This window comes from Osmerus mordax, chromosome 24, assembly GCF_038355195.1.
Source record: "Osmerus mordax isolate fOsmMor3 chromosome 24, fOsmMor3.pri, whole genome shotgun sequence".
In the NCBI taxonomy this organism is placed as follows: domain Eukaryota; kingdom Metazoa; phylum Chordata; class Actinopteri; order Osmeriformes; family Osmeridae; genus Osmerus; species Osmerus mordax.
Window position 1 is genome coordinate 7,606,094 of NC_090073.1, and position 60,948 is coordinate 7,667,041.

At 45.0% G+C, this 60,948-nt stretch overlaps 4 protein-coding genes across 4 annotated transcripts in view; 1 reads left to right on the top strand and 3 right to left on the bottom strand.

The window, feature by feature from the left end:
• Positions 1 to 1,864, bottom strand: part of egr3 (early growth response 3) — a 7,495-nt gene extending 5,631 nt beyond the window's left edge. The window contains exon 1 of the mRNA XM_067228312.1: positions 1,413 to 1,864. Within this exon, the coding sequence (XP_067084413.1) occupies positions 1,413 to 1,566 (154 nt within the window). The 5' untranslated portion in view covers positions 1,567 to 1,864. The remainder of the gene's footprint in view (positions 1 to 1,412) is intronic.
• A 1,585-nt stretch (positions 1,865 to 3,449) lies between these two features.
• Positions 3,450 to 47,039, bottom strand: LOC136932887 (protein D2). Its single transcript, XM_067228189.1, has 8 exons — positions 46,946 to 47,039; positions 46,347 to 46,483; positions 46,123 to 46,255; positions 30,116 to 30,214; positions 12,786 to 12,831; positions 12,537 to 12,653; positions 6,763 to 6,899; positions 3,450 to 3,656 (listed from the first exon to the last, which is right to left on the bottom strand). The coding sequence occupies exons 2-7, from the start codon at positions 46,478 to 46,480 to the stop codon at positions 6,808 to 6,810; spliced, it is 621 nt and encodes a 206-aa protein (XP_067084290.1). The 5' UTR covers positions 46,481 to 46,483; positions 46,946 to 47,039; the 3' UTR covers positions 3,450 to 3,656; positions 6,763 to 6,807.
• A 3,275-nt stretch (positions 47,040 to 50,314) lies between these two features.
• On the bottom strand, positions 50,315 to 54,257 carry LOC136932767 (rho-related BTB domain-containing protein 2-like). The gene is made up of 9 exons (XM_067228014.1): positions 54,051 to 54,257; positions 53,851 to 53,954; positions 53,559 to 53,744; positions 52,509 to 53,446; positions 52,281 to 52,399; positions 51,873 to 52,023; positions 51,409 to 51,497; positions 51,117 to 51,222; positions 50,315 to 50,936 (listed from the first exon to the last, which is right to left on the bottom strand). Exons 1-9 carry the CDS (start codon positions 54,240 to 54,242, stop codon positions 50,734 to 50,736), a joined length of 2,088 nt encoding a protein of 695 aa, XP_067084115.1. The 5' UTR covers positions 54,243 to 54,257; the 3' UTR covers positions 50,315 to 50,733.
• A 3,136-nt stretch (positions 54,258 to 57,393) lies between these two features.
• On the top strand, positions 57,394 to 60,472 carry ido1 (indoleamine 2,3-dioxygenase 1). The gene is made up of 10 exons (XM_067228496.1): positions 57,394 to 57,483; positions 58,019 to 58,114; positions 58,334 to 58,453; positions 58,578 to 58,696; positions 59,009 to 59,023; positions 59,194 to 59,293; positions 59,392 to 59,509; positions 59,688 to 59,739; positions 59,822 to 59,970; positions 60,063 to 60,472. Exons 1-10 carry the CDS (start codon positions 57,394 to 57,396, stop codon positions 60,470 to 60,472), a joined length of 1,269 nt encoding a protein of 422 aa, XP_067084597.1.
• The last annotated feature ends 476 nt before the right edge of the window (positions 60,473 to 60,948 follow it).

A 60,948-nucleotide genomic window follows, 5' to 3' on the forward strand; every position in this document is an offset into this window, starting at 1 on the left:
GACATCATTTTCTTCCAGCAGCCTAATAGGTATGTCATCAGCTATTTTGATATTAATTAGAATGTTTTTTTTTTTAAACGTTTCATCAATCCAATTGTTTGTTCATTCTTTAAATACTATTAAAATATAACTGAGTGAACATTTTATTTACTTATTAATAGATCCAACAGGTGATTAGTTCGATGTGGTCATGGATTGAATGGGGCCTTGTGTGACATGTCTTCTGCATTCGGCCTATACATGTAAGATTTATACGCCCACCATGGCCTTGGCACTTTGGCCTAAGTATTGTCATGTGTCAAGTTCAAGGACTCAGTTTACATAGAAGCGTAAACGTATGCCATCAAAGCAAAATGTTCAATGGATAGTTTTATATAAAAAGCTTTGCATTAATCCTGTTCTGTAAATTGTTGCACGATCAACTAAACAGGATAAAGCTTCGAAATAAATAAAATATGTTGTTATCAGGGCTGTTGCAGGCGGCCTGACTAGTCCAGAAAATTGCACAGCCTATAGCCTACTGGATACGCGTGGTGAGAGCCAAGCAAGACTCCGAAGTTTGAAATGCACCGCCGAACGCCGCCGAACGCCCACTGTAGGAGAGCGGTCTGGCAAACCCTCCATCATCCCCTCATCCCAAAAGACAATCTTTGAACTATCATTAAATACAAAAAAATGTCAGATCTTTTCACTGAGTTATTAAACCCCATTTGGTCACGGTAAAGACGGTTCGTGTATCTTAATGAAGAAGATATTGACGCAGTGATTCTTTCAGTTTAGTTTTCAACAAACCAAGCGTAAAAAATCTGATTTTATAGATTAACAGTAGTCTATGACATACACTTGGGACATTTTTCTGAATGATCGCTGATTATCATATTGTCTACATCATTATGAACAGATTATTTGGAGGGTTTAATGGCAACCGTCTCCTTTAACTAGGCTTGCCTAGCAATATTTTAACCCGACTTTATTAACTTAACTTAATTATGACTACTGCACAACAATTTAAGTAAGTCTTTTACAGCGGTTTATGAAGTTGTATCTAACTGAACGCATATCTTATCTTGACACATTTGCTCAGCTAGGACAGACATAAAAACGGGGCATTGGCTTTGTGGAGAAACACTCGGTATAGTCCATTGACAACTAATCGATATGCTTTCGATAATGCTGTTTTTCTCCAAACAGTTGGCCTATGGGCTATTTACAGTCTATGGATCTTTTGTGTGCCACTGCATATACAGTGCAAACAGGTGCCCGTGAAGCGACGCGACGCGCTCTCCAAGCCTGACAACTGTTGCCTTGCCTGCGCGTTTTCTAACTGAGACGCGCTCAGTTTTAACTGAGCATAGATGGGAGTAGGTCAGCACAACATACAGCACAACACATAAAAAGTAGTGTGTTCTTACCTGTATTCATTTGTGAGTAATGATTAATAGAATCCGTATTGGTGAAAATGTTCATAGACGTCGGAATGTCCTCTTCAGAGTACAGACTGTCAGGAATCGTGTTTATTAAACTGCTCATGGTAAGAGGGAGCTTGTCCGCTAGTTTCCCTGTCATAGCAGTTACTCAGTCTGACATAAATGGCAACGTGCACGTATCCAAATAGATACGCCAGTACTCTCAAACTGAAAACACGGCACGACGATCTAAGGTTAGCGGAGAAAAATATCCTATGATGTTGTATCCAAGTTCCAGTAAGAGAGAGCGCTGGTATCTCTCCGTTGAGACAAGCCTGTGATCACAGGCTTTGTTATAAATCTAATCACAGTGATAACTGTTGTTTGCTTGTGGGGAATTTGAAGTCTGTGAATCAATGGAACGATGGTGTTGGTTGCACAAGAGTAGCGCTTCTCACTGTATTGCTCGGATAGGGAACTCCAAGCGCTTTCTGGTATTAAATAGGGGGATGGAACATTGATGTGACGTAGATGACCATTTATGGATACACAAAGCCAGACCGTCCACAACACGTCAGCAATGGAACTTCATAGTGGAACATTAGAGGCTGTAGCGACCGATGCAATCGAACGAAGCCTGCTATAGGGCGAAAGGAGCTGTATACTATATTGTACCGGTGTCGTAAGCTGGCTGAATCAATTAAAGAAGAAAGATTGTATGTGCCTTCTTACAGATCATTGTAATGCCGTCGACACGAAAACTTTTATTTTACTCGTTTCAACTTCTTATCTTGGGTTAGTGACTGTGGAAGATGTGCGTAATAATTCTTTGAATTTAGAGCATTATAACCTCCACACCATGACAAGTCTTCATTGACAGAAGTGGAAACATGAGTACTCTATCCGGAGCAAGCGTCCGTTTACGGGCGCACATACCAAGTCCATTGTGTGCGTAAATTTACAAAATGCGATTAAAATGTTGGCTAACTAAAAACTCTGTAATTCAACCTACTACAGAATTGTATAGACTCAAGAATGCTTTGATATTAAATATGCTCAATGTGCCTATACAAAGACCACAATTTGTTTATTTTCACAAATGGTTTTGCCCGACAATGTTAACAGTTGATTGTTGGTTAATATCCCTGACCACGTTGGTTATTCGTCACATATATTAATTGTGACCTTGGTTAGGTTGTGGCTTACATTGGTGATATAGAAGTCGGCAGTCTTATCGTAAAACCGTAGGCCCTCTACCTCTTACTTTTCAACTCAGGCAAGAGCCATTGAATAAGCTTATAAAGACAGTAATTGTCAGAGTTAATCGCTTGAAATATTGCAAGCGCTCAGTAAACCCAGAGGCTTGGCTTGCAGGGCGACAAGCAGCCGCAGTAGTGGAAGATCCAAATAAGGCATTGATCCGGCACCGCCCCTCGTGCTCTGTATTTGGTTTGCAAAGTTCCGGTTAAGCAAACTGGTAAGTGGAAAAGTGATCGGAACCCGCAGCCATTAAAGGAACCGCAAAGACGAAACGTCATGGGACCTGTCACTAATGTAGTAACGGTTACCTAATTTAAAAGTGGTATCATATCACATTTGAGGAGTGATACAAAGGTGAGAAAAGCGTATGTGCTTAAGGGTAGCTTAGTAGCACACACTGTAGCCTGTAGACATGCACTGGCTAGCTGGTGTACCATAGGACAGCTTTACAAGTTTATGCATCAAAAGTTGAACATTCTTCTTTTGGTCCTACCGTTGCTGTGACTTGCTGGAGTCCAATGGAGGAGATCCAACAGGTGAAGTGTAGCCAACCAGTCACATGCCTACAAATGCTACCTTACCTAAGACATGAACACATGCCCTTGTGAATGTCTTTTTGTTTTGATTCATACTTAAATTGAGCCCTTGAAGTAATTATTACGACTGAAAAGACTTCCTAACCGACTTTAGGAACACTACAGAACTCCAGAGTAATAATATGAAAGTGGTATTTATTAATAGCACCATTAACTCTGAATATTATGAATGAAATATCTGGGGTAATAACACAATTTATATAGCATATTACCTCAATGAAATGACACTGAAAATAGAGTGTGTGGGAGAGTCTGAATCACGCTTGATGTTCGGGGCGCTTTCTATCAGTCAGGGAACCCTGTGTCTCCTCTCCGCGGTGTGTAGGTGATCCCACTGGGTGACGAGGGCAAGCCAGCTGTCATCTGTGGAGTTCGGCGGAACCTCCACCCAACACTGTAAATACAATCAGGTCATCGACGGTGTTCGTTTTGTGACTACTTTCGATGAAAGTGCCAGGATGAATGTGTCCGTGGATGAATGTCACACACGTGTAATCAGTCAGCTAGATTCCTGCCTGATAGGACAAGTGGGAGAGCCCAGTGAAGCTCACCTCCGTTCCGCTTCACTGACACAGGTCGGGAGTTGAACCTGCCAGGGAATTCCCTTTTACCCAAAACACTGCGAGGACACTGCCACTATCGTGACTTTCCTCCAGGGAAGCCTTTGTATGGGGTGGAGGATGGAAACTCAGTCAGCTGGAACAGAATACCTTTTGTATTTCCTCGACTGTCAGCAACATGAGTGGTCACAGAGGAGGAGGCGTCCAATTGGAGGCCCACGCTGGCCAGAACTATGGCGCTACTTTGCATATGGGGATTCCATAGAAGCACATGTTTGTCCTAGATGGGTATCTGTCTCATTTGAATACTGCGGAAAATATAAAGACACTATGGCTATATAATCAAATTAGTTGTGCTTTTCCAGCTTTGTGAGGGCCCATTCAAATGTCTGTTCCTCTTTGTTAGTGCATCGCAATGTGTGGAGAAATATAATCAACAGATCCTCATGGAACAACAGTTATGAAAGACTGGCCTGTATATCTTACCCTTCTCTAAGAGTGTTTCTGATGACGTTTGTGTTATGTTAAGTTATGTGTTATGAGGAGTCAGGTGGCTGAGCGGTTAGGGAATCGGGCTAGTAATCAGAAGGTTGCTGGTTCGATTCCTGGCAAACATACATTTAAATGTATGTTTGGTATGACAGATAATGTATTGTAGAAACAAATATACCTGCACACATACATTTACATTTAGTCATTTAGCAGACGCTCTTATCCAGAGCGACTTACAGTAAGTACAGGGACATTCCCCCGAGGCAAGTAGGGTGAAGTACCTTGCCCAAGGACACAACATCAGTTGGCATGACCGGGAATCGAACTGGCAACCTGTACATACATGCAAGATTAAAAAAAAATATGTTCCAAATAAAAATCATAGGGAAAATAGCACAGATTTGAAAGACAAAACACTGTTCCCCGAGAGTTGAGTGCAAATATAAATCATTTTACAATTAATGACAATGTATAAGCACTGTACAAGGTATAACCACTGCCAAATAAGACATTAGTCTGCAACTGGTCATCCAAAATGGATCCTATCAGAGGACTTAGTAGTTGGGAAGAGAGCACCTAATACTGGCATGCACTAAGAATGTCACACTCAATCCACCGCATCCCACTCCTCAGTAATGAAATGATTTAACGAGGCTAAAATCCGAGTTTGCTGAAAGACAGAAAACAGAAACTGAGACTTACTCAAGTCATTATGCATATTAGAACACTACGTACGGTTAGGCAATTGAATTGATTACACAAATTCCTTTTAATTAATGTTAGTTTGAATAAATTAAGCCGTTATTAAATGCTTTTCCCGTATTATCAGGGGATGTGAGAGCTGGGATATTTTAAACGCAATATATTGCACATATTCACTGATTTTAAACTACAGCTGTCACCGTTCCTAATCACAATATCTCAACCCTCTTGATAATTAGATCCAAATAACGTATTTGTTGGCACACAATAATGCTGAATACCAAACCCCAGCTGTTTTGGTGAGTTGAAGATTTGATATACAGAGAAAGTTAACATCTCGTGAAAATAGATCTGAATGATCTGAGTTAGAAACGTGAAATAGATGTCATGCAATGGCTTTGTGTCCCCCCCCCCCCTGTATGAACTGTCATGGTTAAGATCTTACACGCAGACCGATGGACGCATCGTTGACCGATGCAAAGACTTTGTATGGGTTGAATACTTAGTTTGTTTGTTCGTTTTACCCTGTTTTGTTTGTCTCGTTTGTTAAATGCAGCGCTCTTGATTCTGGGAGACAAACAAAGTGAACGCAAGACAATCGATCAATGTTCTCCCAGAGTTCATCAAGAGGCCACAGAGAGGTTTACCAAGGCTGGCTTAACCACCAAAGGAACAAAAACCTCCATTACCTACTACTGCCTGGTTCACTGATGAGACACCAAGCAGGGTCAATGAAACCACCAACAAATCATTGATCATCAAAACATCAAAGGCCTTCATGTAAATCCAGCCTTTTTCAGACATCTGGGGTATTGATACAAACTCTTCCCATAGGGCAGGCACTGGTAAGAAACCAATATTCCTTATGGGGGGTACTCTGACCCTGTCCTCTACAAAGGCCTGTGGAAGTCTGAAAAGTGGACGTCACAGTCAAAAGGTTGAGAAGTTTATCCGTAGCATCCTCTACAGAGCTGCCAGGTGAGCCCTTACGCAACCGCCTAAAGTTCAGCGCGGGTTCACCATTCTGAAGTTGGTGTTTAGGGACGTCTGAAAACACACCCTTGTCCTCCAAACGGAGACATCTCTCTCATCTCTCTGACACAGCCGCACTGGCTCAGAGAGGGAGAGGAGTGGTCAGTGGAAAAATGATAAACACACGTCACCGAGAAACAACACGAGCCACGAGACCCTCGCCATCCCCCGTCACGGTCTGTCACTGTCGGCTGGGCTCAGTAGCGCCAACAAGTATTTTAGTTCAAGTTCCACTGTGGCTTCCGGTTGTGTTGTGGTCTCGGTTTCACCTCCCACTTCCTTATTCGGCCCTGACGTATTTCCTCCCCTGATTTAGAGGCAACTCTTTCCACTCACAGACCCACGATATCAGACCAACTTCCCTTCCTTTCCAAAAGGGTTTGGAAAGTCAAGTAAACCCCCCTGACGAGGACAATATGGAGACCTACATCAACACTCACAATCAGCGTCTCTTCATGGTGCCACACACACTGGGAGAACCTGTCATTACGGTACATCTACAAGCACGCAGAGAACAATAGGAAGCGAGGGAAACCCTTCTTCAACTCCCTCTTCTGATAACATCTAGATATAAGTGTTCCCAGGTTCAAATCCCCCTGTGCATCACTCTGGATACAAGCATCTGCGAAATGAATACATTCTTATGATTACTACACTATTAGATATGTGGATGTATGGTGTGTGTATAGTATGTTAGAAGACTCCTCCTAAGACCTCCTGGTGTGGCTCCACGCCTGCCCAGGTGAGCCTGGACGTCTCCTAGTCTCTGTGGTTCTGGGTGAGGAACTGAACGGCGGCCACAGGTTGTCCCAGGTGAAACTTCCTGGCGAAGTCCTGAGGATCCCAGTTCCCTGCATCAACAGAGAGCAAGAAACAGTCACGGCACCTGTGGTCCTGGTCGTCACTGAACGTCACGCGGTGAGTGACAGATCTCGGGAGGAAAGTTTTCTCAATCACGGAAGAAACCCCCCCCCCAACTACTTTGACTTTGAGGGTGTGAAGAGCAGCGACAGAGTTCACCGTGCGCACGCACACGTCACGCACGCGTCACGCCCGGCAACTCGACACGGCGACATCCGAGCAGGAGAAACGAGCGTCTCGTTTGCGAACGCACGAGGACTGTGGCTCCCCGCTCCTCTCGGCGCTTCGGGGAGGCAGAGCACCGGGAGAGGAGCACGTGGCCCCCGGGATGTGAGTCACCGAGAACAGCACTGCTGAAAATAAAACATGTTTCTGTAATGATGGAGGTGGGAACGCGAAGACTCGTTGGCAAGAAGATATGATTCAATCTCATGGACTGTTTTTCCTCCCTCCCCTTTTAAACAAACACCAGACGGCCGTCCGGCTGGTATGACAATATCACTTCATGGGTTTGACGAGCCTCCCGTCCCTCCCAGCTCAACCTCCCGCTACCAAGACGACAGTAGAACCAGCTCTTAACATGGCAACATAATTGGTACCATTTCATTGTTCACTCACTGTCTTGTGTGAACTTATCCCTGTAAACAACACATAATGGTCAAGGGAAAGGATTTGGGCTCATGCAGCAACCCTGTGGGCAGGGAGCATTTAATGGATCTAATTATAACGTTGTTGTCATGTATGTTTGTTTCACAACAACTGTGTTGATACACTAAAGTGACGTTGCAACTGAGGAGGTATATTAAGATGTCAAACCTTGCGTTGTTGTTTAGGGGAAAGCCCCACATGAGTCAAGTTCACCACAGTATCTGAAGCGGGAACTTTGTGTATATGTCTGTGTGTCTCTCTGTGTGTGTGTGTGTGTGTGTGCGCGTGGGTGTGTGACCTCACATATTTGTAAGCTTGAGAATAACCACAACGTATTTCTTGTCTTTAAAAGGAAAGGTCCAGCAGCCGTGTTCAGCTGAAGCTCAAATCGCACATGCGCCCGAATCTCCCTGTGAAGAATAACAGCATAAGCAGCTGACATCAGATAGCTCTCGGGACTCCAAGAATCGAATCTGTTCCACATTTGCAGAGCGAAGGTTTGTTTTCCACGATGATGGGGGGTGTTGATAGACACATCACTCATGGCCCCTCACTGGGCTCAGGTCTTAACCTATCTGTGGTTGTATGTCGTATGTTACTGTATGGAACAACCAAGTATCACAACCAAGGAGACCTGTACATCTTATTGGGTCGTGACCAAAGTCTTGTCTTTGGTTCCTAACACACAGATTGCCACACAAACAAAGTGTCCCACCTCCGAAATACCGATAAATGTGAGAATCCATGTAACAGTGACTCGCCATTAATCAAAACACATTTACAAGAAACTTTACGCTGATGTACATGTCTTAAAACAACCTAACAGGCTGATAAATTGCTAATAAACTGCCTCCGAGGCTGCAAGTACTGACATCGGTGACACCCTATCCTCTCTGCTAGCTGCTGTTCCGCTGTTTCCCCCTCCCTCCCTCCCTCGGTCGGTAGCGAGAGGAAGCTACGCTCTGTGGAAGCCACCACGGGGTCAAGTCGGGGGCCCGGAAGGTTCTGAGCTCAGCTGGCGGAGATGCTGAATAATAACCCGGAGACGATTGGTGCTTGGGTATGTGCCGGCCCGCGCAGCGCATCAGAATGGCACCCAGACAGGTCTTCTGTAATTGAGGGAGGGCAATAGAGTTAAGTGACCTGCACTTATGAAGTCACACAGGCCCCAGTGGCCCCCGTAGCCCTGAGCGACCCAGGGGAGATAATGCAACGCCTCTGCAGATCCCAACCCCAGTTTGGCTCACCTGAGCGGGGGCCATCAGCCCAGTGACCTGCCCCCCTCCGCACTGGGGACTGGAGGATAACCAGCTTCAGGGCAGATGGAGTTGGAGCGGATTTAAATTGGATTTTTGAACGAAGGAACTTTGTATTTGTACATTGTTTGTATCCAATTTTGGTTGAAAATCCAAATCACACATGGTTCTGTTTAATGATGAGAGGAGTGTCACCGATTTTTGGAATACATTTCAGGATTATACAGGTCACAGTAAAGGTCAGCATGAAGGGCCTGGAAAGCCTCATGAGGTCAGGTCTAGACTCTGGTTCTGCCGTGTTCGGGCACAGACACACAAAAACACCTATAAATGACAAGAGCGGGTGCTGTCACCCAGGCAGGGCCGACATCCTGCAAACGCCCATATTTACACATGACCTTAAAATAGTCCGCAGTCTGTTTCTGCTCATTTGCGGGCCAGCAACGTGTTTCCACCTCTCTAATCTGCCTGCCAGTGGAAAGGGCTGATAGGACTGTCTTCCTCACCCCTCCCTCCCTCCATCCCCCGTTTATGAAGAGCAGGGAGGGGGTGTGGCTGGTTGAGGTGGCGGCACTTCACTGCCACAAGGAGGAAGCCCCTGTTTAACTCCCCAGAGCAGAGCCTCAACCCCACATCCAAGATGCAAGCCCTCTACATCAGAAGGCGGAACGGATTAGCGTCTGAGCTAATGACATGTGACCCACGAGATCCAAACAACGGAATAGGCTCGACACACAGTAGTTACACGACACCTGCTGTTGAACTAGCCAGTTGCCACACGGCCTCCTCAAAGGGAGCCTTTGCAGACGGTGTTTGTGTAGGGATTCCTGGCTTCAGCTCAGGGGCCTAGTGTGGCTTCAACCCTGGCACCTCCTCCTGACTCCAGAGCTCTGATTAATGGCAGGGGCTGTGGGTGGGTGGGAGACACAGATCTGACCATTACAACACTGCAACATTGCAAATGGCTTCAATTACTGAAGAGTGTGCTGAGCTGGCAGTAAGGACGCTGGGAGCTGGGGTGAGTAGCGTTCCCCTCCCAGCAGATAGCCTGGCTCCGAGGAGAACAGAGACCCCCTAATCCCCCTAGTCCTGATCGCTGCAACACCCCACGGCAAGACGCTCTGAAAGACGGTCCGATTCAAGGAAGAACAGGACGACAACCTCCTAACGTGGGTACGTGTGTGTTGTCGCAAACGTTTCCCGGTTCTCCTCGAGAAATATCTGGGTTGGAGGGTGAAAGGAGGAAGCGAAAACTTCCCCTCTCACCATCTGTTCATGCCAGCTAAAACAGACAGGTCCACCCCTCCCTACTTCATTGTTACGGCAACACCTCTAAGCCAACACACTGGCACTGGAGCATTGAACAGTGGCGTGCCAAGTGGAGGGTTTGCCAACTGGCGGAAAAATGTCACCAGGGCCTGTGTGCCCACGCCTGCCCTCACCCCGGACGGTGGGAGCCCTGGCATTGGGGCACATTCCGAGAAGGGCATTCCCCACCAACATGCCCCTGTGCCCGGTGCCAGAAGCAAGGCCCGCCCCCTCTTTCCTCGGCCACTTGTGTAACAACCAGCTGTCTCCATCCGGCCCGCTGACCCACATCTCATCACCTAAACACAGGAGGCACAGCAGATCCCCCCGTGGCGGGGCCTCACCAACGCTCCGCTCCACCTCGCGCCATACGCACCACCTCGTTAGCCGAGGGGGACGGGACCCAGCGAGATGAAAAAGACAAAACAACGACGTATTCGAGGTGAAATTGAGTCAAGGATCGAGCCACTGGAAGTGGAAAATGATCATTAGGAGTCTCTTCCCACCCACGGCTGAATGCCTTCCCTTCGCAAATCACATCAATTAATGTCAGAGGCTATGAGAAATGCTCTCTGTGTCATACCACATGGAGGGAGGACAGCCGCTAATCAGTGAACATACTTATCGGGGGAGGTGGGGAGATATGGGAATCCCCCTGCTCCACTCGTCTAGGAGGAATATCAGTTTGTGGCCGTGCTAAAGCTTGGCTGATACATTGATTGGACGCGCTATCGAGAACACACCGACGCGTTGGTGTCTATCAGGTTCGACGCACAGAGGAACAGCGCCGGTACCGAGAAATCGTGAGAACAGCTTTCACGCGACACGCACGGCCATGCTCTTCTCCATCCCATCCAGCGTTTTGCCATGCACAGTCGCTCATATTTGATTATCGGAGTGGAGCTTTGATATCTTAATTTCATTTCCTTTGGAGGGAGAGCAGAATGTTACAGAGAGGAAGTGTTTGAGAGGGAGGTATGATGGAGAGTTAATGAGGGGTGGATTCAGTCTCATCTCTGGCCTCAATTGGATCACTGAGTGTTGTAAGGCCAACTGCACCTCTAAAAAACATGGTTCTAAGCTGAAAGCAGGGGGAATCTGACAGCAACGTCAGCAAAATATCGAAAATATATCAAATGTTAGCGCTAATGTCAAGGACGGTTTATGAACTTGAACTTACCAGCATGTTTATGCTTCTGTGTAACCTAGAAATGCAGTTAAACTCTGGCGTATAATAAATAATAAACTGTAAATATTGGGATATTATTCATACCGTCAGTTTTTCTTTGCCTAAACTGCTTTTGACAAGGTGAATACCTTGATTAAAAAGACACATTTTCAAGTCATTAACCCAAAAGGCAAGTTAGATAAATAAACCACTCAAAGGGTGCATCAGATTTGACACTCTCTCTCTTAGCATCTCAACATCAAACAATCATCAAGCCTAATGTAGTGGGATTGTTTGCTGACAAAGCTGTCAAAAACTTCAAACAGCCGAGACTGGCAGCCCTGCTCATTCAGACCCTCGCTCCTTGAAGTCTCAAACACCCTGATCTCTCCTCAAATCACCAGCAAGGCCTGCAAGCGGAGCCGACAAGTCGACACGCCCCTTGTGAGGTGCCTCCGAGTGCCATCACTCACTCCGGAAGGTTTTTGGGGTAAAAAAAAAAGCAAGAAGAAGAAAGAAAAAATAAATAAAGAAACTTACAAAAAGCAACTCCCTAACAGAATTTTCAAGGGCCTTTCATGAAAGACACTCATCAGTAGAAGAATCACCAAACTCTAAAGAGTGATAAAGCTGAGATAGATAAAACCCAGGAACTATTTAGACGATAAATCTGTTTCATTTCATAACTGTGTCTCTCTTGGCGATTCAAAATGGATGACATTTGGACAGGAAGGTGGCACCCAGAGCATCTCTACGTCAGAGGCTCCTGCAGGTGTGTGCAGGATGCACAAGCACCTGGCCCAGAGTCTGCCAGAACATGTGGCGCAAAAACGGTCTCGCTAACCTCGTTACAATGTTCCTTATTACGTTGAAGTGCTTTGAGAAAATGGTCTTCGGAAACTGGCTCAAAACGCTTTAATTAGGCGCTCGCAATTATTGTCGTGCCTGCTATTTTACCTTTGCACAGCAGACAGCATATGTGGAGTGTAAGAATAGAGAAACTTAATGACAAATAGGCAGCATCAGAGCACAGGCTTTAGGGTTCCGTATGCTCGTGATATAAAGATATTCACTTTGGTAGAGGTATATATAGTTTACATATGGTTTGAAAGGTAACAGGTTTAGAGTATATAAGTTGTGAATGTAAGTGAGTGAGCAGCTGTGGTACAGTGAGGGTAGTTAAAGTTATTAATAACTGGAACAGACCTGAGCCTGTGTTTCGAGGCAGGCACGAGTGGAGGTCTTACCCAGGGATGACGTCTCCATCTTGGTGAGGATCAGTCGTTGGTTGGCGGGCTGCTCATATACCAGGAACTGGTAGCGATGCAGACCAGACTTCTGCGGAGGGGTCGGGGGGGAATAGTCTACAGGAGGGAAGAGAAAACCGTCACTTCTGCGGAAAACCAGAACATGTATTTCATATTAAAACTGAAGAGAGTAAGGTGAAGGTATTATCCGTTTGGTTGTGCAGTAAGCGGGCCTGAGATGATACGCACCAGACAGAGTGGTTCCCCTCACCTCCCCTCTCCTCAGTGAAGCACCCTGTTGGGTCAGGAACAGCAGCGGTCAGACCCTCAGGGGCTGAAGAGCCCAATGTGTGTGCAAGTTTAATATGGAAGCTTCGAGACAGTAAGGTTCCATTAAAAAACTACAGCCAGGGGAGTGATTGTGAGAAGCCAGTCATTCGTCACCTGAGGGTTGAAAACCCTGGCTTAGACGAAGCCGGGCTTAAGCTCCTGCTGTTCAGGAGACTCCAATCTTAGGCTCTATCTTGGCTTAAACGTGTCAGCGCTTACTACGTTAAGGATCCGCAATATTTAATATCTGGAGACAAAGACAACTCCCTGGCAAATTAAGTCTGTGATTGGATTCCAGGATCGCACATTCCCATATTATTAATTGTATATTAACTTCCTGTTGCCTAGAAACAAGGAACTGTGTGGACTGAAAAGAGCTGAGGATATTTTTTCATGATCATGTCCTATAATTGTCAGGTTAAACTGATTCACTGGGAGCGCATGGTCAGGATCTTCCCTGCAAATAACACTGTGGAATGTTAGTTTATTAAACTTGATTGCTTACTGTCGTAAGACTGCATGCTTGTGTGGGAGGAAAAGACCTAAATATGATGTTCGTGAAAGCTTCCAAACCCTTTTGCGGTTACAATGAAAGTCCCCACGTCATCAATTACAGTGCTGTTGTTATCACGCCAAAATATATTGACATATATTGAAAAATAAATGCCAATTGAAAAGGAAAACCGAAAAAAGCTTTTTTTCTTTTTTTTGTCTTTTTTTTTTTGTCATGGTAGTTTGGAGAACACTGTCCTGTACTTTCCCCAGCGAGCAACAAGACAACCCCATCTTCCTATTGCTGTCAGACCAGGTCTCAGCACTCTGTCCTCCCCTGTGGTCCGTTCAACACACACAGGCGCCCCCCACAGGACAGCAGAGGCATAGCAATGGACTGAACACCACACACGGTAGCTGCCTTTCCCATGAACACCTATCCAATCTTAAACGCATCAAACAACAGACAGAATACCACAAGAAACCTGAGAAAGAAACAAAAAACAATAACAAAAAAACGCAAAATTATCCAAAACCCAAATAGTCCCGAGGGCTCATTAATCACAAGCAGTTACAGAGAGCTACACACACTGAGGAGGTCTGTAAAGCTGTTACCCAATCTGCTCCCTGTGACGTGTGCGTGATCGTGAGGGAAGCTGGATGGCTGGTGGCTGACACAGGGACACGACAGCCACAGGGAACGTAGGCACCCTGCCTCACCGGAAGGCGGGCCGCCACGGTCCAGCGAGCCGCCACGGTCCAGCGAGCTCGGACAGGGGCCCGACACGGCCTGCCTCCACCACCACACGCTGGCGGAGGGGGTGGAGAGGGCTACGGCGCTAATTGCAGACCCCGAGGCTGTGAGACACTGGATGGGACAAACCCCCCGGATTTGACCTTTCACCTGGCGTCCATGGAAGCGGATCGGTTACTAGTGTTTATGCTCCTGATGATGCGCTCGCAGACCATCGGGAATGCAGACAGCGAAATGACGATTTGTTATTGATGATTACATTTACATTTAGCCATTTAGCAGACGCTCTTATCCAGAGCGACTTACAGTAGGTACAGGGACATTCCCCCGAGGCAAGTAGGGTGAAGTGCCTTGCCCAAGGACACAACGTCATTTGAACTGGCAACCTTCAGATTACTAGCCCGATTCCCTAACCGCTCAGCCACCTGACTCCATCCATGATACTTATGAATGCTTCGTCTCTGCGGGTCCTTGTGGGTGCAGATCGTGCAGCTGTGTAATCCACGGCACCATTTGTTGTGAGTAAGTAAGTAAGTAAGTAAGACTTTATTTATATAGCACTTTTCATACAAGAATTGCAGCTCAAAGTGCTTTAGTGAGGTCATTTCCTGCTGAAGTGAGTGTGTTCACTTTGATCCTTCCATCAGAGCCCAATTGTCTCCGCTGCTTTTCTTGATGCATGTGGTGTGTAATACAAAACCATACTCCCATCTTTCTTGACATAAAATCAATCCATGACATGATTCATCAATTAATTTGTCTACACACAATAGTATTGGGAGATTCTGTCATTCGTTCACTATACAAAAGCTGCACGTATCACTACATAAAATCAGTATAAACGCACAGTGTGGCACAAGAGCAATGCTGGCGCTCAAAGCGAGACAAAGTGCTGCTTCTGTGGAATAGTTTCAAACAGAACTTGTAGCCTGCGCTGATCAGCGCGAGATGAAGCTTTATTTAGAACAGGCGAAGAGACCCAAAGCCTGCTGGATTCAAACCGATCGCCATAGCAACAGGTAGTCAACATTTGAGCAATGCAACTCATATTTTCCTCACTTCTTCGTGTTCTGTTCTCGCTCGCTCTCCATGGAACCCAATGCCCTTTCGATTCACGGCAACACTTAATAACAGCTAAGGAGACATTTGAAAAAGACAGCTTGTGAAATCAGATACAAAAGACATCAACGTGCACAAACTCTGTCTTTGACATACATGTTTGGTCATCTAATCTGACTTTTCAACATTCAGTAGAAAGGCATACCATGTCACGGAAGTGACTTCCAGTGGGAATTTGAACCTGCAATCTCTTTATCTGCAGTCCAATACTCTCCCACTGAGCTATACCTATCCTCCCTAAATATAATAAACAAAAGCTGGTCCCAGTGGCGGCTAACTTTTCCAGTTCCAGAGTCGAGGAAGTTGATCTGAGGTAGTGGAGGTGAGGTCTCGCAGGTCTGAGCAGGTCTGGAGGGAGACCAGCTCACACCTATCTCCATGACATTCTCACATGTTGGACGCCCCCCCCCCGCCCCCACCCCCTGGGGGGCTGTCACGGGGGCGTGGTCTCCGGGTGTGAAAAGGCCTGATCACAGGTTGACGGACAGCAACTGGCTGTGTTAATTATTTGCAAGTCAAAAGAGGGCGTGGACAGCACGACTGTGATCCAGGAGTGATAATTTGATTCTTTTTATAATAGAGGTAATAACAGGGTATATGTCTCTGGGCTTTCCACAACAGTGTCCGTGTACCTCGGAGGTACTTAACATCATTCAACGGCAAAGTTAAATATTGGAAGTTTTCGGCTGTGTCCAGTGAGAAATGAAGCTGTACTGAACATTGTGCACACAGTACAGTCAGATCTTACAGTAGATGTTGCAGATGCGGTTCTCATGCAGTAAATCAATGAGTGTTTTGTAAAGGGGATTCAGGCACTGCATAGAGTATTGATGGAGCTTAATCTTTGATCGATGCCATCATAGGATGGACATCTACTTTGAGCTCAAGGTAAGAAAAGAGCCAATCATTTGAATGCACTGTCCTTCACATGCTGTTGTATAGTTTGGTATGCATTATGTGTGCTAGGTCAAGGCCCATAATTTCATATTATTATCAGATTTACAGACAAATAAATAAAACATGTTTTATAATGGTAGATCAACATGATCAACAAGAACATCATATGTCACCATTAGAAAAAGAAAAAAAAAGTGTACAGTATCAATCAACTATCAGGTTGTTCACAATGAATGACAGCATAAGCGGTATTGGAACAGTACAACTGACAGCATCTCACATGAATCCAAATGTCCCGCAGCGGAATTTCACACGCGTTATAAGGAACACAGATATCTGCTCCAACATATTAGAACAGAACGTTTTAGGCCCGCGTGGATGCAGAGGAGTTGATATGACAAGACGCATTCACAGCGGATCCCTGTGAGTGGCGCTCTGCGTTCCTTGCCCGCGTGTTGATATAAAAGAAAGAGGCTGCATGGGCAGGAATCCTCAGTCAGAACTCCTTAGGTGGGTGTCTGGGTGGGTGGACCGTGGAGGGGTATCAGGAATGCCCACTTGCCCAACCACCCTTCTCTCCTCGTCTGAGTGGGTGAGTGCTTCCCTTTGTCAGCAAGAGTTACTCATCCACCGGTCCCCCCCCCCCCTCCTCTCTCTCTCTCTCTCTCTCTCTCTCTCTCTCTCTCCTGCTTCCTCCACCCCCCCCCCCCCCCTTTCCTGCACACCCCTGAAAACCCACACCTACGACACTCAGCACCCACGTCCTCCTTCTTATGCAGTTATGAGAGCATCGCTCTCCTTTTTCACTCGCAGGCAGGCTAACAGACGGGGAAGAGAGAGCAGGACAGATGGTGTTCACAGCTCTATTTCTGAGGCTGGACTGTACCACCACCGCCACCCCTCCCCCTATCCCGCTCACGCCAAGCTCATGAGTGCCTCCTCATCTTCGCCTCCCTGAAGTCTCCATTCATCGCAGGGGTATATTGTGAATTAGTATTCAGTCTCGCTAAAGAAGCACGCAGTTTAGCGGATTCGATACTTGTTCGAAACTTGCTGACAACAAAAGAATGCAAGAGAGAAAGGGAGAGACAATCACGTAATCCCTGTTGAATATAACTTGTTCATTAGGAACAAAGAGCGTACGGTAGATATTGCATTGAGGCGTGTTTTGTTAAACGCGGTAAATCAATAATCTCTGTAACAAGTGAAATCCACATTTGTCTGCTGGCCTTGATACAATGAAACATTGATGGAATTTTAGTAATTGCGCAGACGATCCACGTTCAAGCGGTGCATTTCTTGCGATAAGATGCCCTGAACCTTGGCTAAAAATTCTATTAGAGGCCAAATGAAGTTAAGTAAGAGACGGTCGTTTGGTAAAGCAGTGAAGTAGCCAAGTAGACCGCGGTGACGCTCAGTCGAGCGTGCGGAGAGGAATGTCTGGCTCCAGAGGTGAGAGACAGTGGGTGTGACACTAGATCTGCTCCAATGCATCAGCAGTTCAACAAATTAACTCACTTAACAAGTCTTCCAACGAACTAATGGCTTTTCGGTAAAGAAGCTCATTTGGGGCCGTGGTAATGAACATAAACAGTCCAGTTATTAAGTGAACTCCACGGCTACGTAGCGCTGGCTGACACGCTATTACTGGCCAGACCACACAACCTCGGGATCGTCTCATTAAGCAGTACCACTCTATTACTCAAACCACTAACTTAAGAAACGACTACCCAAACTCATTACTACACGTTATCTATTCAGTCTAAACTGCATACATTAGCTGCACAGCCAGGCCTTGCGGCTATTGCGGACTGAGCCGGACGTTCAGTTCTGTTTCACCACCGCAGCAGATTGGGCCCAGCAGGGTACATGCCAGCGCTCGGCGAAGCTAATCCGTTCTCACCTGTACGTCTGGCTCGGAGGCTCTCACAGTCGCAAAGAGTGCCACAGTCGCAGCAGTGGCGATGTCTCTAAGCGCAAACCTGACGAGGGAAACCCCTAGCCTGAGTTCCCAAGGTAACAGTCTGTTAGACTGGGGGCTGGATGACTCATTTGGAGGGAATCCTGGAACGTGGCTGCCCACTCGCCCCACCCCCGGCTTCATCAGCACAACAAGCAAACAAGGAGCTGACATGTCCCAACATAGGGCTTCCTACGGACGGGGGTGGCTGTGGAAAAGCCTAGCCTGTGCACAGGGAGCGACACATCCATAGAGCGCACGTGGCTCCTTGGTTACCGCCATAGCCTACTACAAATGTGTCTTGTCCAGCAGGTTACATTTATCGGCTCCATATAATATAATATGATAAGTTTATAAAAGGCAACGGGCGTACTTAAAACCTGTGGGCTTGGCTGTTTTTCTGTGAAGGTACTGTAGAGAAAAATGGAGGGGGGGGGGGGGGGGGGTAGTACATACGAGGGTGGAGTAGGCGAGAAATATAATTTAAGAGCTTTTGCGCAATTAAATTAACGATTCGAATTTTAAATGAAGACCAAAATAGATAAGGTAAAGTGACCTGTTGGGCTTGAGGGAGGGGGAGGAGGGGGAGGAGGAAGAGGAGGACATTGGAGGTGGACAAGGAAGAGAATGGACTTCACTTAAGGCCAGTCCATCCAATTAATTAATTAACTAGTCCATTAGGGGAGATCAGCAGCCGTGTAATTGAACACTTAATTAGTTCAAGGTCAATCTCATTCTGTAACAGTTTGGAGGGGAGAGGGGCACGATTTGGGGACAGGTCAATCCAAATTTAAGATCTAATCAATTTCGAGTTCAAAGGGCTAAAAGCAGAAACATATTAAAAGCCAAACCTGTATGTTGATTGATGTTCTCCTCCTTCCTTTTTTTTTTGCTAAGCTGCCCAAGTAATATAGTCAACCTGATATGACAAACCAACAACGATCTGTTGTGTAAATCGTTTTGTGCCTATAAACCGCCACATTCATCTACAGTGTTTAAATCCATCAGTACAATGGGCAGCATCTGCAGACAACTGTGTGCTGCATCCGCTGTCTTTAGTCATTAACAGCTGAGAGCAGGTACAAAAGAGATTTAAGAGGCAGCATTACTGTTTTGAATCACTGTCTGTTTAATTCTTCTATTATAATTGAAGCAGGAACAGGACAGAGGTTGGCGTAACTGCAGGTAACCTGGCCCACTTCACACAGGGGTTAATGAACCTCACTGTTCCTATGGGAGATGGAGTATGCCGTTAATTTGACAAACGTGGGAAATAAATGCTTTTATGCTTTTATTGACGGTGACCAATAACGGCCTTTGCTGGAATGAAAGGTTTTAGTCTTTCGGGGTGCTTTGCTAACAGAGGCAAAACAATATGTGGAATGCATTTGTTGGAAGAAACTAAGTACATAATTGTTTGAATAGTAATTACGGTCCGAAACGCATCTTTATTAATTCCTACTCTTGTGGAAAACATACAGCGTGGTGTACAGTGGGTTCTGCAGTCACTATCTGTAGAGATTTTCCACATGTTCCGGGGCGCGTATTTGCATATTCCATCTCATATGGGTCTGGCTCAGATATGTTGCAGATCAGAGGGTATGAACAGGAAGATGATCAGGGTGTCTGCAATACCTCAAACCGGGACTGAGGGTTAGGCGCAGGTCCAGCTAACCCAGTATGCATCTGCATAGTATGCATAATTAACAGATTAAATGGATTATCTACTCACTATTCCAAAAGCCCCATGAAAGCAGAGATCTCTCTCTTTTAGTACCTCTGTACACTACAGACCGCGCCAACATTCTCTACAAAGCTACGCTAGCTGCATTGTTTTCGGTGCTTCTACACAAAACACTACACAACCCTGCCAGGAGAACACCCAAGATTTCCAGCTCCGCAATACCTCTTAACCTTTGACCTCTGGTTTATTGTTACCTGTGAGCAACGCAGTGGCAAACACACTGTATTCTGCTGCTGTACAGGCCTGCGAGCTGTTTGTGTTCTGCAAGAATGGAGAGCAGGGGGGTGGGGGGGGGAACACGAAGAGAGGGAGCGATTTAATCCCCCCAAAGGAACTCCCCTCTCAACCCGTATCGTGAACTCGCAGGCAAATTGTGTTGCTGCGAGGCACAGCACACACACACTCTGCTGTCTTTTTAATTTCATCAGCTGGAAGAAATCTATACAGTGCTTTGGAATCTGAGTGAGCTGCAGAAGGAAGTGAACTGTGGCACCTTGGAATGTAAACAGGTTCTCATCCTCCGGAGCGTATAAATGCTACACTGTAACAAAGACAGCTTGTGGCTATGATAATGGTCAATAGTACAGATCAGAGGTCTTTCAGCAAGTTTACCGTTGTCAGGCCTATAGAATAATGATAGGAAAAACACGCACAAAGCCAAGAATAACTCTTACTCTGTTTCAAATGGGGGGATATATATATCTTATCTCGCTTCTTCCCGGAACACATAGGTGCACATCTTCATTTAACACCCTGGGAATGCATCTTTACTCAACTTCTGTGTCGTTATAAAGTACCATACACCCAAAAACAAACAAAATAAAAAAACAAACATTACTTTACTTCATTTAACAGCTAAAAGTGCCCTGTGACTAAAGCTTGAGAGCTCAGGGGACAGTTGGTTGGCTAGGGATATGCTGGGGTTCCAATATCGCCAAGGCAATCTGCTGATCTGTTGACTCATTGTTCAGTATCTGTGGCCAAGTCTCCCCATCACTAATTAAAACACAACAGTCTCAATTACAACTGCTTGTCCAACAAAGTTTGGTTCAAATCTTCTCTTAGATGTACTGTAAGTGCAGTCGACAAAATTCTTCAAATATGGATATTCATATTCATGTGTCAACATAAAATTGACATGTATGGGAGTCAGGTGGCAGAGCGGTTAGGGAATCGGGCTAGTAATCAGAAGGTTGCTGGTTCGATTTTCCGCCCGTGCAAATGATGGTGTGTCCTTGGGCAAGGCAGTTCACCCTACTTTCCTCGGGGGTAATGTCCCTGTACTTACTGTAAGTCGCTCTGGATAAGAGCGTCTGCTAAATGACTAAATGTAAATGTAAAATAGTCCCTACACAACTACAGAGGAAAATACAGGTATAATATTATTAGTCCTTTGTCCCAAATAACAGCGTGATTACAACAATGTTGAGCAACATTTTAAAATCTCTACCTTTCAGCATGCAATGCATGCAGATTCATTAAACATCATCCTGATCTCATGCAATCATCAGTCGTGATAATCAGGCAAAAGGAAAAACGCCACAAATTCTTTCCGATGAAGGTCGTACAGGCCACTGGAGGCCTCCAGGGTCTGTGTTGTGTGTGTGTGAGAGAGCTGGTGAGCATGTACTTTGGGTGAGGGCTATTTTAGGGGAGGATAATTGTTGGGGAGTTGTTTGTAGCAGCGTGCCTCCCTCCTTTCTGCCTCACCCCCAGAAGAGACACAGTGGCCCCCCCTCTGAGAGTCAGCTTTCCTCGCCTGCCCCGTCTCCCTCCCTCCCTCCCTCCCTCCCTCCCTCCCTACCTCCCTCCCTCCCTCCCTCCCTCCCTCCCTCCCTCCCCTCCAATCATCCACTCTCCCTCTCTCTCTATCCCTCCTCCGTTTTCCTTTCACCCTGCTCTCCATATCCAAGATTGACCAGCTTAGACAGGAGCAGGTAGGCCGACTTCATTGAGCTCTCCCACCTGTCCTCTGGAAGACAGAGCAGCCACACAGACGAGAGCCAAAGATCCTGCTTTACTGACTAAGGGAGGACGACAAAGACGACAGCTTGTGTGGGGGAACATTGTCTGTAGCTGCGAGTAGAAATCTTTTCAGGAAAAACAGGATTTAAACACAATGGTTGTGGGTGTGAAGAAAAAGGGCACATATTAAAAGAATCTTTATGTGTGGAGCTACTGGTTTTTAAACAGTATTTGCATGGAGAGGGTCCAATCTGTGTTGTTTTTTTTTTTTTACTAGTCTTTACTATGACAGACTGGATTAGAAAGGGCTTTCAGGGCTGCCCCTGTTTTCTAGGGGAGTTGCTGTAATACATTCAGGACAATGTGCTGGGTGAAAATTGAGATAACACACTGACATACAAAGCAGATGACACCATTCCCTCTATAAACACTTATGAGCCTAATCTAAATAGGAGACAGAAGCTAAGGCAAAGCCAAAGGACCAGAGGTGCCACAAGAATCAGAACATGAACTAAATAAGTGATGCTAAGGTGCTAATAAATGCCTCTACGTTGAATCTATCCTATCTAACAATGCAGATTAGTATTCCTATCTCCTTGTCAATAATATGCCTACAACAACCTTCTTCAGAGATAACTGAAACTGATTCTACGGCGAAACATCCTCGGTCACCTTGCCACGGCAACCAGAAAAAGGCACTTTAGGGGGGTCAGTTGTTATAGCAATGAAGAGAGACTGCAAAGGTTACCAACATGAGTGTGTGTGTGTGTGTGTTTATGTGCGAGTGTGTTGGTGTGTGTGAGTGTGTGTTTATGTGAGAGTGTGTGTGTGTGTGTGTGTGGACGGGGGATGGAGCTGACAACTGAGCGGAGGACTCTTATGTAACTCTCCCTTTAGGTGGCAGAGAGCAGCAACAGAAGCAGCCCACACTGAAGCACACAGCTCAGCCCTGTTTGTTAGTACACTACTGAAGCAGGCAGCACAGCCCTGTTTGTCAGTACACAACTGAAGCAGGCAGCACAGCCCTGTTTGTTAGTACACTACTGAAGCAGGCAGCACAGCCCTGTTTGTTAGTACACAACTGAAGCAGGCAGCACAGCCCTGTTTGTTAGTACACTACTGAAGCAGGCAGCACAGCTCTGTTTGTTAGTACACAACTGAAGCAGGCAGCACAGCACTGTTTGTTAGTACACTACTGAAGCAGGCAGCACAGCACTGTTTGTTAGTACGCTACTGAAGCAGGCAGCACAGCCCTGTTTGTTAGTACGCTACTGAAGCAGGCAGCACAGCCCTGTTTGTCAGTACACAACTGAAGCAGGCAGCACAGCCCTGTTTGTTAGTACACTACTGAAGCAGGCAGCACAGCACTGTTTGTTAGTACGCTACTGAAGCAGGCAGCACAGCCCTGTTTGTTAGTACGCTACTGAAGCAGGCAGCACAGCCCTGTTTGTTAGTACACTACTGAAGCAGGCAGCACAGCCATGTTTGTTAGTACGCTACTGAAGCAGGCAGCACAGCCATGTTTGTTAGTACACTACTGAAGCACACAGCTCAGCCCTGTTTGTTAGTACACTACTGAAGCAGGCAGCACAGCCCTGTTTGTTAGTACACTACTGAAGCAGGCAGCACAGCCATGTTTGTTAGTACGCTACTGAAGCAGGCAGCACAGCCATGTTTGTTAGTACACTACTGAAGCACACAGCTCAGTCCTGTTTGTTAGTACGCTACTGAAGCAGGCAGCACAGCCCTGTTTGTTAGTACACAACTGAAGCAGGCAGCACAGCACTGTTTGTTAGTACACTACTGAAGCAGGCAGCACAGCACTGTTTGTTAGTACGCTACTGAAGCAGGCAGCACAGCCCTGTTTGTTAGTACGCTACTGAAGCAGGCAGCACAGCCCTGTTTGTCAGTACACAACTGAAGCAGGCAGCACAGCCCTGTTTGTTAGTACACTACTGAAGCAGGCAGCACAGCACTGTTTGTTAGTACGCTACTGAAGCAGGCAGCACAGCCCTGTTTGTTAGTACGCTACTGAAGCAGGCAGCACAGCCCTGTTTGTTAGTACACTACTGAAGCAGGCAGCACAGCCATGTTTGTTAGTACGCTACTGAAGCAGGCAGCACAGCCATGTTTGTTAGTACACTACTGAAGCACACAGCTCAGCCCTGTTTGTTAGTACACTACTGAAGCAGGCAGCACAGCCCTGTTTGTTAGTACACTACTGAAGCAGGCAGCACAGCCATGTTTGTTAGTACGCTACTGAAGCAGGCAGCACAGCCATGTTTGTTAGTACACTACTGAAGCACACAGCTCAGTCCTGTTTGTTAGTACGCTACTGAAGCAGGCAGCACAGCCCTGTTTGTTAGTACACTACTGAAGCAGGCAGCACAGCCCTGTTTGTTAGTACACCAATGAAGCAGGCAGCTCACAGGGGCCTGTGACAGCGATTCCTGCATCCGTGTGAGAGCGAAAGCAGGCCGTAAACAGTCCGTAAGTGGAAGCGAAACCACATACACCGATGAATTTCCACCCAACAGACAAAATCAACAGGCAATACATCTGGCGGATTTGTGGCGTACAAACAGACGCTTGCTCACACACACGCACACACACACACAACCTCCCTGAACCCACACAAAAAGGCTGCGTGTGAAGGCTATGGACGGGTGGGTGGAGGGAGAGGCTTGTTCGTTCCAGTGGGGCGATGACTTCCTGAAGCTGAACTCCATTTAGCAGCACCTCTGACACTGGTCCGGCCTGCACCAGGACCAGGACTGGAGCCTCCTTATCGCTAACCACCTCCAGATGGTCTCCATGTTAGAGGCTATTGTTGACCTACACCAAGGGACATGTCAAATCATTCTAAATATTTGTTCTTTTATTGCACAACAGGGGGGGACGTTTTTAGTCTTGATTTGTGTCCTCATTTACAGGAAGAACACAAGATTGAGAATGAACTTCTGTACAATAAATAATTTATCATGCTTACAAAGTAATATAATAGAAAGGTATAGGTCAATAGAAAAAGATGAAGGAATTTTATAATTGACTATAAAAACAACAAATATTTGAATTGTTTATGTAGTAAATAATTGTTTTTTATTATTGAGGTGACAGCATGTACGTACACTTTGTATTCTCATTACCTGGAACTGTTAAGCCCTTCTACAAAAGTTTTCAAAACCCGTACACATACAAAACTGTTAACCTGGGTATGTGTGTGTTTAGCAACTTTGGAGGCAGGAAAAAAATTGCAATTAAAGGGAAGAAAAAAAAAACGTTCAATTACTTTGCGCCCACCCCCTTGTCGTAAGATATGGATGTCCCGTAAGGTTACCCGTGTTTGTTGGGAACTGAAGTCTTCGGCTGGATTAAAAAACACACTGCATATGTTTGGAAATCTGTTTCCCTGGGCGTGCGGATGGAGTGAGCGAGTGTTGAGCAGCAGCTTGTGTCGTCTACGAGAGAGAGGGCAGACACACTCATCATTAGCTGGGCTGCAACGTGCTCCGCTACCTGCTCCAATCTGCACAGCCTGGCTGCACACAGGCGCCAGACAGATGTTCCCGGCACCAAGTGCAAAAGTACTGAACGGCAGAACAGTCGCGAGCAAGCGATAGAGGAGGAGAGAATGGAAATATTTAGGAGAGCACACAATAAGAGTTTAATTATGAATAATACCGCTGGTTTTCTTTGTTCTCGCGTTGCTGCACACTGTGGTCTGCTTGGCCTTTTGGGAAACTGTTTTTGGCAGCAGTACGGGGGAAGTTGTCTGTCAATATTTCTTAAATAATAGCATGCATGAGAATACATCTAATTATGTGACCCCCCGACAACATAATTATTTTCCGTTCCAAGTGGTGACTGAATGTTGGGATGTATTTCGGTAAAACACATGCTGCTTTCGTTCCCTAGAAAGAGCAGGAAATGCAAGCACCTCGAGCAAAACGCTGTGTTCGTACCGGGGCCACAGAGCAGCAGTCAAACGACAAAGAGACCGAACTGTTTCGCTCACAGCAACAGCCGCTAGCTGGAGGTTCTGGTGCTTGCTTGACACGCTGACTTCTCGAAAAGCGCAGCCCTTTGGGGGGGGGGGGGGGGGGGGGGAGAGAGATATAATCCCGTCTGCAGTCAAAGGACATCTCGCTACGCAGAGGCTGGAAACCCAGGAGGCCGCAGGCAGCTCACACAAACACTGGAGCAGCTGGTGGAATTCAGGCACAATACCTCCCTGTTTGTTCAACAGCTGATCACGGGGTTCAACTTCCCTCCGGGACCTGTTGGGAGAACGGGACGGATTCCGAGGCATGGACTCGTCCCTGGTGCGCTGGAAGAGTCGGAATATCTAGCCGAGGTCAGACGTGTCCACCTGGCCACCTATGAGCCGTGGAAAGGAAGCAATCGTGTGATTGGTCCCCGAGCACAGGTCATCTAGACTCAATCAACGAGAAGCAGCTGATTCGGAATGCAGCTGACGGAAAACAGTCGGGCCTACAACAGTCAGATCTAGGAAAAAACAGTCAGACAAGCTCTCTGTGTGTGTCGGTGTTTTAGCGGTGTGAACAATACACTGCTAAAACACCAAAGGGCTCTCACGTTGGGACCCAATACCTGCTACGAATGCTAACGAACCACTCTTGAAAACAGTTCCAATCACCCCTTATCCAACAGCACTTTTCTTAGAGAAGCATAAGGTGAAACAACGATAAATGGTCCTTCCCTGTATTCCTACAGATTGGTCATGTTCAGATTATCTGACAATCTATGAGCACTGTATCAGGGAAAAACAATTGTCGCCACACATTTTCAAGTTGCCGCATATTAAAACTCAAAGTTCATGCAACTTACATTTACATTTAGTCATTTAGCAGACGCTCTTATCCAGAGCGATTTACAGTAAATACAGGGACATTCCCCCCGAGGCAAGTAGGGTGAAGTGCCTTTCCCAAGGACACAACGTCATTTTGCACGGCCGGGATCGAACCAGCAACCTTCGGATTTCTAGCCCGCTTCCCTAACCGCTCAGCCACCTGATTCCCTACTTGGCTGATCCGTGCACAGTTCCCACTGTAGCCAGAGAAGGAGGGCTAACATAAAATGCCCAACAGTCCATTTACTTAAGGAGACTCTTTAGATGCTAATGACTTGCTTGTTAATTATCGCGGCTAGAGCAGAGCCGAACATCTGCATTGATTCAGACGCTAGGAGAGGAGAGAGGGGGAGGGAGGGATTGGGGCACAATCTGGAGGCTCGCTAGTTACTGAGAGAACAAGCTGTTTAAGAGTATTTTGGTAATTGCCCATGATTGATGCAAAACACTGCAAGTGTTGCAGATAAATTGTAAATTGTAGTTAGCTCCAGGGCATCATTAGGAAAGGATAACTGCCATTTAGGAATTATATAAACCAACCATCACTTAACGGCAAAAGGTCAGAAGCCATTTTGACTATCTCAATGAGCCATCACATGCTTAGAAACTTAAGGACAAAAACAAATAACATACAAGAAAAAGACAAAAAGATACAGGTATCTAATAATGATACACACTTCCATAGGAGTGTTGAAAAGATGGGATGTCTTAATATTTGTGATTGTGGGATGTCCAGCATTGTTCTTGTGTGGTGGACTGAGAGAGAGAGAGAGAAAGAGAGAAAGAGAGAAAGAGAGAGAGAAAGAAAGAAAGAAAGAAAGAAAGAAAGAAAGAGAGGAAGTGAACAATGAAAGATTCCATCAACGGAAAAGCAGAGAGCGAAAGAAAACAGGACTTGGAGAGAGAGAGGGGAGAGAGCAGAGAAACAGACACCTGCATCTCCGCCGCCTTCTGAGAATCACTGAGAACTGCTTCACTGTTCCAATCCCAGGAATGTACGTCTCCGTCGCTTCCAAAAACTCTTTTTGGAAATTGTAACATGATCACACCTGGTAGCTCCAAATTCATCAAAAGGCCTCGGACTGGTTTCTCACCATGGTCTAGGTTACAGTAAACAATACAATATGTAAACAAATCAAGAGAAAGGAGAGCTGAGCCTAGTTCATGGAGCACGTCAATATTTCAAGTACAGAAACTTGAATTGACTTCTGTTTTGTTTGTGATTCACTGTCTCATTAGTGAAACGACCATCAGCTCACATGAAGGCAAAAATCAGGTTAGTGACGGGATAAGACGGCTCCTGTTATCAAAGCTCTGTGTTTGTCTTTGCTCTGCTACAATGCTTTCTGTAATGAGCACTGACTTAAGAATTCAATTTAAATGTGCTTTTCAGCCTGGAAACTGACCTGACCCCCTTATGTTTAGCAATGGAAGGAGCTATTTTATACCTTCAAACCTACAGCCAAGGATAAAGAATACAAGCTAATTACGTCAACATCCTCAATCCGGAACACCCATGGATGACCCTGGATTAACGAATGAGCATGGCTTTTTCATATTTACTGGTGAGAATCTCCAGGTTCATCAATTTGACCTTTGATAGTTTGACTTCCAACCCCCAGTTTTTAATATATAAATGTCTCTGTTTATAAATGTCTATGTCCAAATACAAACTGACTACAAATTGAAATAGGTAAGGGCAAAGAAAAAGCATTCTTTCATTCTTTCAATCTCATTAAATTCTTTGTCACCAACTGTGTTGGCAGTGGGTCAAACCATGGCTTTATAAAAAATAAGAAATCTGAGAGGCACCATTGCCAGGATATTAATTTGAACATTAATGCGTCCAAATTAGGTTACCCCCCTAGGGTATTTAGACATAATCCAACACATTCAAACACCCTAATATAATAACTAAACCGAGGTTATATGGTGTCACCTCTCTATTCCCAGCAATTAAACACCTCCCACTGAGGCTAAGAATCACTCAGAATCCTCATTAACCCCCCAGACCAACCAGCAACCAGCATCAGCCAAACAGCCTTCTCCATTGGCTAGTCACTCCACAGGTAATCCATGTCAACGCCCACACAAGTGACAGGATAATGAATTGCTGGCCGGTACATTGTCTGCTGGAGCAGCTGAAAGATATGTGTTTATTCACAGCAGGTCGAATGTCCAGTCAGTTGGGCTCCAGTGAAAAATGCACAGGCAGGTATAAAGGGATTTGACAGTGGTGTACAATAGTATGAGCAAATTAAGAGAAATTGTCAAAGATGTGGTCATAGCTATTTTTGTTAGTTATTAAAAAGAACTAAAGAAAAACCCCAAGACAACTTGTGAAATTTTATAAAATCTATATACCATAGTTATTTATTTGGTGCCGAAACACAGTATCAGAGTTGTTCCCAAAAAATTCTCCATTTGTAGTTTGCAATAAATCTTGACATACAGCGCAGGATATAATTGGCCAGACATATAATTTTTTGTCTGTACAGAGTATCTATGTTCCATTTAGACAGTGTAAGCTCCTGTTTCCAAGCATGATGAAAGGAGAGTGGATGTACAGTACATTTTCAAAGCTCCTTCTTTGTATGGTTGGTTCTGAGAACACTCGCTCTAATCTACTGGGTTGATCACTGGGTTGCAGGGGGGATTAAAACATGTCTGCAAACCTCCAAATATTTGAGGCAATCAACAACTTAACACGCATTTGGCGTGAGAACGCAAGAATGTGGAGAGACACACAAAACGGATGGATGAAGAAGAGCGAAATATGAAGAGAAATAAGGGGGGAATCGGAGCGGTGCCCATTTTCGGGGGTGTAAAATATGGAGAAGTGTGGATCATCGGAGGAGAGGCTCTGCCTGGGGGAACAGATGAAGGCAAGACTCTGTGCCAAGAGCTCTCCACTGCAGGGAGAGAGCTGGGGGGGGGGGGGGGTGAGAGCTGGATGAGAGAGAGGCTGCACCTCGCATGCTGCTCTCCTCTATAACAGTCTCACACGCCTGCATCGACACGTCGCAGCGCTGGGAAATTGCCGCTGACAGGGCCCTCGAAAACTTTCACAGCCATTTAGGGCGACTTCCTCCCACTGTTCTGTCATGGGCATTTACCGCACAAGATGCATGATATGAAAAGCAAACATTTTTCAGATCCTGCCCCCCCTCCCCTTGTCCTAATGACATTAGTGTTCAGAGCCATTCATAATTTTGCTCCCTCGCAACAAACAAAATCAGAAAAGGTAGTACGGTGAACATAAGAAACAGAACAACGGTTGTTGCTTTACACTAAAAGCTACATAACATGTAGACAATAAATATATCTATGTAAATAAAATAAAAGACCATATATTAATATGCACGTACATATCTACATCCTGTATGCAAACTTTGGCAAGTTGCCTCTCTCTGGTCAGTAAGTGGGCCATGGGTCACAGTCTGCTCACCTCGATGTCCACTACCAGCCAATGTCTCCAGTGAGCTCGTGTCGGCTTGCTACGGTTTGGAGCATCTGGGTCCACCATCATCAAAGCATATTTTTTCCCCTGAAAAAAAAGAAAGGGAAGTCAAGACAAAACAACAACTATTATTCTATAAAATAAAAAAAAGTCTCCTCATTGTGGAGTGGACAGTGTGGATCTGCAGCTACTTGTGAACACATTCACGCCATCATTCAGCCCGTGCCAGGATATCTTTATGCCCTTCAATCTGTCAGATGAAAATTCTTGGACACAACTTACTGTAAGTAATCGCTTGATGATCACAGTTATTGGACACTGACTTGGAAGCTTTAATTGCACTAAATATTCCATTATGTCCGTAAAAGTTTGGGAATTATAGAAGCAGATTGAATTATTGAACGAGCACATTTGTCAACCCTGGTCATGTGCCCAAAATCTGCCAGACCATATGATGGTCTTTTTTTTACTCTGTTCACTTCCTCTTCAAACATAGATGCCAATCAAGGCTGTTCCAGTCCAACAAAGTCCTCTAGCAGTAATTATAACTGGCCTGGACGGGGATAAATATGTGTTGCCGTGTTACGAGCAGGTATGAAAAACATGTTATTGTAGAGGTAACAGCATGTCGTAGCTCCTGCAACTGGGGGGGGGGGGGGGGGGGGGGCTTTGGTACCAAAACATTCAGAGAAGATAAAAATGCTTTTACTCCAGATGCCAATAAAGACCTCCAAAAAAACGATCATATTCCGATGCACTTGAATGAGATAAGACAGGAGTCCTGGATTTATACTGGAGATGCTCCCCCCCCCCTCCCTTCCCAGTAAGATGCTCAGGGTACCTGACAAGCAGCAATAAGCATAAACAACTAAGCCTAATAACAGGATAATACTGGCGCCTCAAAGATAGGGCCTGCAGGTAATACCCAGACACACCAACAACAATGGATCCTCCTCCACAGCCTGTCAGACTGACTCGCTATCGCTGACCCCTCTGGGGAAGCTCACATAGCATGACCTGTTGCCTTCTCAACGCTTGTAATCCTCGTTTATACATGTGTGCTATGAGGCAAAGACAGCATGATAATGTAGTTACACTAATATCTAAGTCATACATTGAAGTATTCAAAAATAGCACAGCTTAGAGAAAACAGGCCTAGGGGCTACATGGAACATTCACATCAATCTATATATTTGAATAAGAGAATCTTGGATATTATTTGAACTCCACAACACAGGCATACCTCAAAGAGAAGAATTCCAATAGGAGACACAGACTGAACACAAAAGCATATTCTTCAGCACATACTTGCTCACACAAAGACAGAAAAAGTGGTCAGTTAAATTCAATTGTTTGTTTCAGTGCCTAAGTGCCTGTCTCTACCTGTAAGAATCTGGTTAGTCCAGCTGGCACTGTGGGGGGGGGAAAAAAATCGCAAGAGCCGCTCCCTCCATGCTTGCAGTTCACACATTGTGGCATGTACCCTTCTCTCTCTTACAGGGATTTTTTTCTCTCCATCTGTCAAAATCCACATTAATTACACACAGATAAGTCTCCAGGGAAAAAAACCCGATACATACATATTTATCCTCCCGTCTGAATTAAAATAACCATGTATGAAGATAATGAATATACTACAGTACAACCAGTACTTACAGAACACCATTCATCTCACACCAGTTCTCCCATACTCCACCCTGTCCAAGTTTCCTCCGAATTACTAATGAATGCCATCCCTGACAGAACATGCTAGATGCATGTGGCTATTTAAACTCTAAGTACCATATACCCTCCCTTTCCTTCAGATAACCATTGGCTCCCCTCCACTAGATACATTATCCCCATGTTCTTCTCATCAGTACTAAGTGGTTCCCCTCCATTAACTTCTGCGTTGATATGCTTTCTGCTCTCTAATATCATCGGTCCTGGTGGGTTATAGCTGGTCTGTTCAGATGAGGGTAGGAGGTGACGGAGGTCAGGGTTCGGGGGGGGGGGGGTTCTGCTTCCTGGTGGCGGGATCAGGACCCTACCACGCCCCAGCAAGAGCACCCCGCGGGCCCCAAGGGTGGGTGGGTGTCAGCACCGAAACGCGACGCTCCGCTGGGCCTTCACACAGAACTGGAGCCCAGGCCTGGGCCTCGGGGGCGGGGGAGATTGAGCTTGCGGTCTCCTGGGATTAACCTCCCACTAGCCTGCTGTGATCACAGCAAAACGGCCCTCTGGGAGCGCGTCTGAGATACCAGGCGGCTGTAATTAGCCCTGTGGCTCTGTCATGGCTGCTGGTTGGTGTTGGAGAGAGCCTGGCTGGGTGGGGTGGTGGTGGTGGGTGGGGTGGTGGGCTCTCTCTCTGCTGGAGGAACTCGATTCTCTTGTGGCAGGAGGCAGGGAACGGGGGATTTAATCCTCTCCCAGTTGTCAAACTCCACAAATGGCCGTAAATGTAAATGATAAGAAAGGGCCTGATGTCTTTTACCAACTGTTGCTTTTGTCAACCAAAGAAAACCCACAACGACAACAACAAGATGACCTTAGTTTTAATATCGTCGAAGGGACATCTACACACCCATGTTGCGGCAGTGTGAATGCAAGCAAATGGCCGACTACAGCATCGAACGTGTGCACATCTGCAACGGTGAGGACTGCGCAGAACAAAGGCTGTGGAAGGCCGTCGTCTCTGAGGGTTGTAAACTCCTGGCTTACCTTTGTGTGAACTCTGCTGGGGCTGAGAATCAGAGAGACGTCTAATCGGCCCTCTCGCAGAGCTGCCTGGGCTCTTGAGCCCATATCTCTGCCTAGTGATGACACACTGTACCGGGCAGGGGGGGGGGGAGGCAAGGCAGGAGGGATGGAGGAGAGAGAGAGGCCCCACTGTGAGTTTACAAGTTCACGGTTTATCCCTGACCCAATACCAAACCTTGTCGTCCATGCAGCTGCCTATTAATATCCCCTCTGCTTATCCAGCTGATCCTCGCTGTTCTCCTTCTCCATCAGCCGAGGCTCGCAGAACTCACAGCGTTTCATTAAACGGTCAACTGCGCTCTCCGCTCGACCCGGAGCAAAGCAGCGCATCGATCTCAAATCCCTCTTTAAGTAGCAAAAACACTTGAACTCGTTGGGTAATTAACAGGTATCTGTGTTGTGATTAAGAGACGGCAAAGGCTTAACAACCATCGACTGCAGCTTCAAGCAAGGTTGGAGGATTGATCTGTAAACACGGGGAAAAAAAATCAGCCCGTACACGCAACTCTGAAATTTCAACGGTAAAAAAAAAGGAAGGGAGGAAATGTTGAACTGTTGTCAGAGTGGAGCCGAATGCTTCACATCAACGTACACAGTGAACAAGCACACGTCATATTTGCCGGGTGAAATACACCAAACCAGATGGCTGACATTTGTTTCTGCCTGCATGGAGGGCGAGCTGTTCGTTCTACATCTTCCATTCAACAGGAAGTGAATCCCATGGCTCCCGTTACCAAACCGGCGCAGCCAGGGTCAGATCTCCCAACACGTTGGACTGTTTTTGTTCGTCATATGCTGGATATTACACTGTATTTTATTTGAACTATAGTGCATAGCATGTCTGAGGAGACAAAGGGACAAAGACTCCTGCAGTGACTAGAGTCGTAGGCATGGAAGCCCCATACCTATGATGTGTTGAGAGAGAGATGGAGGGACCAGGGAGGGAAGGCAGATGGGGCAGCAGCCCCGGACCGATCCTTGGGAGAGGTTAACCGTGGTCTGTACGACTTGTTCTATCGGGGTCAGGAGAGGAGGTTCGCCCAGGTCAAAGGTCACGGCAGCAGTAATTGAATCCTGTCCAGGGAGTGGACGAATGCGGCCGAGCCACAGACGAGATGGAGATGGAAGGAGTCCAGCGCCAGGCGGCCCTGTGTGGGGCTCACGGCTGGTTCTCGCCTGGAGGTCACCCACCTGAGAGGTGAGGAGGTCCTTATTGTCATTAATAACAGCTCCCCCTCACATGCACAGAGGGTTCGTCACCTCACCTCCTTCCTCTCACACCCCTCCCCCACCCCTCAGCCAGGCGCAAAGGGCAGTACAGTAATCTGCCCGAGAGGAATTGGGTGAAGGAAACCGTTCTGACAATATTCCGACAGGTCCTCCAAAATAGCCCATCTTTGACTCCAAAATGATTTCTTGGCCCATTTATTTTTCTGCATGGCCCCCTGATGCCATGGGAAATTGGATTTTCGTCAATAGAGTGGTGCTGTCTGTTGATTTCTGCTTGTCTGTTGACCTGCTTACATTTATGCTTCGGAATAACCAAGGAACATTCTAGAGTCTAGACCATACCTGCTCCAACAAGCCAACCAGATTGGACACGGAGGCAACACTTAAGAAAAAAATATGAAAGCCATGTTGTTTTTCAAGGCACAGTTGTTGTTAAGTGAGGACGTGTCAATTAACAGAAACACACAGACTGCATGTGACATGCTGTAGATGTCATTAGACCTGCTGTGTAAAGGCAGAAGATGAAGTTGCTGCCTTTGTCTGTGAAGTGTGCTTAACTTACTGCTGGTTCAATTAGAAGATCCAGACGCCCTGCCAATCAATTTTAAGCTTGAGAAGACATCTTAACCTTTATCACCATAATGAAATTGAGGAGCTTTCATTCAACTATTCCTCCAGCTATAATCTACATATCAAGACGTATTAATCCTCAAATGATCCCCCCCCCCCTCTCATGTTTTCAGATTTTACAGAAAACTGCTTATATATGTATATATTAACATGTATGATGCAAGACTACCCACTACCTTCAAACCTGCTTATTTTTAACTCTCCCGCCCACACAAAGAGGGCTGTAAAGTGGCAACTGAAACACCTCCAAAAGCCAGCGCCACATGGACAAAGTAGTGTGACACCTGGAACAATGAATCCAACAGCAGTCTTTACTGGGACACCAACCACATACTCCCAGTCTGTCACTGGGAGTATGTGGGCACAAGAGGCAGAGCCAGTTCAAGAGGAGGCGAGCACATCGCAGGAAAACGTGAAACACCAGTATAATTGCATAATCCCATTAACACCTTTTCTTTTTATAAAATGCCATGCCAAACGAAGACTTACCCCAAACATGGCATCTAATATATCTAGTTATGTGCTAGACAACCCTGTGGTGCTGGTTGTGTCCTAATCCATTGGGCTGTGCGTCACGGATTGCAAAGTACAGATTTTTTTCGGTTCACTTTCCCTCTGAACTTCACAACGTTGACACCCAAACCAACACAAACATTTACTGTTATTCAAACCTTTACTGATACTACCCAAGATACTCAATATTTTCCAAAAATGATTTTCTTTCTTTCTTCCTCAGCTGCAAAAAAAAAGAAGGGCAGGCTATGCTTGTTCACAGTCTGATTGAGACTCGGGGTGTGATGGAATTAGCAGAAGCCTAGGGAACTACCCATGCATTTCTCTCAACGCTGAAGCCTCTTTTAACCACTACATGCTTGCAAGCACGGCAGCGCTGATGCTAAGCTTGTTAGTCACCCTGGATGCGATCTTGCTAGCTGGAGCTTTCAACACTTTCTAGTGGTGGCTTTACACATACACCTACTCACCACCATGAAAGCATTTCTGCAAATGCACACGCTCATACACAGTTACTGGCATTAACAGGTACTCTAACGAACAGGCACTAGCTCATTCCAAACAGCCCAGATGCAGAAACTACCTATGCTAAATGGAGCAGAGAGAAATGTATTTGACATATGGTTCAGCACTGGAAGGAGCTGAACATCAGGCTGATTTACAGGACATGACTGCTATCCATAATTATCTGCCCATCATGCCTTATATTGAGGGGTAATGTTGCTGCCATTTTATTAAGCTGTTGAAGTGCAAAGTAATGGTGTGTGTGTAAACATTGATGTAAGTATGCGTTTAAACTTGCAGTGAAATTTGAAGAGATACACTAATGAGTCTATTTAAACTTAATTTGTATGGGTAACAAGTGCCAAAAATATTTTTACTGGCATAGTCGCGACATTAAAAGTTCTCTAACTTTCAAAGTCACACAACTCTGACTGACACAAAGAATTTCAGAGAAATATCTGCCCAAAGAAAATACAAGGTCTCTGGAAACTGTGATGTTTAACCACTTAAATAGGAAATATATTGGAATGGGATTTTGGTTTGACTCCAAGCAGCTAAGACTGTACACAGTTTCTATGGAAACCCAGTTTGTTTGTGATAATAAGACGGGGAGGGGGGTTCACAACAGTGTTGTCTATCAAACAATATTCATCGCCTCTGTGTTCTTCACAGTGGACATAGTTAGCTTAGCGCTTTAACCTTGAGTTCCCCTCTACCGCGGTCTTCTCCCTTTACTGTATGAACACGTTATTTCGTTGCTTGAACGACAATTATCCTTCACGGGAACCGTCTGGAAAACAATACAGATCCCGGGCCTCTGTAGGAATAATAGGAAACGTCCTGCTATGCAAATCCTGCTTGTCCATACTGTGACACCCCTCCTTTTTGGCCACCAGAGCTGTCAAAGGTGTCAGAGCTGTTCACAGGCACGGAGTGTCTCACCAACCAGGGAGGGTTCCACATTCTCTTTTTCTTTTTTCCTTTTCTCTCGCTCATGATTAATTATGGCCTCTGATGGTAGTACAGTGGGCAAGTGTAAACGATTCCCACATTTTCTTGTGCCCTCCGTTTACTAATGTCTGTGTAGGAAGATGCTATTGACGCCATCCTTCTTGGATACTAACAGGTTTCTGCATGGGGTGGTAAACTCACTCCTTCGAGTGGAGGGAGGGAGGGAGGGAGGGAGGGAGGGAGGGAGGGAGGGAGGGAGGGAGGGAGGGAGGGAGGGAGGGAGGGAGGGAGGGAGGGAGGGAGGGAGGGAGGGAGGGAGGGAGGGAGGGAGGGAGGGAAGAGGGGGGCACTGTAGGCATGTGGGCAGACAGAGAGCCAAGTCCAGACTGCCAGTTGACTAGGCCGGATCCTCCAGTATGGGAGAGACGATGGTTTCAGTGGGCGACGCTGGGTGTTGTGAAGAAAGGGAGGAAACAAGGACTGCCCAGGGCTCGGAGACTTGACGTATTTAAGCCAGACAAGCGCAGTCTGTGTTCAGATATCACCAGCCCACCAGTCTGACAATCAGGCCATGTCATCGCACATGCTCTGCTCTGGGAGTACGCATCTCACCTCAGAGCATGAGGACCGCTCAGACGTCAACAGGATCCCAGAAAATGACACACTGGAAGAAGAAAAAGAAAAAGAAAATACGGACGTAGAAATTGCTGAAAAATATTGTTTTCATTGAGCCGGGCGTGATTTCAAAAATCATAGAGCACGCAGCACCCTCATTTTGAAAGGCTGGAACCCCTCGTTTTGCTAACCGTCGATATATTTAGCTGTGTCAAAAAGGAAAACGAAGGCCTGAAACCACATTGATCACAATGCCGAAAACTGTTATCAGAGGAGGTGCAGGTTTATGGTTCAAGGGCTTGTCCATTCACACTGAGCAAGCTCAGCCCTTCTGCCTGACACACTGATAAAGACAGGAGAGCTAAAGCCGCTCCCGTGCCGCATCTTTAACTCTCCCCAGGGGGAATCACACATCACCCATCTGAATGATCCACGAGCGTCGTCGGAGCCAACCTCCACGCTTCATTAAAATAAAACATCTTTCTACTTCATCCCATTGATTTTTTTTGTACAGAAAATACAGGAAAGCATGAAAGCGTCAAAAGTACATAGAAAGTACAACACTGCCGACGAGGAACAGCCGAGCTACAGGTCTGGAATCTGAACCACAGGAAGAAAAGGAAAAGAAAGAAAATCGAAATTCAATTACCCATGCTAGTAACCTACTGTAGGCTTGGTTAAAAAAAAAAAAAAAACATGTCATTTGAACCCTCTGCGATGTCCATCCCCAAACCTGTCGTCCGCCTTTCAAGCAGGCCGGTGCTGCTCCAGGCAGATGCCCGTCTGACCCTGGACAAACACAGTGGCACAGACGACCTCTTCAGGCCCGCCAAAGCAGTGGTCTCGTCAGACATCCCCCTGTTCCTGCTCACCCTCTCTCCCCACTGACCATGAACTATTGACCAACGCTTTGGCTCATGAGCAATTTACTGTCTACCGTCTTACGAAGGTGAACCACAGCCAGGAGAGAACTAGTTCCTAATGCCATACACTTTAAATTTCAACCCCCCCCCCCCCCTTTTTTTTTAATGGTAGGTTCCAAAAGAGAATTTGAATGTGTTCAACACAAAGCTGAAGATGCACAGGATCAGCCTAGCGGCAAGTACGAGGAATCTGTGGCTGGTGCACTGAAAGGGTTATATCCGCATTTAGGCTGAAAGACATACTCAAGCATACACAGACACAAATCCTGTTGAGCAGAGCAGAGCAGAGATACCCTACATACTACCAGCCCTCCAAGGCACAATTAGGATTTCACGGATGGAAGAAATCCACAATTCCTGCAAACATAAAAAGTCATTTTTCCCCTCTTTGCAATAATATCAACTTTTTACCCAAGGAACAACCTTAAGCACCTCTCGATAGTATTTGGACAAAGAAATAAAAACAAAGTAACGTGTTTTGCCAAAAATGGTTGCTACTTCAAGCCAGGCATGTGTTGTTAAGGAAAGGCAAAACCATTCTTTTTATAACCTTCCACTCTCAATCAATTTCACCAGTTCCATGAGCTATAAGGAGAACTACCACCTGCCAAGGGTTTTAAAAGTTGTGTGCAGCTCTGCCTTGGTAGAGATTGGTACGGATTGGCACAATTGGCAAACCACCATCTCTCAGCTGAGGTAGAAATGTTAAAGGTTGAAAAATAGAACTACAGGATGAAGTAGATATGAGTGACAGGTGGAGAGGGTCACAACTGAGTGAAAAGGGAAGCAAACTGATCTCTTACTGTAGTGTGCGAAGACATTGAAAATAACCAACAATGACATTTCAGGAGTGCACACAAAAGCTCTGGCCCTAAACTGTGCAAGAACTGACCATTTTGACGTACAACATTATATTTACTTATGCATAAGGTATTTTATGCATAAGTAATCATTTGTGTTAAACTCACTCCTCTCAGTATCTACAGCTGTGTTAGTTAAAGCACCTTATGCACTCTAAAGATGCACAGTAGGAACAAATCAATGCAAATTAATTGCATTTCCTAGCAACAACATACAAAACAACAATTTGAAATAAAAAAAGAAGTTCTTGTTTACCGACATTAACCTCATACTTTCCCAAGGAAATTATAATGATTAATGTTTTTCGCATATAGTGACATCAACATAACGTTTCATTATTCATATTAGGTGACATGATAACAAGGAGTAGGTTCATAATATGAACGTACAGGCTGTCGCTCAGTTTAAATCTGCCCTTATGCTGATGGGACTGTGCCAAGGAGAGGCCTGGGGCAGGTCCACAACAGATCGCAGTATATTATGACTCAGTTGTGTTTGAACAAGGCACACCAAGTGTCCGGTCTGAGGAGCTGAGATTGAAAAGACCACATTGTGACCGTCCAAAAAATTACGTCCTAGAGCATTCCGCTGTCTAGCGAAAAGGTTAAGAACATCTTGCACAAATGCCCAGACCTATTGAACAGTCATAAGCTGGCACCAAGAGAAATCAAGCTAACATTGTGGATCTGGTTCAGTTGTCTCATTATTCATACCTCTCCTGACATTCACAAGGAAGGGGGGGGGGGGGGGACAATGAATTCTGCAAACACCTACATTATGAGAAAGCTCTTTCAGTGTGGCTAAATACCGCAGAGCAGAGCACCTCTACTCCTCAGTGTGGGCAGTTCTGGCACAGGCTGGTGCTTAAGCATACTGAATGAGTGCAACAGTTGGAGTATCAACAGTGAGACAAAAAAATGACAGTGCAGGAGAGACCAAAGCTGCACCTCGGAAAAAGTTGAATCCTGCCCACCTCTCCGAGGGATTGAAGGCTCACAATGCCTCCCAGGTCTTAGTGCATTAAGAGGGGTGCACTTGATTCGGCTTCAGCCACTTCAGGGTAAAGCAAATCACTTTAATATGTTAAGAAGATTAAACTGGATAAATGTCTAGATACATTTTTTGAGAAGCTATATAAACCTCAAGTGTTTTCATTTAGGGAGGGGAGGTTTGTTAGTCAGTGGAGTCTATCGCCACAAAACCCTCCGAAAGCTATGTGATTGGCTAAGGAAAATTAGGCTTATTTGAGATTTTGCATTTTAAGCTTCTTGAATGTAAGACCCTCCCACCTTTTTCCGTATTATCTTTAACACCAACCCTTAGGACAACAAAAACCGAGACACACAGGTCACAATCTCACAGAGTATCTCAGCTACGAGGCTCTTGGTCTTATACTGAATATGCCAACATGTGGTCTTAATTCTTAACATCAAACGTTTTCTATAAAGGCTGGTAACCTTTTTGTAAAAGTATCTGTGAGAAATCTATGTGTCATATGCAAAGTCGCAATGTACACCTTTGAGAAAATAAAAGTCTTAGATGTTGTATTTTAAAGTGTCAATTAACACTTGTTATGTATACTATTTACTGTTGTACAACATTACACACAATATACCTTTAACCACTATAACCTATATATGGTTTCTCTCACAATGGATTTCAACTATGAAAGTAAAATAATATTTTCTGTTCATTGCTTAGATTAATCTCAAACAGTCAAATTACATAATTGGATCAGGTGTCTTCGAGAAGAGGATTGATTGATTCTCCTGGATGTGAGGGATTGTGAATCTCATGGTATCTTCTTGTCAGCTGGCAGTTCTCTTCCACACAGAAGCTGTGCTAGAAATGGTTGAGTGTGGAAATGAAAGGGAAAAACGGAACAAAGTAATGTAAAGGGATTAACTCATCATTTGCATACCAATGTCACTGGCTCCTAACGATGGTATCAAAGGAACGAACAGGAAGTGATCACTTCTAGCTCTTATCAGCTGCATTCTCTGGGAAAGAGAAATCAGGCTTTGATCAATGAAATAAATTAACATTATGTGTCTCTGCGTTTTATTGCGGGTGACTTCTGGTGACAAACCAATGTGATTATACATTTATTTATTTTTAAGCAATATTGGCATCAGAAGCTAAATATGCTTCCCCCTATGAAAAAGCTCAGACTTCGCCAACTCTGCTGAAACACGGCGTTAAGGACTCGTCTCCTTCCAAAGTTAAGACAACAAGACGACTGGGGAATGGCATTATGAAGAGTTAGCATTAAAAGAAGCCCAGAGGCTGTTCCTAAAGAAGGTGAATCAGAGGATTTGAACAGGACTGTAACTAAGCCATGTGCTAGACCGGAGATGAGCCACCACGTTAACTTTGGGTAAAACACAGTACACACAGCCAAGACTTCCTTTAAGAATACAAACTTACTTTCTGTGATTACCTCCAACTTCTTCATCACAGTCCAACATAAACGACAAGAAATAAGGCAATTACATGGGTCTTACGTGTATGGGTTAGTGTCTATAAGAAGTTGGAGTGTGGAAAATATCATGATTACCCTAACATCCATCCAAGAAGATTTCTGAGTTGCCCACAAAAAATAAACTTTCTTTTCTATATCTATGTACTTTACAAACAAGAGGCAAGTTCGAACAGCAGCAGATACCAGCTGACTCTCAGCTGGTGAAGTAAGCAAACCAGAACACGATTTTCTTGTCAATGATTTCAATCTAATATTAACTGCAAACCATCATCATTTAACTGGGAGAAATGGTGCACTGTAGGTTGCAGGCCAATTTCAACTCTCGAGCCTTTACTGAGTGAACTGTTTTCATCAATATTTCACGAGAACATAATGCCAAATTACAACCTGATTGTGCTACCTTTCCTTGAACATGAAAAGTGCTGATTACTTGGGCTGTCTGTGCTACGATATGGCTCAGGCAAACGTTAGATACCGTTTCTATCTGTGCCTAACATAAATAGAATTTTAATCTTGCGTGTTTGTTTTAGCATCTGGAGCAGCAAACGCAGATCATGAATCTCTGTTTGAACAGAACTTTGAGTCAATGTATATGACCGGCTGAGAATCTGTCTCCATATGAAGACTATTCATAGACACCACAGGTTTGGAGGGTCTTTATATTTCCAATTTACTTCCTTTGTGTGCTAATTACATGTTGTCCTGCTAAACTTAATAAAATATTATAATATGAAGAAAAAAATTATAATGTGTTACCATGTTAATGACATAATACAGTATAATCAAGGGAGTAATTGCCGGTATGAGGGCAAAGTGTGCTCCTACAGTCTGTCTCCTCTGGCTGTCCCACCTAGGAGGTCCATGCAGAGAAATCCTCCCTCAGAGCTTTAGCCAGGGGGGCAGACATCAATCTCAGCTCTGGCCTCCAAGACTCCACACAGCACTACCTCCCTGCACGACGCCCCCCCCCCCCCCCCCATCCTCCATTGATGACGATAGAATACGTTCTGGTGCTTAATTGAAATCGTATTTTACTCTCTCTGCCGCTTGAAGCTCTATCGCTGCCTACACCCTTATCGCACCGCCGCCGAAACAGAACGAGAGACGAGAAAGAGAGAGTGGAAGAGAGGGATGCAGGCGGTGACAAAAAGAGTGACAAAGTCACGACGACAGAGTGGGTGAGCGCAGAAGAGTGATGGAAAGAGAGCAGAAGAAGAAGAAAGCAGAACAACAATCAAGGCTGGGTCGTAGAGAGAGAGAGAGAGGTAGAGGGGCTGGGGTGTGTGATGTGTGAATGTTCTGCTTCGAGGGTCTCTACAGTCGATCCTCCATCTCGGCTCGACCCAGCACAGGCTCCACACGGAGCTACGGGTCTAACCTAGTGACCCCCCTACCTCATCTAAACCCAGCCCTGGTTATGAGAATATGAGGCTGTACAGTGTTCGACTGACACCTCACACAACATGTAAATCACCCCTCTTTGTGGAAACATGGATTATGGGGCTTATTGCTTTTCTCCATTCGACTGAATATGCATAATCAATCCTGCGCTTCTGGTAACACTGGTAGTAATTCCCCACTCGTCAGTGGCTTCCGTGATTCACACCGTGTTGTGTAAGAATAGGCAGTGACTGAACCGAATGGTTCATGGGTCAGCTTTACAGGGTAGTTATTATGACAAATAGGAACATTAGCTAGGGAAATAGAAACGCTGAATCCAGGCTAAATGAGCTCCTGTAATCCTACGTGCCAACAACACCCACCTGATGACACTGAATTTACAATTAGACAGACCTCTCACGTTACCCCAGGTCTCCTCTGACGGCCTGGGATGGTGAAGAGAAGCGCGGCTTCAGCCGTTCAAGCGGACGCCCGTCCACGGCTATCTGCAGGACGAGGCGTCGTCGCCTCGACAGGACATCGAATGCCTCTGGTGTGACGCTCAGCGCCAGCATTCCCCCGAAAGGAAGACCTTTCAGTAGTGGACTGGCAGGCTTTCCTGGGAATGACGGGGTCTGATGGAGAGGAACCCCCTCCCCCACCACCCTCACGTTCTCCACCGTGCCAAGGGCTGGGGAGAGAGTGGGCAGCTTTTGAGACAGCAGCCTGCCCTGTCGTCATCAGAACCTTGCAGAAAAGAACACCAAGACTCACCACCAAAAAAACATATAAAAAAAAATTAAAAAAAGAGGAGGAGGAGGAGGAGGAGGGGGGAGGGGGGGATCGTCGTCGTGCTTAAATCCTCTCTAAACGCCCCCACATGGTTTTAGCAAAGCGTAAAAAATCATTCACACAGAGGGAGACAGAGAAAGAGAGAGAAGAAGATATTGAGAGGAATAGAGAGGAAACAGCTATTAGCAGCAGTAAGCAAGCTCAAGAGATCATGGTGAGGCAGTTCTAATCGCGGTAATGGTTTAAAACCTCATACCGTCCACCAGACCCAAGAAAGTCTCCACAAAAACTAGGCTCTGTAATCCCCCCTGCTTAACACTATGCCCAGTGGCACCAAACAACCTCTCAACTGTCTTCATTTTCAGCAAAGAAAACTCCTGTGACCTGTGGTACTGCTTTTTAAAGAGAAGTCAAATGTATACTTGAACTGGTTTCAAGTTGACAACCACCGACTTTACACGCTCCGTGTCAGTAGGTACACGTATCTTTGTGTAGTCCGGACACTCCTGTGGCCTTTCTAAAGGGAAGCTTCACCCTCCTGTGGGGTTAAAGTCAACAACACAGGACTAAGAGCTGTATACTGCGCTTGGCCTGTTTAGCATGTGAAGAACTTGAAGCATGTTCGCCGTCGCCATACAGTATCACAAGAACACTCCTTCGCAATCTTGCTTATAGTGGTCCGTAGTGACCTATGACCTCCCTTCAGTGGTATTTATATATTTCCCCCTGAGACTGGAGTTGTGATGTAATTTTCACTTTAAAAACAACAAGAGGGGTTTCTACCGTCAGTGACAAAGTCATGTAGAAATTCAATAACCACAAGCATATCTCCTCCTAGTCGTTAGCACTCTACATCCCATTATAGATGCTTATGGTGCAATTAGGGCATCCAAGTGCTTTATAACAACACACTGGCCCTGCTAAAGAGGAAAGTAAGTCCTGTCGTGAACTAGTACTGTGAAGCTTACATGAGGCGTTCTTTCTGTGGCCCTTTGCTTTTGTTTCGGGTAATAAGAGGCTATTTAGAGGTGGGCTTGTTGGAACTCTGCCCACTTCGCCTCGTTAGAATTCCACGCAGGCGTTCCAGAAGCAGAATTGAAGTGGGTGTCACAGTGGGGAAACTCCGAATGACCACGACTGCGTCGCTGTGGCACCGGGCAGTGGCAGACTGGAACACACAGCAAGCATGGATCAAACTGAGGCAGATCCACCACACACACACACATACACACACACACAAACGCACACGTGCACAGTTTCTATTGTATCCTAGACTATAGTCTATCACATCCCAGAGACCTGGCTTACTGAGTATGTGCATGTGAAAAGTGTCAAGGAAACCAGGCATTACATTTCAAAGCCCAGTAAATAAAGTTTGTATTGATTTGATCTAACATGTAATCTGTTTTGCTGTCTGCCACTGATTCAGGCAATAAAAGAGAATCATGTAAGACAGCGTTACTGATAATACGACCATACATCAATTGGAGTTTGGGGAACAGAAGGGCAATAGATCATGATCAAGCTAGACTGCTTAGGTCTGGAATTTATAAAATACCTTCTAAATTGAGGTGGCTTTCAATTTAAGTTTTCATTTTAAAGACATAACATTTTGTCCAGGATGATTCCGTTTCTTTTTTCAATTCTACCCGGGGTGCCAAACTGTAAATGTTTTTTCAGATTTACTTCAATCCAAATATTCTACATATTTGAATATAATAGCCCTACAATACTAATAAAATTGTAATAGGAATTTTCAATTACTTGTATTTTGAAAATAATGGTAAAATAAAACGCCCTATTAAGTCGTATCTCTTCTTAGATGGGAAGATTATTTTATTAAGACTCGCTTGAATCATGAATCATTTTAATCTCTCTTAAACTCTCTCAAATCTAATCCTCCGTGCTTTGTTTTGTCCCCTGTTTGTAATTTGAAGATGTACGGTATACAGTATATTTTATGGTTTCATTCTAACGTTGCCAATATGCAGATGAGAAACATGGAATATATTTGTTCATTTTATGCATGCTTATAATACTATAATCTTTAAACTACAGTCATATTTCTAAAATATGTCTGGGCAGTTTTGAATAATCATTTAGGTCCACTATTTACAGCAGGGAAAGAACAGCTTTGAAAAAATAACATGGGGTTCTGGTGCCACCCTCTGGTGACCCTAGGCTACTGCAGCATTGACAATGTGCACACAAGAAATAAATCAGTGATCCTCAAACAGGTTTGGAAATTATGCTACGTGAATGCACTTGGGTTGGTTTGTTCATTACCATAATGACTAACTATTAAGACAATCTTCACTATAGGCTATAGATCATTTCATGTACTGCACTTTCTAGACAGATTAAGAACAGTATACCTTGTCAACTGTATTAAGACGGACCCGCGGAGCACCCCACTCTTGACTGATCTTCTCTCTGAGTAGATGTTCTCTGGAAATAACAAGGCACTTGCTGATGTCCAGGTCTGGATAGCTCACTTGCAATCCACCGCTATAAAAGCAGAGTTTGTTACAAAGTCAATGTTATTAGAGCCCATAGTCTCATATGGCTTAGTACGTACTGCAGAAGTCTAGATACTTACTTGCAGAAAGAGGCATCAGACCGGCTCAATGGTTTAAAGTCGGATTCAGAAGTGCCCCTTGTGATCTGATGCACCCCAAAAGGGCACCCCAAAAGGGCAGCAGAAAATGCTAACAGTTTGGGCCCCAGCATCATGGCCTAAAACAACAACGCTGTTAGGAGACGTGAGTGAGCAGATTCAAGGCATTTAGTTTCAGTTTTACTATTTCAGCCCACTTGTTAAATCTGTTTGAGAAAATGTAGGTCTTGGGTGACAGGCTATATACTAACACCAGACATTTGTAGACAATGCTGATTGACGATTGACAGCATATACCATATTCTATACTGCCACCGTGTGGAAGATGCAGGAAATGTGTAGGTTTAAAATAGCACTGGTGGTATTTGGTTACCAACCAACAACCTGCTTTTGGCCAGTATTATACTGTCCCAGTCATAATAAATAGTTAAATTCTGCCTTGTTCCTTATATGCTGTGAGTGGAGGCACTAGACCTACAAAAATGTCTGATAAGTCAGTAGCCTAATTGTTGACTGAATATTAGTCCTGGATAAAGCCAGTATGCTGGTCCAGTTATAGCCATATACAGCTGATATCCTACCTTCCGTTACGGAAAATGCAATACGTCTACGATACCGGATAGTATTGAGAAACCAATTTAAATATATCTTCGGAGTATGATAGAAAAGGCCGTGAAAATGAATGTCGACGTTGCAGAGTGGTGTCGTAGATAACAGCGTAGTTTACAAGCAAGTGCAATTCTCGCGGTAACAGTTGCTTACTAAATTTGTCAAGATTACTTGGACAACTTCCCATTTGACGAATAATACAGAAATGGTTACGTACAAGGTTGAAAGTGTGCTACTTTATTATTAAATAAACATTATTTACAAATTGCAAGAACACATGCTACAGAAATCCATATTTACTGCTCTCAAACAATACAGACATACTTCAACAACAACTATAGGCTACCTGTTGACGAGGGAAAATGTCGGCAAGGCTTTTAACACTGAGAAAACATTCAAGTTTTAAAACCAGCCATTTAAATACAATGCATCTTAAACTATGCGATTTACTCTGCAGAATATCGATATATATAGGCCTATGTTGAATGCTATAAGCTCCCTTTGGTTTGTGCTTTGCAGCGGTAAAATTAGCACCCAGACACATGGAAAGGGGTCTCTTAAGAGCATATTATTTTTCTAGCCTGTAATATAAATCCAAACATGAGCAGCCGTGTAAGGCTACTGCAAATGAATCAGGCTACATAATGTGTAAACATCCCAAGATCAAGCCAGCATAGATGCTGACGTGCCAATGCATGCTTTCCTTCCAACTGACATAAACAATTGCCTATGATCAATTATTTTGATTCTAATCAATGTTTAATGTCCACAAGCCATCCACTGAAATGATAACATTTAATGTGAAGCTAATGAATTTTGAATTAATCCCTGCTTTAATTTAATGTAGGGGGGGGGGGTTCCAAACTGATTGTAAAATGTGTAATTTCTCAAATTTGAGCTTTAACGACATGAGAAAACTGACAAAATATTTAATCACAGTTCAAGCTAACAAACAAAGCGCACTCTTACGATCCCCAGTGTTCACACTAACTTCAAGCTGAGATATGTAGGAATATGTAGCCTAGGATACACTAAAGAACACAACATACAGTACCATGATGCTGGTACATCATAGTAGGCTATAGGCTACACAAACTCGGGACCAGTCACAATATTTACATTCAGTGTCACACACATTAAGGCATGAGGTGTCTCTTGACGCAACGCATCAGTAGAGGAGGGTACATCTGCAATTTTAACTTAAATATGAATTCATAGAAGGTAAAAGATTGTCACGTGGAATACATCATCGTAATCTACAAAAAGAAAAATTGAAAATAAACTGCTGAGGTCAAACTGTCTATACATTCTATTGAGTATAGATTAAAAACAATAATACAGAATTTACAAATTGATAGTTTTGCATCATAATTTGCCATGACCAGGGTTCTAGTTTGGGGGTCTCACAAAATTTGTGTTTTTCCATCATGTAACAGATTTGTGGATATAATTTTCACGAGTGAATATCAGTTAGGCTAATCATACATTATTGTTCAAAATGTTCAAATTCCAAACATAAGATTTAATTACATAATGTGGGAAATATACAGATAGGACAGCAAAATAGTGTTTAGATTTTTTATGATGAACTTTAAGGAGACCACCCAAGAGTGATAGGAAATTTCGATCCCTTGTCAAGACAAACATTCAGAAATAAACATTCACTACAAAACAATGTTTTTACATACAGTACATTATATTTAAAAGTGAACTGCTAATGGATTTGGAAAGTAGGCAATGTTAAGTAATGTATCATTTCATGTTACACTTTACACATATAAACACTGTCTATAAACACTGTCCATACTAGTCCTTTCCTTTTAATCTTAATAGTGTACATGGTATAATTCACTTTAAGACTTAAGAGTCTTGTTCATGCAGTCTAATAAGCAGGTAAGGCTCACATCTCCTTACAGGCATTCTCTTCTGCATTGTAGTCACGGTTACGTTAAGTTAAAGGTCCTTGTATGGACTTCTTCATGGTCTGCTTTATTAAAAAAATAAATACATCTTAATTCTATTTTGTCCCATTCCCGTCTATTCTATTTTAGACAGCCTTTTTGCAAAGTATCCTAAAAGCAATTTTAACTTCTTTTTTTTTACCACAAGCAAATGCATTCAAGTGTGTTCATAATCTTACAGGGTGTTCTATAGCAGACCTCATCAGGGAAAGTGCCATCTAAAGAATCTCCCTATGCATTAAGATGCCCACATAGCATCTTGCCTTGTGGGATTTCTCTGATAATTTGTAGTATGAAACTACAGAGCAGTTCAAAACAAGCTAGTGTCATATTCAACTACTTCTCTGCAAGTCTATTTCTATCAAGTCCCACCTTTAGTGGCACATGGTGTACTTCTGTGTAATTGTACTCTGAGGTAACATTTATGTTAGAGTTTAGCTATGTTTGTTAATTAGCTTAATATCCTGTCTTAAGTAATTATATAAATACTCTAATGATTAAATGAGCACCATGGGTTTAAATCTATATAACTACAGTTGAAAGACAGATCTAATGCACTTCAAATATATTCTGAGAAGATTTGACAGCACACCAATATGTCCCTGGTTCAAATTACCCCTGCATTTTGCTTTAGATAAAAGCATCTACCAAATGAATACATAATCATTATTACATCAGATTATTCTATGTTGAGAGGAGTCCTTCAACAGCCATGGCTTGGTCAAAGGTCAGGTCCAAGACACAGTTCTCCCCAGGTCATGCGACAATCACACAGAATATCATCAAACACAAACATATATAACGGGCTGTGTTCGATTAGTGATAGGTGTGCCCTGGACATGAATGTCTTGCTATTCATATCAGTGGCCAAGTTGAAGCATTCACCATAATGATATAAGAAATTCTTTGATCTGATCTATACAATTGAGATTTTAAGGACAAATTGACAGTACAAAGCAAGTCAATATTCCAACATTCCAGATGCTTCCAAAGTTTAACATTCCATATATACTATACAGCATGGCATTTCTGTTAAAGCCAGCATTTTGAACTTGAACCGAAACAGATATTTCCCGTAATTAGATTCAATTTTGTCTTGCAAGAAGATAATAGGTCTGGAACTGAAGAGAAAGCCCTTTTTGTGACAGCCAGCCACACATCCCAAAGAGAACACAACATAAATGTAGATACTCACTCAAAACAACCTCAGCTGTTGTAAACGCAAACATTCAAATTTACAACTGTACAAAAGAGAACAGGTCTTACTAGACCTTCTATAGTCAGAGTGGTTTTATTCTATGATAAAAAACCAATTAACTGCAGAAACATAGCTATTTGGTAGCTTGTAGGTATAGATCAATTGTACTGTATATATTCTGTAGTTTTATAGATTGTACAACACTTATGGGTAGAGTGTTCTACATCACTGAGACTGAGTGTGCTGGTTATTGGGTGTTTGTCTGGTGCAGCTGATAAGCAACACTTTGTTGTTAATTCAAGTTAAGCAATGATTAGATGGGAGATGTCACAAAGCCTATTCATTTAACCTCAGTGAGAACACAAAGAGCACTACTGTTTTTTACTGATCTTTGAGGTCCGAGTCTAGTGGTCCTTGCTTTCCAATGAATGCGCTAGCAAGAAGTGTGAAATATTTCTTCATTGTTAGACTTAACTCACCCTACAAATCTACAGAGCGCAGATCAATCCATTTGGCCTACAACCAAATTTGCTGATCTTGTGTTTACAACCCTTCTTTGCCATTGGTCCCTAGAGGCCCTGGCCTACACCCGGAGGACCAATCAGATGACAGCCGAGGAACCAGATGGAGAGTTTGAAGAAGGAGATGAAGGAAGGTTCCAGAACAGCCACTTGCGTTTACACTGTCTGCGCTGATACAAGTAGTCTTCCTTATCCCGCTCCTTGCGTGTCCTCTGGTAGTGGTCGTCCTCCTTCAGGTACCATACTGGTGGCCAGCGATGTTTCTCAAAGTATTCCTGGTTCTCTGCAAGAGACATTGCTAACGTGTGTGAAATCCCAGTAAAATGAAAAAGGCAGTGAAGCAAATGAAACCTGTAGGGCCACTGATGTAAGCATTAGCGCAGGAAAAGTTAGCATTGCACAAAACACAAAAGGCTTGAGTCTAAATTGAGTCACCGGCCCTTTAATGCGGTTCTTGCATTACCTGGGGACTTGGCCTTCATGTCTCTGGGAAACTTGCGGCAGACACTGTTGTAGTTGGTGCAGATATGGTGGAGGCACCAGCCAGTGAGTTGCTGAGCACAGTGGAACTGCCAGACATAGGATATAAATCACTTAATGACAGATACGGTAAAGAACAGTATCACTAGAAGGGTGCATTAAAGCCGTGAGTCCATTATTATCTCGGAGCTTTCTCCTCATGGGTCAAGAAAATGTGACTCTGCATCAAAAACGCATTAACGCAGAACAATGGATTGCATCCAGCTTCGCTTTACCTGGGCCATCTCCAGATACAGTAAGACATCTCCATCAATATCAGCCCCCATCATGGAAGTCTCCATCAGCACCGTCACTGTATATAGTTCTACAACAAAGAGGACCTATTCATCAGCTATTTATCTACATTCGGGTGAATGTACATACAGTATGTACATAATACTCGTCAATGAACTCAGATAAACAACACTGCACAGACGATACCGAAGCAACAATGATTCTTTCGATCTATTTGTTCTTTGTTTTAGTGGTTTAGTGATGATTGGAAAATGATACTTTAATAATGTCTGTTTGTGTTGCCTGACTGTGTCTCTAAACTGTTTCTACGAGATGGAGGCCTTGTCTCGCAAACAAAATCTACCTATCGGGTACAAACACAGTAACCTGAACCTGATAAACACTTCAATAATGTCAACCGGTTCAATATCTAAACAAGCTGACAGGAGTGGAAGGGGACACTTACCGGTCAGGGCAACGAGGTGTGGGAGACACAGACGGTTGGCCAGAACAATGAGTTCCATGGCGTCCAGGTCTGCCCGGGAACAGAAGCGTCCGGTGTACAGGTATTCCAGCACGGCCCTCATGCAGCTGCGCGTCGTATTGGGAAACAACACCTACGGCACAGAACACAGACAAGGCGCAATGCAGCAAGACTTCCCATGGTTTTATATGGGGTTCTGTTTGCCTTCAAGCTGTAAAGGATGGGTTGGAGATGGGTTTAGCTCCGTGGCAGAGCTTTTGACTGCAGATAAAGAAGACCCGGGTTCAGATTCCCCCTGTACGACGCTTTGGACAAACATGTCAGCTAATGTCCTAACATTTTGTTACATTACTAAAGACCAGTTTAGACAATTTAAAAGGATGAATTTACCTCTTTGGTGCAACTCTCCACAAATGGTCCTCCAAACATGGCTGCCATCCAGTCACAGCTGGAGATAAGCAAGGGTTTATGGGCCATAATCGTTCCGTCATCCAGCTTAAACACAACATCTATAACAAATACAAAAGATAAATGAGTTCTCTTTGATTGTATTTTCCTTTCTCCAATGATCCTTCTGCTTTTAATCCTTCAAGGAGACACAAAGTCAAGTCCTCTCACCGGAAAAGGTTCCTTTGGCTAGGCATTCTTTAACTCGGTTGGTGCGGCGGACATGAAAGGCTTTGGTGATTTCCTGGTTCATGAACGCTTCGTTGTTGAGAATGTTGGCCACCATCATCCGCAGGTCGAACACTTCCAGCAGCTCGGCGATGTGCGCAATGTGCATCAGCTCCTTCTCGTGCTCGTCCAGCTGACCCGTGTACAGGTAGCGCAGCACAGCCCTGAAAGGCCCCAGCTGCATGGACTGGTCCATGTGCACCACGGTCATGGGTCTGGGGCTGTAAGTCACTGGGTCGTCCACCACTTCCTCCTGGATGCTGACAAAGGCCCTGCTCCAGGACGACAGCAGCCGGCCTCGACCTTCCAAGTCCCTCAGGGTGCCGTCGCTGGTGCAGGCTCGCAGGTTGGCCCTGCCGCCCTCGGCGCTGCTCTCGCACACGTCGAAGCTGGCGGCGCGCATCAGCAGCTCGCGTCCGGAGAGAGGGGCCGGCCGGGGGGGTCTCTCGGCCTCCTCGGGTCGCGTGTCCATGATGAAGAGGTCGTAGAACTTGGAGGAGGACGTGGCTAAATAAATCTTGTGGGCGAAGATCTTCTGTCTCTCCTGTAGGACTAAGATTACGTCAGCACACAACGAGTCTTCCAGAAGGCGGCCCGGGTGCTCGTCGGTGGTGGTCGGGGGAGGGGGCACTGTGATTATGGGTGGGGGGGGTTTGGGTGGCAGGAAGGGGGCCTGGAGGAGGGGTCTCTGAACGTTGCGCAGGTGGGACTTCCAAAACTGCAAGTGACGTCGTGAGATCAGGGCTGCACGGATGGCGTTGTCAAAGACATCCTTGACTCCGAACTGTGCCACAACACTGGTCTCATAATATGGCACTCCCAGTTCCTTAGCAACCTCCCTGCCTTTCTCTGGAGGCAGGATCTCGTTGGATTTAATGGGTCTGAAAGAAATGCAAACAAAATCCACAGCATTGATTTCAGATAGTTTCCACAGGCAGAGCAAGCAGAAAGTAAATGGGGGGAAAACGTGATGAATCTTCAATAAAAACGCACCTCGCCAAGGGCCTCCGGGCCCTATTGACGGCCTCCAGGTCAGCATAGCGCAGGTCCAGCTGACAGCCCACCAGGATGACTGGAGCACGGGGGCAGAAGTGCTTGATCTCAGGGTACCACATGGTCTTCACATGGTACAGGGAGTTTGGGTTGGCGATGGAGAAACACAGCACCACCACATCAGACCTGAGGGGAGGCGGGGATAGAGAGAGGACTACAGTACACACACACACACACACACACAGACGCCGTTTACTCAGTAGAACGACACACAGCTTCACGCAGATCGCACCTGCCGTAGGCAAAACGCCGATCCTTGTGGTGGTCCCCGAAAGTGTCCCAGAGGCGCAGCGACACGCTGACCTCGTCCACCACATCCCTGGAACGTTCCAGAACCTGATCGAAAGAAAGAGGCCGAGCCTTAAAAACAGTCTGCTACATGTCGCAGAGAACTGGATCTAAAAATGGTAAATGCGGCACTGCCCCACTCACCTCCTGGCAAACCCTGTACTGATCTATGGCCCAGACAGTGGGAACGTGTGTGGCGAGCAGCTGGTACTGAGTGAGCGTGGCGTTACATGCCCGGGCGCAGATAAGGCGCGTCTTTCCCACCGCATTGTCCCCGACGACCACGCACTTTATAGTCTCAACATTTGGCCTTTCATAGTCCATGTCAGAATCCATCAACTGGGACCTGTCAGGGAGCACAAAAGCAGAGTCTAACACAGCACCAGGTAACTAAGGAGAGTCAGCTACTTAGAGGTGTCCAAAAGGTACTTGTCAAAACATCAATAAGCCATGACCTCACACCTAAACTATTCACCTGAACTTACAGATGGAAGGGATCCAGAGGGGCCCCTCAGTCTCACATCTGCATTGCTCACACTGTCTGCAGTGCTATCAATGGCAGGTCATGTGACCAGCTCCCAAAAGCATCTGCCTGTGCCAGTTCAGAAGATCCCTGTCACTACTCGTTAAAAGAAAATGTTTAAAGGGAGGGCAAGCACCCAGGGATAGGGTTTAAAAGTAGCATGTGTTCGCGCCGGTGCATGCATGGCCTACATCTAAATCAGGCAAAATACAACCTGCACATAAAACAGCATGTCAGCAGCACATAAAATTGCACACAGTTATGTTTATGTCAAAAGCTACTTTCATCACCTGGTCATAAAATGATGCTTGTGCTTTTGCTACCAATCCTGTATTTGTCTGCTATGCCCTTCACAAATGTCAACCTTACGCAACTGTTAAGGTTGCAACCTAAGGTGCTGAGGTTGCAATTTCTTCACTCATCAAATTATTTGTGCAGATTATTGTGCAGATCAGCCTGTTCAAAGCCACTTCGTTAAAGCAGGCTGTGGCAATTATACCTCTTGTTGTAGACCCTAACTGTATATCTGTTTCTGATGTGTGATTACTGGTTCATTTCAGTGTAGTCTACTGCCAGCAGTCAATTGAGTATTCATAAATAGGCTCTTCAAAATGAAAGGACAATCTTTGCATACAACTGCAAAGGCAGCCTCGGCAGTAGCCTTTTACTAAACACTGTATAAAGGTAGATGAATTTCCCCTTATAAAACGATGAGTTCAGGTAACCAACTTACGTTACATCAACTCTGGAGAAAAACAACGTTTGGTTGCGGTGAGGTTAACCCGTCAAGAAGGGCAGTCTCGTGATAAATTGTTTTTAAAAAAAATAGACGAAAGCACCTCCTCTATGCAGTTGTGTTTCCGCGGCTTGCTGTTTGTAATCCAGTTTATCCATAATGCATTAAGCTATTAGAAATTTAAACTTCCAAGCTAGGCTATCAATTCCACATGATTGTTTTATGATGCAATGACCCACGAGCCATGAGTTAGCGAAACCTCTTGCGCGAGTTTGCAAAGGTAGCATAATCAACGTCATGCAATTGCAGAACGTTAGGATGTGACGTCTGAAAGGCCAGATGCTTATATTATTGTTTGCAGGCCCCATAACTGTACTGAATCCAGTAGTATAAACTGAGCTAATAAACATCAATCTTTTTAGGCTACCGAGCCAATTTACTGGTAATTCAGCGCTAGGCTACTGCTTCTGGCGACATGTTATGTAACACTCAGTGTGTGGTTTAAATGACATGTAATGGACTGGCAGGATTTTCATTTTAAATGCATACGCATTTTGCTAAAGTACAGTAATCGTGTCTCCTTACCGCAACATAGGGAAGTGGTGAATCGGATTGACCGACGTTTGAGACCGAGAGGGAAAGATCTCCATCGGATGCGGCTTGCACCTGACGGCAGCTTGAATTTACCTTCATCTTCGCAGCAAGGTTACCCGTCTTTAATGCAGGCTGTCGCAATTACCACAAATTGTGTCTTCTATTTATGACGAGTGCGTCCAACATAATCGCAACGTTTGCAGCGAACACTGTTCGCCAGGCTCGGTCCTTCGCCGAACGGCCACGTCCACCCAGCGCCGAAGAACCACCTCCTGTTACAGTCTACGTAACTAATAATAGAGGCACGCGCACTAACTTCAGTTCATTCATTATTCAGACAAACCTATTTTACAGCTGTATCTTAGAATTCACAAGACAAATAACTAGGATAGTTATCCTAGTGGTCTAATTATTTGGATCTACAAGTAGGCTACAGATTTAATCAGATTGTCATTTAGCCTAATTCGACGTTTTTGGAAATCTGGAGTTGAAATGTTCTCTCTCTCTCTCTCTCTCTCTCTCTCTCTCTCTCCCTCTCTCTCTCTCCCTCTCTCTCTCTCCGTCTCTCTGTCTCTGTCTCTCTCTGCCTCTGTCTCTCTCTCTTGCACGCACATACACACACAGCACATTCACATACACATTATGTTTCAGTATTTTTATTTGTTCAGTATTTCCATTTTAATTTGTTTGGGATCCAGTCACCATTTCACCTTCTGAATTGACTTTGAGAAAGAACTGTAATAGTCTACTGCCTTGCTGGAGATTTAATTTGACATGTTCAAAAACATAGTGTAAACCTGCATTTCCATCAAGTCGTAAATATTTCCCTTTCAAAACTTTTTAACCAGGCTAGCTGAGTACATGGATGTACCTGATGGGAGTCAGATGGCTGAGTGGTTAGGGAATCGGGCTAGTAATCAGAAGGTCCCGGCTATGCCAACCAAATGACGTTGTGTCCTTGGGCAAGGCACTTCACCCAACTTGCCTCGGGGGGAATGTCCCTGTACTTACTGTAAGTCGCTCTGGATAAGAGCGTCTGCTAAATGACTAAATGTAAATGTAATGTATGGTCTGATCCACTAGATGAGGCTGCTACACTGACTTGCTTCCCTGTGAAACTTTTTTATAAGACTTTATAATGACAATCCTTTTCAAGCTTTTGTATTTGTACTAGTCTAACATAGTATTGTTAATAAGCATCTTAAAAGGGCCCTAGTACATATGCTTATTACAAGCACTTGGATCTGAAGTGTTACCCAGATCACATAGAGTAATCCACAAGGGACCATTTACATGTACAAATGAGTTATTTGTAAATGTTAGGATAGTTATATAAAGGATAACCTTTTTTTCTTGTCACCATTACAAGACAACGTTAAAGAGACAGAAATGCTAAATAAATGATGTGCTCCTTGATCCTGCCTTAGTATGCACTCATAACCATGAGACATGGGTTTGTATAACATCAAACAGTGTCTAAAGGTCTAATACAATTGTGTAACAAAAGCTTCGTTGACAGTGGTTTAGTCTGGACTCTGTGCTAGGGTCCAGGCAGTTTTTGTTTGCTCGTTTGTTTATTGACTCAAAGAGCTTGAGGGATGTGGGGCGCTCATAAGGTTCCATTAACAGTCCCAATGGCCACTACTAGTCCAGACTCAGAGAGACTCTCTCTGGAGGCTTACCACATATCAGCAGAGTTAGGATTCATCCTCCCTGAACCTTTGGTATGTAAATATGTTTATGGTATTGTACAACACAGGTTACTTTTGCTTGTTAAACTTGCTCTGGTGTGAATTTCATTCTTGTTTTTTACTGTTGGTTGAATGTAAGTAGTGTTGACTGCGGTGAGAAATTTCTTAAACAGTTTAGAATTCAAAGAAAGTCTTTGCATGTGAAATCGGTACACTTTGACCAATAACTGAGGCTGACAGACTGGGTTGGGGTTTCTGACAGTTAGGCCTATGGACGGCATGCTCAGTGTGACTGTGGCAGCTACTTGAACTTGACTGTTTTACGATTTATGTCTTTAAAGTTTAGATTTGTTATTTACTCCAGGCAAGGTAGAGAAGGAATGTTAAACTGGCGTAGCTTATGTTTTCGCCAGTTCAGCAAACCTGTTATCCTCTATCCTTAAGTGAGATTGATGTTATGATCAACTACTCAACTATTCAACTACTCATCAATTACTCAAACATATACGTAACGTAAGTTACTTGTTTTGGGATTTCATACTTATCTTCTTATCATCCTCCACCAAAGACAGAGGTACCTCCCTACTATCAACCATGGATGGAAATAGCTCAACATGTCACGGAACTAATAGACTCTCACATGTTGCGCTCCAGAATTCTCCAGGTACCATAACCCCCGTTTTGACTTGCAGTAAAACCAGCCTGCTTTGGTTCCAAGTGCTTGAATTTTTAGAACATAAGAAGTGGATGTGACCTGAATGTGTCTTCAGAATTAATGTTCTAAGAACGATCAGGGAATTCTAAGTTCTAAGTGCACTGCTACACAACACGTGTGGGTTTCATGCATGTGTCAGTCAGACTGTGTGTGTAATTTGCCTCCCAGATGCCCATGTTGAACCCTGCGTTCCTGGAGAGCCACAGAGAACTTCGCATGGCCCACTTGGCCCTCAGCATCATGACGATGGGCTACATATGGCAAGAGGGAGAGAACGACACTGTCAAGGTTACCATCCGTCCCTTTACAAAATGCCCTTCAGTGTTTCAGGCTTACCTTTTGTCTTTGAAAACTTGGAATCGGTTCAAAATGAGTGCTGATCACCACTATGTCACATGGATACCCTCATTAGATGCTTCCTCGGAACCTGGCTGTTCCATACTGGGAGGTGTCCCAGCGCCTAGGGCTGCCCCCCATCCTTACCCATGCAGACGCAGTGCTGGCTAACTGGAGGAAGAGGGACCCAGATGGGTATGGACACTAGTCCAGGAAGTCCAACCCTCTTCCTGTGAGGTCACTTCCTGGTAGGCCACCCTCCAGTAGGTTTTCATCTGAACCTCAGTTGTAACAAACCTGATTCAGCTTATCAGCAGTGAGATCGTTATTAGTATCAGATGCAGTGCATTAGAATTGGACCAGACATCTACAGGGTGCTGTTCTCCAGGAACAGGGTTGGGTCGCCCTGCACTAGACTTCTTGTCTATTCTGTTCTAAATGCATCTACTAAGGACCTTTTTCCGTGTTTCTTTTTTTCATGTTCTGCCTCGTCACTTCCCGCTTCAGACCATTCGACATGGAGTAGGTATCTTATAAAGAAGATGCATTTGTTGGTTGTCTCTGGTAGTGTTTCCACACTCTGATGGAGCTGTTGGAACGTCATCACAAATGCACTCAGACAGCTTTGTGTTGTTGATGAGGATGTTGGGAAGTCAGCCATGTTGACCATGTTTTTTTTCCCTCCCTGGTAGCAACCTGGAACTGCTGCTCTCCCTGCCCGGGGGTGATAGCGTGCGGGGCTTTTTTCTCGTCACCCTGCTGGTGGAGAAAGCTGCAGTCCCTGCGCTCACGGTAAAGTCTGTTTAAAACACTTTGTTGTGGATGAGGCACTGCCGAGAAACACCGTGGTGGATCTTGTGGGTGGCAGCATGTCTTATTCTGCGTTTCAGAGAATCCCTGTTGTGATTAATGGGGTTCGGGATGGTGATGTCAAGACTGTGACCAGAGCCCTCGAGGACATCAGCCAGGGCATCAAAGACATGACAGACAAACTCAAACTGATGCATGGTACGAAGAACCGCATGGCCTAAACCCACACCACTGTGCCACAGAGCACTAACCAGAGTCACATGTTCCACATTTGTTCCAAACCTCTCTGCTCTCCTCTGAGAATATATTTGGCTGTTTGTGTCGGGTTTGTGCATATTCTCATACTGGGAAAGTGTTTCTCTGCTGTTGTTTCCAGTGTATGTGGATCCATCAGTGTTCTATGGAATCGTGAGGATCTATTTGTCGGGGTAGGTGAACAACTGCTCTCTAAAGCAATGATAACATAACATGTTTCATGTTAAACAAGTAAACGTGTGTGTGTGTGGTCAGGTGGAAAGACAACCCGTCCATGCCAGAGGGCCTGGTGTATGAAGGAGTTCAGGAAGAGCCCTTGGAGTTTTCAGGAGGAAGTGCTGCCCAGAGCAGTCTGCTACACTGCTTCGACCAGCTACTGGGGGTCCAACATGAGCCACAGAGTGGTAGGAGACCCCAGTCAATCATGTTAGTGTGACAGATCCGGGAATAATGTAGAGGGAAGGGCATGCTCACATATCCCGTATCCCGTACGTAGGTGCCTTTCTGACCCGCATGAGGGACTACATGCCCCCCGCCCACAAGCGTTTCATCCGGGACATCTCGCGGCAGCTCCCGCTGCGAACCTTTGTCCAGGAGCAGGCCAGCGAGCCCCTGACCCGGGCCTTCCAGCTGTGCGTGGCCAACCTGCTGGCCATGCGCAGCTACCACATCAACGTGGTGAGCCGCTACATCACGGTGCCCGCCGCACGCGCGCGCCAGCTCCGCGCCCAGGGGAAGAGCTCCGCGGGGGACACGGTCAGCAGGGCGCCCACCGTGCTGGAGGACAGGGGGACCGGAGGCTCGGGCATCATGTGCTTCCTGAAGTCGGTGAGAAATCGAACCCGAGACGTCTCCCTTCCCGTTAAGGCCAACGACAACGGGCAGGGTCTGAATGGATCCTCATAGGTCACATGACCTTTTCCAGTGACCACACAATGCAGCAAGCACACAAACAAAGCAAACACAAAAGTTACTAAATGAGGTGAAATCACATTGCACTCAATGTTTTATATCTGTTAAATCTTTTAATAAATGACTGGACCTTTCTGAGAATTCTTTGTAAATGCTTTGTTCTTGAGGGCTGTCTTGGTAGTAAACAGAGCTCTGTTTTTGCTCAGCAAGAGCGATGACACTCAGTCAGTCCAAGCTATAATATAAACCATCAGTGTTTGAACGAATGCAACCGCTAATCTCTTCACTTAACTTCAAGTAGAATGCAAAGAATGTAGCGGAAGGCTAGCTCAGACCAACTGTGCTCTCACCACAATCCACAAATCCTGGATGACAAGTCAAGTCATCTTGTTCTTCGCAGCAATTATTTTTAGTGGGACCAACAAGTTTATAATCAAGATTTTGCTTCGATAGGATGTAGTAGTAGTTGA

Bases quoted from the DNA above. Each gene is read 5' to 3' on its own strand.
- LOC136932887 (XM_067228189.1), bottom strand. From the start codon at position 46,480: ATGATGCTGGGGCCCAAACTGTTAGCATTTTCTGCTGCCCTTTTGGGG. The intron at 12,832-30,115 runs GTGAGCAGACTG...CTGACCCAACAG, and splicing joins GGCTGGTAGTGGACATCGAG to GGTGCTTCACTGAGGAGAGG. The intron at 6,900-12,536 runs GTAAGACCTCCA...CTGTTGATGCAG, and splicing joins GATGGAGACGTCATCCCTGG to GGAACTGGGATCCTCAGGAC.
- LOC136932767 (XM_067228014.1), bottom strand. From the start codon at position 54,242: ATGGATTCTGACATGGACTATGAAAGGCCAAATGTTGAGACTATAAAG. The intron at 52,400-52,508 runs GTGAGAGGACTT...TATTTGTTATAG, and splicing joins AGCCAAAGGAACCTTTTCCG to ATGTTGTGTTTAAGCTGGAT. The intron at 51,223-51,408 runs GTAAAGCGAAGC...TATGTCTGGCAG, and splicing joins TGTATCTGGAGATGGCCCAG to TTCCACTGTGCTCAGCAACT.
- ido1 (XM_067228496.1), top strand. From the start codon at position 57,394: ATGGCCACTACTAGTCCAGACTCAGAGAGACTCTCTCTGGAGGCTTAC. The intron at 57,484-58,018 runs GTATGTAAATAT...CCTCCACCAAAG, and splicing joins TCATCCTCCCTGAACCTTTG to ACAGAGGTACCTCCCTACTA. The intron at 58,454-58,577 runs GTTACCATCCGT...TACCCTCATTAG, and splicing joins GAGAGAACGACACTGTCAAG to ATGCTTCCTCGGAACCTGGC.